The following is a 72,089-nucleotide window of genomic DNA, read 5'->3' on the forward strand; positions in this document are numbered from 1 at the left end:
TTAAGACTGCAAATGCTTCACTCTTACCTTCATCTTCGGCTTCCTGGTACTGCAAAAACCGGATACTAGAGTCGCCACTTAATTCTCCTTCTTCCTTTTGAAAGGAATTAACTATGTCTTCAAGTCGAAGATCTTCAACAACATTGTCTCCTTGCTCGGTCTCATAATATCCCACTGAAGCATTAACAAGAGGTGCTTCAAGAACCAATCTTTCAGGAGGAGGAGACAATTTATTCTGGTTTCTAGCTACATAGCTAGAAGCATTGTTTGGGTAGGTTCTTCATGGAACATCTTTGCATGGAGTAGGGAAGTATGTTTGAGAAATTTGTTTTTTCAAAGAAAGAACTTCATGTGCAAGTCTCTGCACCATAGAATCAGTAGTACCCGCAGGAGAAAAACTTGAGACTTCTGGAGTAGAAAAACTTACTTTAGCTTTGTTTAGATCTTTCTTAATCTTTCTAGCTAAGATTCAGTGGTCTTCCATCTTCACCACTTGAGACTGAGCTATGGACAAATCTATCAGAGGTGTTCTTCTTAACAAGAAGCTAACTTAAGGCAATTGTGCATTTATAAAGAAACATTTCAGATTTTCCTTAGTAAACTAAGAAGCATTGGGAATTCTATTCTTCAACTTGTTGAACTTAACCACAATATCCCTCATAGGTTCATGTGGTTCTTTCCTCATGGAAGTAATTTGAGCCAAAAGAGCATGTGCATCTTTTGTTGGCTTAAAATGTGCTTCAAATTGAGTCTTAAGCATGTCCCAAGTTGTAATACTTTGAGGTGGCAAATGATAGAACCAATCAGCAACAACACCTTGTAACGTCTCAACAAAAAGACATATTGCTACATTTTCAAATTCCACACCAAGAATACCATATGCAATATGGAATGTTGCAATGTGTTCATTCGGGTGTTGCTTACCATCCCCAAATAACTTGGGAATATTTTTCCTCGACCCTTGTGGAAGAGGATGAAGTGGTGGAGTCAAATTAAGAGGACCAAAATTTTCTCCCCAAGGTCCTTGTGTGGCCATTGCAACTGGTTGTACTAGCTAAAATGGAGGGATTACGAACCTTTATACTTGTGGAATTACCAAAGGCCTTGTTGCACTTAAAGCTTCACTTGGAATAGGAGACCTTTGACTTGTAGGTGGAAAACTTCTTGTTCTCTAAAGGGAAGAACTTGCATGCACAGATAAGTAATCAAAATGATGTTTTTGAAGAAGTTCAAAGATAGGATCAACAACACCTTGATTTTGCATCCTTGGGTGTAACTTTGTTCAACCAGAGTAGAAACTAGTTGTACCTCGTTTCCCCAGCAAAGTCACCAAAAAACTGTTGGGTGGAAATTTTGTAAATTGATGAAGGTTCACAAAATGTGTGTTTTACGAGAGCACTTGGGATAATATCTCTTAGAAGGTAAGATATGATCCCTCCTAATTATTAGGGAATTCTTGTAAGGAAGTTAAGTAGCGGAAAAAATTCCTACACCAACCTTGAGAGAAGGGCAATACAAAAACTTTTACAGATCATTACAAAATTTACAAAAATAAACAGAATATCATGCATACCACAACACAGCAACACAGTGATTTACGTGGGGAAAACCCTTTCAGGAGAAAACCCCTACACTCCAAAAGCACCTCAATATATTATTTAGCAATCAATAATAGATTACAATATACTTGCAGAGCAAGCTCTTCATAGGAGTACCACTAATCAGAGATTTAGAGGTAGCTCAATAGCCATTAGACTCTTACACACACAACCTCTATCTCACACATCTCATATATAGGACTTACACACACAACCTCTATCTCACACATCTCATATATAGGAGATACAATACAAGAAATCGTCAAACAGTATTACAAAACCATGGGCTTAAACCACCCAATAAAGTAGAGTCGACCTTATCCCCATTCTAGATGCCCTATGACGTGTCAAAACACACATCAACACATTTTCCTCCCTTTTACAACTAATTTATGTGTCCAATACAATTTATATTTCCTATTACAAGAGTCCAAACTCTTGGAGGCCATAACTTGTGAAATGGATGTCCGATTGGTGAACTATTTGATGCGCCAAAAAGCTCGTGAAGTGTTCTATCACCTTGTAACCATCTCCTCCCTTGGGCTACTCAAACCTACCCTCCCAATCCCATCTCTATCTCGGTTGGTTCTGCCTAGCAGCATCCCCTCCTTATCCTCCCTCCCTCTCAGCCTAGGGAGGTACAACTTGAACCTATACCTATGTAGCATATGCCTATACTGGTGCACTTGGAACTTGTGCCTATATCTTTACCACCGGTACTTGTACCTATCTCAACACTACTCATGGACTAGGTCAGCCTTGTCCACCTCTCCCTAATGGTGGCCTCAGTTATCGTCCACCCCTCCCTCCCTCCCTCACCCTCATCATCCCCCTCTGAGCCACTCCCCCTCCATCTCTTACTTCATTTTCGCGCAAGCTACTCCCCATCAATATCATCATCCAATCAGGGCATGGGCTCCCCTACTCCTGTCAACTGTGGAAATGGATGTGCTCTAAAGTATGCCTCATAGTTAGGAGTCATCCCTGCATCATCCACATCCAATTGTGGATCCCAAGTACTAGTGTAAATTTCTAAAACTCAGCTACAACAAACTCATAAGATAAATACGACCCCCAATGCACAATCTCCTATTGTGTATATGTAAACTCTATAGACCCCAACAGTTGTGCTTGTACCCATCCAAACTAGCTAGACACCCTATTTGGTAGGTGCCTCTCAATGATAAACGTGGTTTGACCAATCAAGCATCATGTCTAGTAGTAGTAGGGTATTTGTCAGTCATCCTTCTCCTAGGGCTCACAATCTAGGTAGGGTCTCCAAATCATTGTATCGATATCATTGATGACCCTCCACCAGTAATCCATCTTCTCAAGTTGAGGCTAGGAGACAATCATGTTGTACATATGTACATAGGGTTGTCCTACCCCACGAACCCTATAGCAAATTGTCCTTGTCATTACAATGTGCTCAAAGGCCCAAATCTGTAAAAGTGTGAAAAATCCTGCAACCTCCAAGGTACACAAACTAACGCATATCATGGCATAAATAGGCCAACATATAGGGGCCTCAAGCGAGCCATGTCCCCTGTGTCGGCATCATCTCCATGGCTCTGCCCCATCCTATGGACATGCCATGGGTCATCCGATCTGGACATATGTAGCCACTAATGACTCCACCAATAATTGTTGACCGAGTCCATCTCACCAACCCCACTTCATACATCTCATCCTAGCTAATGTGACTGACGTGGACCTCTAAATCCTCGCAATCGAACACCTGGCACATAGCATTTGTGTCACCTCCCTCTCGATCATAAACAACCTACTCACCATGGATAGGGATTCATAGAATCCAGTAGATATTCTCCAAAGTAACCAACATCTCTTATGTGGGTAAATGGAAGGTACAAAGCACATTGTACCATCGCTCAAAGCAAGAGATTCGTCTGAATCTCAGGCATGAAGGTTGCATGCCATAAACCAAGCACAAATAGTGTCAAATGATCATCCTCTGATAGTTGTGTTCTCAACCTTTGAGTCCAAGGGAATCACTTGTGTGAATCTAGTGGGGCTAAGTTTGCCTACAATCACAAACGCAATCACATCAGTGTCAAAATCTTATCAATTGAGCTTTGGTGGCTCTCTCTAGTGACTTCACCAGCTTTATCAGCTTCATCAGTCGCTCTACAACCTATCCTACTAGGGAAATTGTCATATTTCATCAATCCAACTATATATCCTATTGGTTGTTTTTGTTTATCATGGTGATAGCTTGTTTTGCCCCTATTTTGACCATATACATGCTAATGTTTATCACATACGTGTTAGCAAACCATAAACGCATTTTGATCGTGCACAAATGCATTTTGACCACATACACGTCATTGTTTGACATATACACATCAAAAATCCATAAACGCAAATATCCTTGACACATACGTGCTAACACCACAAACGCACTAGCATTTGACACATACATGGTAGGACTGACCCTATATGCATTTTTTACGTACAAACACACTTTTATGCATCACAAACCCAATTTAAATGACCCTAAACATGTTTTTACCATAAACATGACACAACTTAACCTAGGCGCGCTAAGAATTGTCATATACATGTTTTCAACATTTTACCTATTACCGCATTTTTGGCAATCTACATTCTAGCCCTATTTCTGACGTAATAAATTCACAAAATAAAAAGGACAACAGGGTACATACCGGCTTTCCATACCCCTCTAGCTACACGTGTTGTAAAACTCACTCAAATCAGTAAATCTCTCCGCCATGGCTATGTTAAACTCTCCTTCGCTCTACATCGTGAACTATGAAAGTGATGGATGCAAATGAGGCGGTCCCTATCCAACCCTCCTATTTTTAGGTGTGGTAACCCTAAATGCACATGGTAACCCTCGTGCTCATTGTGATCCCCCAAATCTCTATTTTCGCCCATCCTTGGCATTTTTCACCTGCCTATCCTTCCTGCTTAGCCTTTTCTAGCCTTTTCTTTTTTAAGAGATTGTCCAAATTTTTTGAAAAAAAAATCCACCTAGGGGGCATATCGTCTTCCTTACTAGGGGCAACCTATCATATTAGTGTTATATTTTTCTTTGAAACAATGCAACAAGCTACATTGTCTTCAAGAGGGGCAAAGTTTAGACACTTAACATTATCCTAGCTTAATTAAATAAATATATTATTTATTTTATCCTAAGCCTTCTATTAATTAAATATTTTTTATTTATTTAAATAATTCATTTATCCTCTTCTAGCCTTTTCCTATTTTATTTAAATTATCCTTTCCCTAAATTAAATAAATATTTTATTTATTTAATTGACCACACCTCTTCTATTAAATAAATAAATCTTTATTTATTTAATTAATTCATTAGCTTTTTTCCTCCATGACACTTGTCATTTATCTCTTAATTTACCTTTAACCACCTCTCTAATATTTTACCATTTTCTATACCTACCCTATAATCTCAGTTGACCATTTATCCCTCCAACTCTTAATCCTAGCCCTCCATTTTTGGGGTGTTATCTATAAAAGAGACCTCTTCCCTATCCATCCATATAGAATTCAAGTACAAGCACCTACACTCTACCAAATTGCATACACAACCACAGTCCATTCTCTATTGAGCTCTTGTGCACACAAAATCTGAGAGCAACCATAACACATCAAGCGAGATCAATGGAGATAGGAAGACAATGAAGACAGTCCTTGGAGCATGCTTATGGTATAATCTTTCTATTTTATTTTCACACTTGCATGTTGCTAGGATCTTCATTTGTTTTATGTTAGATGCATTGTAGAACTAGGGTTTCGTGGTTGAATCTCATTAGGTTTTACAATAATTTTAGTTTCCAATTTCAACATAAACAATTGTAAACAATTGATCCAAGCAATTATTTTCTTCTTTCAATTTTAATACATCATCCTTCTCTAAACTTTTTTCCTTTTTAAAATCTTCTATCATCTTGTTAGCCAACTCAATAAGCAAATTTGACTTTTTTTTGCAGTTCTTCATTGTGTATTTTAACTTCCTTCAATCCTTGTTCAAAATTATTGCTTTCACATAATAATTTAGATATCTCCTTTTCTAACTCATTTAGCCTTGCTATCAATTTTGAGTGACATCTTTTAACTTTCATCAATTCTTCTTCAAAAATATCTCTTGCACACATTGAACCCACATTTTCTATCCTCAATTTTTCCAATTGATTAATATTTACTTGAAAAAAAAACAAAAAAACTTTGACTTATCATCAAAAATTTTATACTAATTTCTTCTTTGCTATAATCTCCCTCCTTATGCAACAACAAATAAGGTTCCAACAATGGAACCAATGTTGACAAAAAAATCTTGACCAAAGTGTAAAGTAATATTTTGTTGTGCACACACACACACACACACACACACACACACACACACACACACACACACACACACACACATATATATATATATATATATATATATATATATATCTGTCTGTGTGTGTGTGTGTGTGTGTTCATATATGTGTGTGTGTGTGTGTGTGTAACTGTTTTCTAGTTACAAGTCGTCATCCCCGGAACGCACGCACTATAGTTCCCACCCAACAACAACAACTATATACCGACTATAATTCCCTATGTCGGGTTGGGGGGGATCAACGTTCCGGGTTGGGTGGGGTTCATCCAGGGGGCTAAAGGCCTTCATGCAGCTGCATAGGAAGTACCAATCCACTTTGTCATAAGCCTTTTTAATGTCTAATTTTAGCAGCATATTAGGCTGCCCCTGGATTTGGCAGGAGTGAATGGCTTCTTGGACAATTGTCGTGCCTGTGAAGTGTGATACCTACAGCTGCAACACAAACACTCAATAGATCATCACAAGCATGGTTAGCAAATAAGAAGCAAATGAAAGATGAACCATGACAAAGCAACCTATCGCCTCCTAAGAGATGTGAGTATGAATTTACTCTCAGATCTAGATAAGCAATCCCACTGACTTGACTACACCTAGATGGAGGATTTGAAATGATAATGATATGCAAAGATGAGATTGATTAAGCTAGATTGATCCAAGAGACTAATTAAGCTAAAGATATGCATGATTAAGCTATGATGATGATGCAATTATGCTAGAAAAGAGATTGATTAAGCTACATGATTCGACAATTATGCTAGAAAATGATCAAATTAAGCTAAATCTAAGATGCAATTGCCTATAACAACAATGCTCAAATGATATGCCTTTAGTAACAATGCCTAAATTGATAATGAGATGGAATCCTTTGTGCTCCAAAATGGGGGATATTTATAGGATTTCCAAAGCCAGGGATGAGGTGGTAGGAATCAACGATCAAGATTGAGTCTGAAGATATCAAGGGTGAAATTGGAGGTTGGAGAAGAGGTTGGAGGAAGGGACACTTGTCATCTCTGTGGTGACAAGTGTCAAGGAGCCTTGCTCATGAGAGGGCAAGTGTCCAAGAAAGGAGACATGTGGCCAAAGTGCCATGTGTCTCAAGGGAAGAATATCCACACCATAGGAGGTTAGGATAAGGAGGTTAGGATAAGGAGGTTAGAATGTGCAAGATAGGATAGGGTTAGGCAAAACCCAAGATTAGGTGGAATGGATTAGGTCAGGTTAGGTTAGGTGGCATGTGGGTAATTTGAATTTAAAAATTCAAATAATAGGAAAAGACTAATTAATTTTCAACAACTCATAAATTTATTTGTTTTAATTAATTAAAGGATTAGAAGAAATGAATTTAAATGGTGGGAGGTCAATTAATTTGAATTAATTAATCAAAGGGGACTATTGAAATAAACCTATTAAATAAATCCTTAGATTTATTAATAAGTAGATGAAAGGGAGAATTTAATCAAATTGCCTAATGAATTCAATTAAATTAGGAAGGGGGATTAATTAAATAATTGTTTATTTAATTAATTGTCTTCAGACCATTTTTAGGCACACACACACACACACACACACACACACACACACACACTTACACTTTAATGTCTTACACATGCCTTATAATTCATTCATTATATATATGTGAGAGAGTAAAGAGGTGTGATATATATATATATATATATATATATATATATATATCACCTCTTTATTCTCTCACATATATTTATTCCATATTATTCCACACATATTTCCACACTTTTCTACTCTTATCTCCCACTTTTCCCTCTTTATAAAGCTTATTTATGCCTTTTCATAATGTCTTATATTTTCATAATAACTCTTAATTATCTTATTCCCACAAATTCGTCTTTCATTCTATAATATTTTACTCTTTCATAGCTTATTTAGGCATATTAGAGGTTTCTAAAGGCTATTTAGGAGTATATAATGGATATATGGATCTAGAAATGACCCAAATGGCATACGTGGTGCCTCGCAACCCTCTATATCCTACCAACAAGGTTATTCTTGATTTTTTTTCTTATTTGACCTTTTGTTTATCCATAAAAGCCACCTTTGTACTCTTTGCCTCCTTTCATAGCTATTTGCTCTCTTTTTTGGTTTGCTATTCTAACTTGCCTCCTTTTCCAACTCTTTCCCATTTAAATTATTTTTTTGGTTGCTTTGTTTTGGTCTTCTTGCTACCTCTTTTGTTGTTGTTTTTTTGTTCCCCTTGTCCTACAGGTTTCATTTCTCGCACTCCCCTATATTCAACCTTTTTGCTATCTTTCTCATTCCTTGCTTTGTCTTTTTTTCCCTTCATATTTCAAGATTTGTTGGTGCTTCCTTTTGATAGTTGCATTCTTCCTCAACCCTCTTCATTTTGTTCTTTTAGTTTTCCTCCACTCAATCTTCACTCTTACCGAATGTCAACCATCTACAAATGACATCTCCTTTTATTGTTTGCTTTGAAACTCATGTATATCTGTTTTTCAAAGGTCCTCCACTTATGTTACACATCTTATTGTTCCTTCGGAAGGTTCATTGCCTGTGTCAACTACTTCACTACAAGTATGTTTGTATGTGTCTTCTTCTCCTCACTCCCTCTCTCACCACAACCCCTTTTCAAAGTTAACTTGATCTATCTCCCCCCCAACCCCCCAACCCCCCAAAATGGCTATCTAGCCGATAGGATGACCCAATCCCTCTATTGGGTCATACTCTATATTGTGCATACTTATAATTATGTGTCTATAGAATAGATCTTCCTATCGAAATATTTATTTATCATTTTTTTCAAATCTAACATCACAAAGAGAGCCCAAGTTGTTGGTAATACTCTCTATTGCGCATCTTTATTATTATGTATCTATTAGAATAGATCTTTATATCGAAATATTCATTTATCATTTTTTTCCAAAGCTATCCAAATATAATGGTGGTATTCTTTATAGATCAAGGTTGACACCATATCAAGCATTTTATCTTTGTATTGTTACTTTTAAGTTCCTTATATAGTTAGTATCAACAAGTTATATTTTATCATCTTTATCTCTAGCTGTTAATAGAGGTTGAAAGACCAAAACAAGGGTTTGACTGAGGCAAACCCCTAACAAGCCCCAACATTTTTGTCGTCTTTGTGTGTGTAGGTTAAGATACTTTTCATATCTGAAACAAACACTCTAAGAAGTTATGAGTTGATCATTGAAGGATGACATGTCATGAGGACGTTCAACTATGCGTTGATGTCCAAACTGAGAGCTTGTGTCTGGTGTCTGGTTCTTCTATGTTTATGTTTTCATTTCTAGTTAGAAATATATTAATTTTTTTGATACTAGTTAGAAATAAGTTCTTCTTTCAACATAGATCATCTTTATCATTCATGTTTTAAAGTTTCTTTATTTTTGTATATAAATAGTAGTATAATCTATGTCATCTTAAGGTAATATAAAAATTTGTTGTTTAAACTAGCTACCTTCTTCATGCATCAAAATCCTTACATTACAAGTTCTAAAGAACATTTAGAGTTTTGGCTTTGCCCAATAGTATATAATACTCTTAAAGAATTCTACAATACTCTCAAAGAATTATAGGACCTTGCCTCACATGCAATCACCTAGAAGGTTTGGTTGGAAAGAAATAACATAATATTCAACAACAACAACAAAAATTCAAAATCAACTCTAGGAGCAAATTTGTAAACATTAGTACCCACAATATTAGCTTGATTTTTGTAAAAAAATTCAAAGACAACAATAAGGAATGCAAATTGAACGAGTTGTGCATTCTTAAAAATATGCCAAATCTCATTGTTATTCTGATAAAAGTGAACCCAAAGTTTAAAAGGTCAAGAAGAAAAAGAGGTTTGAAACCACTCCCAACGCTCCCCAAGATGATTCAAGGTGAAATTTGATGGTGCTTTCAAAAACAACCTCAAGGAATTGAAGGGAAGTCGTTATTAGGGATCAAAGGGGCAATATGATCAATTTAGGGATGTTAAACACAAGAATCATTTCCAACAATGTCTTTAAAGCTAAAAGACTTATTCTTGGTCTAAAACTTGCCTTAGTTCAAGATCAATAAAACTCGTAGTTGAATGGGACTTAGATTATTGCCAAGGCTTTGGACATGGTTCAAATTTCCAATTAGCACCAACAACACTTCATGGATGAGACCAACAATAGCATAAGGCTGATTGAAAAGCTTGAATTTCAACACTTCAAAAGAGAAGAATCAAAAGAACAAACTAGCTTTCCAACATCAATCTCAATCCCAACTACTAACAATACATAGAGGTAAGTATTGTATCAATAGTAATAAGGACTTTGAGTATCTGAAACGGTCCTTAAGGTGCATAAAGGTGTTCCTCTTTCTTGAGACTATTTTGTTTTCCTTCTCATTCCTTGCTTTGTCTTTTCTTGTCCTTTATATTTCATGATTTGTTGGTGCTTTCTTTTGACATGTTGCATTCTTATTCTCTCCATTTCCCTTTCATTCCTCAACCCTCTTCATTTTGTTCTTGTGGTTTTCCTCCACTCAATCTTTACTCTTACCAAATGTCAACAATCTACAAATGACATCTTTGTTTACTATTTTCTTTAAAACTCATGTACACCTATTTTCCAAGGTCCTTCAGTCATGTTGCACATCCTATTGTTCCTTCGCAAGGTTCAATGCAAATGGGGACCCCCACTTTTTTAAGCGTAGTTGCCGTTGAATAGGTATCTTAGTGTAGTTTAATTTTAGAGTTAGCGTCTCTAAAAATTCAAAAATACAAAAATACAAAAAAAAAATTCAAAAAAAATAAAAAATTGGAAAATACAAAAAAAAAAATGAAAAATCATGAAAATTTGGCCAAGGCATGGAAAATAAGCAGTGCCTCTCAATAGCACTATTGGTTTTAAGCAATGCCTCTCAGTAGCATTACTACTTCTAAGCAAAGCCTCTGCTGCTTTTAAGCGGTGCCTCTCAATAGCATTACTGTTTTTAAGCAATGCCTCTTCATGTCACTGTTGCTTTTAAGCATTGCCACCTCATGTCACTGCTACTTTTAAGCGGTGCTTCTTAGTGTCACTACTGCTTTTAAGCAGTGCTCATTAATACCGTTACTACTTTTAAGCACTACTTTTCGAAAGCATTGCACTCTTTGTGCATTGCATATCACTGCTCCTAACGATGCAAAACACCCCAAAGCGATTTTTTATTATTCAATCAACAATAAGCAAGTGCAAGTTTGAGTTGATGAATCATCGATGGTGTTATCTCGAGACTTGGACTTTTCCACGATGCAATTTCAAGAGTGCATTCGATGACAAATTTTAAAAACTCAAGGAAGATCTCACGTATCAATGCGATGCAAGGCCCTTTAATTAAATGGCTTCAATGTCGATGATATGTTGCAAGTGGGTGGTCGCAATATATTTAATAGGAAATGCTTATCTTTATGAGATGATTTCAAGGCAATTTATAGTGCTCTCATTACAATTCAATGGCTCAAATCAATTTGAGATCAATGGCCAAGATCGAAAGATAGAAACCCTTATTAGAGTTTGTTGAACCCATTGCAAAACATTTAATGCTTGACCAATGATATGTTCACATTTGAGAGTGATCCTTATGTGAATCTTCAGCATTTGAGAGTCTTTACTCGAGAGGATAGAGTATTCAATACTTTATTTTGTGTTTGATAGTGCATCAAAACACCATCAACAAACAATTATGGAAAAGATGTTAGATCGTAGGAAGAAAACTTGGATGAAGTAGAACAACAATTGGATGAACAAGTGGCCCATCAATTTGCTAAAGTGTCCTACCACCAAAAGTGTAATAAAAAGCTATGTGATTGAAAAATTTAGAACTGCCATGTGGACAAAACAGATCGGACCAAAAAAAACATACTACATCAAAGAGTTTAACATGGCAAAAGATCATGGTGAAAAAATTTATTTAGGTGTACCTATTAAAGGGAAAGCAAGGTTGTTAGTTGCACAATTGAGAACAGAATCGCATCATCTTAAGTGTGAGACCGATAGGTGGAAGATGCCCAAGGAAACTTGGGAAGAAAGAGCTTGCATATTTTGCAATAAGGGGGGGTGGAAACAAAATGGCACTTCATCATGAAATGCACTACTTATGAGCATATTCGCACTCAATACGAAAATAGTTTTAAGGTTGACAATATGTACCAATTATTTGAGGAAGATAAGATTAACCAGACAACCAACCTTCTAGTCAAACTTAATAGTAGGAGATCCAACTTGGAAAAGAATATGAAGACAAATTAAGTCTATTTGTCTCGGTCCCATAGACTATTTAGTCTCGTAGACATTATTAAAATCTTTCATTCATTAATTCAACCATACTCTTACCATACCCAATGTCATGCTTGATTGCACCAATGCCCCACTTCATGACGGAAATGATGAAAATGATAGTAGCTTCAAAGATATACTTGTCAAGAATTCTGAAACAATTATACTTGTGTCAAGGATATTCTTAAGGCTCTACACGATATCTTAGGAAGCACTGATGGTCATCTCTACCGTTTAGAGAAAAAGAAGCAAATCAGAAAAGAAGAATACTGATAAAACCGCACTAATACCATCAATACCATCAACACCATTGTTGGGGATCTAAAATACTTCCATGATAAAATAAGTCTTTTCTTGAATAGTCTTGATCGCCATGTACATCATTGGATTTGCAATAAAAATCACGGCAACCAAATCAACCCTTTCCCAACCACTATGTTCCTTTCTCTAGCCTTTCTGGTTTGGTTTAGGGGATGAGAATCTCGTGTTTCCAATCTTTTAGCATATCTATCCTAGTTTGAGGATATATCATGTAATAATTGTTATGAGCCTCTTTTCAATAAAGTTTTGACCTCGTTTATTGGAAAATAAACTAAAATTAATATTTGCCATGTTTCAAGTGAAACATACAAGTTCCTGTTAAAACTGAAAGGCAGGATGTTTCTTTTAAGAAAATTACTACTTTCATTTAGTTTTAAAAATAACATTGTAAACTAAACTCTTACATTACGCTTGCAAAAGGTGAATATAAATTAATGCAGAACATCTCGTCATCCTATTCTAATATAAACATTCAACGTAATTTCTGAAAGGTCTTTCAGAACAAGGCTAAAATGCTAGTTGGAAATGTAAGGGTAGACATTTTCTAACATTATTCATATATCATAAATTGATTTATATGCTGTCCTACCTGCCAAAAGGTTGATATTATGTGAAAGATTAAAAAACAAATTGTTTTTAATGGAATGCATAGCGTGATATTATAGTAGGAAAAGGAACAATCTGAAAGCATCACTTGGAGCATCAAAAATTTTGTTTACCCCTTTCTAGATGTCATCTAAACAAATTTAAAAGCAAGTTCATACATCTGAAAATATTTCTCAAATTGCAAATAAATAAACACGCAAAGTGTTCCATGATCCCGAATGGATAAATCCACTCTGATCTCAAAAGAATGAATATGCTCGTAGTTCAATGGACACAAGTGTATTGACTATTATGGTTACAAATACAGGGTATATACAGACAGCATGTACACAGACTTAATGGGGCTGCTGCAATATCTGCAAATAGACTCAGGAAACACCCCAAAATTTCATTGGCTCTGAAATAATATTTATTAATTACGCTGAAGGTGTTCCCTATGACAAAATGGAGCCTGACTTGAAGATCCAATAGTGTGTTTAGATCTAACATTTTATAGTTGGAAATGCAATGGGTACGCCAAGAGTACTGGGATCTAAAAACACTATCGGATCTCCTTCAGCTTAATTACCGAATATTATTTCTCGAAGACAGGGACCTTCCTCCATCTCTCCCAGTTTTTGAACTGTTTGTTCCTGAATTACCAAATACCTTCCAGAAACGAAGCGTCTCATCTGCAGCAGCTGATGCAACAGTGGTGCCATCTGGATTCTGCCATTGAAATTTGTCTAGAGAATAAGAACTCACAAGTACTGAAACAAATTTGATCTCCAAAAATAAATCCATAGAGGCATACTTAAACTTTTAAGTACTCATTATTACAACATTCCTACTTCATTTTCCCATGGCGTATTATATTTGAAATTACTTCCATAGTGAACCTAATCAACTGGTAGGACTTATTTCTTTTTCATTAGATAGTGATCAAATTTTGCAATCATGATGAATGAAAATTAAATAAGCGTTTGTTGCCATCAAGGAATATAAAATATCTAGCAGCCATCAAGTGAACATGGATAAGATGTAAACTGAGATAAGTATTGAGAAACCTGAGCAAGGTGGAGAACACGTTGGGTGTGCCCATTAAGTTCTGCAATTTTATGCATTGATGGATATTTCCAAAGACACAGCTGGTTCTTACTGTATCCATGACTGCTTAGAACCTCCTTGTAGTGTCTATTCCATTGGAGCGCACAGACCTGACATGTCAGATCAGTTGACAAATTGAAGTGATTGATGGAATTTTGATGTAAAAACATAAATAAAAAAAGTAGGCATTTAGAGCAAAGTGATAAGAATCTAGTAGTTCCAAAAATAAACATCTTGCCTAGTGCAGGTTACAATTTTATGTTTATGTTGAGCCACCATTAACCAGCACCTATAGAATTAAGCATTCGTGAAGGTGTCTCTTTCATCAGTTTGGCCTAGTACTTGTAGAATATGCACTTATATAGGTACTTGCCTGAGATTCTGTGTCCAAACTCATAACACATTGGCCAGATTGTGTGTTCCAGAGTTTAATGCATCGATCAGCTGTGCCTCCTCCAGAAGCTAGAATATTAGCTGCATAAGGACACCATGCTAGAGCTTTCACTGCTGCTTGATGCTGGTCAAGACGATGAAGGTACTTGGAGCCTCCTGATGATGACATTAATGAGACATCCCAGATATGAAGTATATTATCATTTCCTCCACTTGCAAGTTTCTGATGCGATTCTGACCATTTAAGACCACAAACTTCTTGTGTATGCCCCTCAAACTTCGATACAATATGATTTCGAATCCGAACTGTTCAAAAAGAAAAAAAAAATAATGAAAATTCTATTCAAACAAAGGAAAGCAATAGATTCTTTTTTGAAATGCATCTCCAACTTCTATCTATTTACAGCCACAAAGATATTCAAGCTACACTTCAAACAGTAAATGTCTTTAAATTATTACCACTCAGCAAAAACAAAAAAATTCTCTTCCTTGAATCTTTTCAAATGATAATCCTAAATCATCAATTAACAGAACTACAACCCACTCATTTATCAAAGTTTCCACTACACCGTGCTTCATTATGCTAGCTATCCTAACAAACATTGCACCTCGAGATAGGAGCATTATGGCTCTGAATAATTCATTCATGGAAAGTTACACCTTTATTAATAAAAAGAATTAATCTAGCGAAGGAAGAGGACTCACACTTTGGCATGATCTTTCAAAAGGTTGAAGATGGGTGAAACACCCAAATGCATTTCAACCACTTTATGAGCGTACCTTTATAGCCATTTGTTGTGACCTTTTCACACATCTCCCCATTGCAAACGGGGACCCCCCCTTTCCTGCTTTCCGCGTTGGTTAGTTTAGGGTTTTGGCTGCATAGTGAGCAATTTTGATTTCCCGTGCTCGAGTCTTGGATTTTTGAAGTTATAGGATCAACCACGTAAAGTTGAGATTTTAAGTGATCCTAATTTTGTCTAAGTGTAGACCTTTTGAGCGTTAACGTGTTTTTGAACACCCACGTCAATGATTTTTAAGTGCTAAGGTGTTTTAGGACCTTTTGGAGTTGTTTTCTCGCTCCTAGGAGGTTATTCAAGTTGATTTTGCACTTTATCCCGATAAGTTTCCTTGTTTTTCGCTCAAATTTTTGGTGAATTTGCCTATGTCCAGATGAGTTTTATTGAGTTTTGAGTGGAAAAATCATCATATTCCTGATGAAAATCCATATTCTAAGGATTAAAAGGTCAAAATTCCAAACTAGAGGTACTTTTCCCCTCATATACCTGACTACCCATGATTTTCTCCACTCAAAATCCAGACTCGACATGGATTTCCCTTGGAATCCAGACATGCCCTATTTTTCCCCAATTCAAATTCCAAACTAGGGGCGATTTTCCACCAGGATGATTAAATTTTGTCTAAGTGTTGGGAATTTTTCTGACTACCTTTGAATTTCTCCTAGGAAGTGTGGATGAAGTTGCGGATAACTTAGTGAGGATGCCTGATGACTATCGATTTTCCACCAGAGCTTTTCATGACGACTTTTTGTGGATTTTAGTGCGGAAAGTGATTCCAAACTTGGTGCGAATTTCCACCAAATGCAAATTGAAGATTTGAGTCCAGACTGGGTCGATTTTCCCCTAGAGTGTTTTTTTGGCCAAAGCGATGATTTTAGTTGGGATTTTGACTCCCAACTTGGGTTGATTTCCCTTGAAGGCAATTTTGTGCAATTTATGATGAAATTTTGTCCGGATTTTTATCCAAACATGGGTCGAATTTCCCCAATGTGCATTTTTGAAAATTTTTAATTATTTTTATTTGGATTTTTAATCCAAATAGGGGTCGATTTTCCCCATGGGTCCAATTTTGGATAAAATTTTAAAATCTTTTTAATAAAGTGACCCAGATTTAATTGTTTTTAATGACATTGGCGATTATTTAAAAAATAAAAAACAATTGATAAATGATTTGCAATGAGCACCTAGAAGCAAATCGATTTTCCCCAGGCAAGTATAAGTACAAATGTTTTATCCCACCTTGCTTGTGTGGTGAAAACTAAAGGCAAAAGCAAGTTTAAAAGAGGCCGACATTATAATACTATTATATTTGCCAAGTGTGTGCCTACTTAGGCGATTTTTCCTCCAGCTAGCGAATTTTGGCAAAGTGTCAAGTTGACAAATTGGGTTGAAGATTGGTTTTATTGTTCATTCTTCCTCCATTTCCAGCCAGCCAAGGCGATTTTTCTTGGCTACCATTTGAGTGTGTTTGAAGCATCATTTTTCAGACTTAGGCAATTTTGGGAGGGTGGCACCATTATATGAGTTAGGCGATTTTTGTTTTGGGAGGATCTACCTCCATTTTGGCGATTGAGTCTCCTTGGATGGTGGCGCCATTGTTGGGAACTTGCTGATAATTGATCTTAGACCTGATTTACATCATTTTTCAGACTTGTGTGACCTCCATTGTTGGCTGGTAATTAATTTTCAGACTTAATTCTTCATTGCCCAGCCAATCCCAACCTAGGTGATTTGCATTTGAAGGAATTTTGTGGAGTTTTGTGTGTATTTTCAAATTATTTACATGCTGTTACAGGTCTGAAACTCCATTGATAAGCAGCTGCTGTCTTCAGAAATTTGTCATTTCCAACCACTTGTTAACCTAGGTGATTTCACTTGGGAAGCATTTTTGCTTCATTCCGGGGCCATTTTCTGAGTTTATCTCCATTCCTACGAATGCTGGTAAGTCTCAAAACTCCATTTTCAGACCGCCTTCAGACTTAACTATCATTTCCAGCCCTACATACATGCTCAAATTTACCCATGTTTGCCTTGAGAAATTGTTTTTCACCATATATTTTGCATTTTGAGTGATTGCAACATGATTTTAAGGACTAATTTACACAGTTGCAGGTTGTCTTCAGACTTTTGGCAGCCATTGTTGACTTCGGAAGGGTGTCTTCAGACATTTTTCGTGTGAAAGTTATCCTTTTCACACCTTTCCATTGTCATTTCTTGATCCGGAATACTCCTTTGCATTCTATTTTTGGTAAATTTCCTAAGTGTAAGGAGGTGTCTTCAGACTTTCTTAAGTCTAAAAATGATTAATTTTATGAGCTTTCATGAGGGTCTTGTACCCTAATTTTATGTATTTACGTTCTATTTTCAGAATTCATTTTAAATATAGACAAAATTCTTGATTTCCATTCCCAAATTTGTCTACATTTTAAGAAATCAGAACTTTCCTAATTCTGAAAATAGCTTATTAGGATTGATTTTCCAAAGTTCTAACTTTTAGCTTCATATAGGTACGATGTCGAAGTCCGGAATCAAGGAAAGGAGGGAACAACAGAGGATTGTTGAGACGGGATTCTATCCAGAATCCAAGATGTCATCCAAATGGAAGGAGATTAGAGACACGAACATGCATTTCCTGAACATGGGCCAGATGCGACAGCGGATGTTCGAAATTGGAAACCAGATTCTTTCCCCAACTTATGTGAACATTATGAAGAGTGGTATTTATCAGGCCGCTAGATTCCCACAATCCATAAAGTGCAGCGATCTTATCTTGGAGTGTGCATGATGTTATGATCCTCACTCCCAAATGATCAAGACTCCTAAGGGTGCCATCATTGCCTACCTTGCTAAGGATGCGATTGCTGAGGTGTTTGGAATTCCACGTGGAGCAGACATGAACGATATAACTAAGGATGAATATGAAGAAAGATAGAAGAAGAAGATGGATGCGTGCAAGACCGTAGTGAACAAGGAGTGGATGATTGATCTTAGGACCCATCATTCCAAGGCTTCCAAGACACTCATGTGCACAGATTTCAAAGATGAATATAGTGATTTAATATTCCTGATTAACCGAGTGATGGAGATGCCACAGGTGCAATATACGATGGATGGATGTTCTATTTCATCTAGGATTGTCTAAAAGGAGCATTGATTAATTGGTCTAAAATCATAAGTGACAATCTGGATTTTCAGTTGAGGAATGTGGAGCGGTCCAGTTCATTCGCCATGACTTCCTATTTGGTGTACCTGCTTGTATGATTTGTTACCTACAAGGGATTGATATGCAGAAGTGAAGTCGGGAATGGACAAGGACAATTCAAGAGTTATGAGTGCTATCCACAGCTGAACATGTATCGAATTGAAGACTATAAGAGAGTGAATGATGCATTCACTATGTACATAACGCGAATGTTGCAAGGCGGAATCCACAGGAGGTTGTCTAAGGAGGCAACAGAGCTGATAGAGAAATATGGATCGTGGTACATACAGTTTGCCACTTTCACATACCTAAAGATTCATGGATTTCAATCCAAACCTTACAGGCTTCCTCGGTATCCTACCGATAGAATGATCCTATTGGAAGTGGTGAGACAGCTTCTAGAATATGATTCTATCCAGAAGGAAAAGCACAGAACGAGCATGTCATTTCCTATTTCAGTGGAGAAGACATTGGAGGTTTGCCAATCCGCCGTAGCAGCTAGCACAACAGTTGAAGAGCTTGCATTCTATCGATTTGCAACATAAAAGAGAAGAGAAAAATTTGATCCAGATAAGAAAGTTGGAAGGATCAAAGGAGATAAGTTCATCCACAAGGTAGACATAGAAGATTATTGGGTCAACTTGATGGACGAGCAAGCAGTAAAGAGAAGAATGTGGTCTAGAATGTCAATGGATTTCATGAGGAAGTGTGGACTTTTCCTCATTCTTGATCAGGTATTAGACGATAAGGATCATACGCATCCACAATATGAGAATGAAATGAAGAAGGCGATTTTATTGCCTGATTGGTCAGAACCAGAAAAAACAGATTTGAATGTGTTGATAAGAGAGGTCTTGAGTTTCTCCCAAGGATGGGTAAACCATCAGATGAACAAGTTAGTTGACATGAGTGTTACCTTCTCTTATGAAAGGATGAAATTAGAGGAATCCGCTTCCAAGGATGATCAGAGGACTATCAGTGATATCAGGATTCATGCGGATGAGGAGAGTCAAGCTCCTAAACGAAGGAAGAACACACCAGGAGAAGTCAAGGCTAGAGGGAAGAAGATTGAGGAGGTCAAGAAGAAAAGGCAAAAGACTATCATTCCTTCGCCGATCATTCCTTCACCACCCCTCAGTGTCTCATCAATCAAGGAAGTTGAAATGCCAAAACAAAACAGGGAGGCTGAGCAATGTTCCAACACAGTGATATTACCAAAAAATATTCAGGATTTACATGCTACGGCTACATCTGCTCCACCCAAAGAAGATGATGATCAATCGAGATCCCCTATTGTCCTTTTGGAGGTTAGTTTGGGAAAAAATGTATATGATTTGACCAAGGATAATCTTGATGATGATGATGATGATGTTATCTCGACATTGAGAGAGTTTGATCGAGAGATGTGTCTCGATGATGGTATGGAGATGGCAGCTATTCCTGATTGGTTGATGAAGAGTATGGAGAAAAGTAAGAAGATGGTAGAGGCATAGCCTATTGATGATATTGATGACTACTTAGCTAGAAGCAACAAGGAGAAAGAACCTAAGAGAGCTGAGATTTTGTCACACATAGCTAGAGATTAAACAAGGATGCAGATTGTGCAGGTGGTTGTTCCTATTGGAGATGTGACGACGGACATTGCTACTCCCATGGATTTCTAGATTACTTCAATTGCCCTTGGTCGTACTACAAAAGAGTAGAAATTTCAGGAGGTTGGTGATACCATCAAGGCAATCGGTGCAAGATTGGACCGAGAGATAAAGAAAAGAGAGAAGTACGAAGCAGAGAATATCAGACTTAGAAAGTATATTGCAAGGATCAAGCATGAGAATCCCACCCTTCTTTCCCCTATTACAGTTGATCATGGACTACATACACATTATGAGGTAGAGAGAGATACACTCTCGGAAGTGGAGAAATGGATCAAGGATAGGAAGAGACAGGCGGATGATTTCCTTACTCACTTTGTCCAAGCTTTTGACAGGAACAGGGCTTATATTCAAGATACAATATTTGGAGAGAGTTTTGGAAGAATTCCGACCCATTCAGGAGAAGAATATTCTACGCCTCAGAGCTTTGAAGAAGATTCCTATATCCACATTGATCAGGGAGAATATTGTGCACAATGGAGATAAATACTATTTTCATGGCTAGTATTGTTCATTAGCCATGAAGAAATCAACTTATGAGAGCGCACAAAAGAGTTGTACAGAGATGGAAAGATCAATTCATGATATTCAGTTGAAGATCCTTGCCTTAATTGAGGAGTTATTGGGGGTTGATGTCAGTGAAGCCAGTGGGTTACACTTAGCAAAATTGAGAGACAAAATGAAATTCATGTATTTCAATCAATTGGACTCTTTGAAGAAGAGTTAGATAGATGACTTGGTCTCTTTGTTGATTCATGTTCATAATTTGCAGAAACTCATGCCAGATTGGGAGAACACTTTAGATGCTTGCTCAGATGCATTGGACGTGATTGATTTACAGCAGGACACCTTACCCAGCATTTCCATGGAGGAGTTAGATTTTGTATTAGCTAGATTTTTGGATTATGATGTGAGAGAAAGAGATGCGAGATGGATTCCCTATTCGATGACTAGGTATCTTTCTATTGGGCCATATGTTGGTGGCACCATTTTTTATGTAAACCGTAATTAAGGCAACTCTAGGGCTTTGCTGGCATGATCTTGGCCTTTGATTTTGTTTGAATCTTGGCCATCCATTTTGTATGAGACTATATATACCTCATTGCCTCTCATTTGTAAGGGAGAGATTTTGTAGAATTGTTGGTATATGTTGCAGCTTTTGAATATAAATCATTGTTCGACTTGATGGTGATTTTTGTTTAAGTGTTGTCTTGCATTCAAGGTTCTCAATTCCTCCAAGTTGGATTAAAGTTTTAGATTAGAATTTGCTTTTCAAGTTTTGTTAGATTGAATAAAAGATTTGTTCAATGTATTTGTGTGGAATCCATTTATCCATACCACTAGCCTCTTGTTGATTGTAAGTGTGCCATGCATGGTCAACTAGAAATTTATGCAAGCTTAACTTCGATTATTATACGTCCATTGTTATGCATCAACATGGATGGTATCAATGTTTGATGGTAGTAATTTGAAAATCTATGAAATACACCTTAGATGATTGCACTAAGCTCGTGTCAAAATCTGTTCGACTTGATGGTGAGACCTTGCCTAGTTTGATTCCACTAAATTTGTTCATCATTTCCTACATTCCTAGGCTTAGAATAGATTTCCTAAACCCTATTCCCTTTTGCCATTTTTTCTTAGAAAGTCTTGTTAGAATTAAGTCAAGAACTACATTGCCAAATCCTAAGTTATCAGCACACCCATTCCATATTCATGATATATAAAGTTGATTCAAACAATTGTATAAGTCCCCAAGTGAAAACAGCAATTCACATCGACCATTGAGTTACTCACTCGTCAAGACCTGACTGTACAAACCTTGGAATCATTTTAGTTGATCTTATCCTTAGCATCTAAGGTGATTTTGTTCAAGAGAGGGTAAAGTACTTTGGTATTTTATTCTGATGCTTGCTTGTGCCTAAAACACATCAACACCATCCAAAATAAAATTAATTTAAAAGCAACTTGCTCAAAACCCTGCGCTTAAACCTATATGAATTTTGCACCCTAAAAATAAGATAAAAGCACCTAAAGGTAAATAAAAAAGGCGCCACACAAATCTGCTAAAAATAGTTCCCAAACTCTTCTTACAATAGATGTTGCTGGGCACAGCATTCATGCCTAAACAGAGCAGATTGAATTCACTAAAAAATTAAAAATATACCTAAATTTATTTCTGTTACTTGTATTGCTCAAAAAAAACCTTGAGATTAACATGACTTTAATAAAGATATAGTCTCTATTTGAATGTAAAAATGTCTTTATATACCTCAAATATACACACATTGCTTTTTTAAGAAAAAATATTATCCATTCATCAAATTTTTAAAAATATACTTCATTCTAAACACTAAAAATTGCTTTTCAATAATTTTACGAAAAATTAGGTGGGGAGCTCATTCAAGAATCCTGTTTTAGGAGTCCAACTTTAAAATTAACTAAAAGAGTTATTTGAAAAAATAAACATATAACAATTTTTAGTTCATTACACTTTTTAGTTTTTTGTTGATCTTGTGCACTTGTTTGAATCAATTTCCAATTTAATATAGAGCCTATTTGAGCATAATATTTATTAGGGATCCAAACTACAGACCCATGAGAGGAAGTAATAGGAATTTCTTGCAGCAGTGAAGAAGACTACAGACTGCATGGCAAAATCGATGGCAACCCCCCTAGTTGCAGGCCAGATCCAATGGCTCATCATTATGGAGAAATAATGGTAGAAGGGACAATCAATTTTTTGGTGTTTCTTCATTGAGGAGTTTGAACCAAGGTTTTCAAAAAGAATACTCTATTTTCTAAGAATCCCAAGGAGAAGGAATAGTACCGCTTGCCTGTCTCAGGGAAATTTTGTACCTTTGGGTGGCAAATCTGGATGGGTCCACTTTTTTAAAAAGAAGCATTAAAAATGCGCAGTGATTGCAAATTCCACTCCGGTGATCTCAATCCCTTCAGCAATTCTTCAAAAAGAGTGTCTTTTTATCATCTCATGCACTCATTGAGCATATGGGTATGAGCATTGGTTGTCAATGCAGTCAGTTCAAGATTGGGTATCTTCCTCTTGGAATCCCTCTCGCCCATATATTTTTGGCCAAAAGGGCATTTTGCTTTAGTCTTCTCAAAGGTGAAAATTTGAGAAAGCTCTTTCTTTAGTACATCCTCAGTTCAAAGGTTGGTCCATAGTCTTACAAAGATGGACCCCCTGATTTTTCAAGAGTTTTCTCATCTGAAAAGTCAAATGTATGGGTACACCGTACAGTTATATGTTCTCCCATAGGCATTTCGAGATACAGCCTGCTTGGAAGCTATACTAGAAATCTTGATCAGCCTCTTCCAATAAACATGTTATTGTGTCTCTCTAATGGGGCTTATGCACAAAAAATTGATTGAGGATAGACCTTTTCACTGTTTTGTTTGTCATAAGCTACGGCATGAAGCAAAGTTTTGTAGAAGGAATAAAAGTAGATTCATTGTTCAACACAACTCAATTACTTTGGAAAAGGGGAAACAGATTTGGTGCCCCAATGAATGTCTCAAGACTCAAAAAATCTTTCCTCAAAGCACACAACCAAGATTGGCCCAAATCAAATCTAAGAGAGCCCCCAAAATGGAAGGATTTTTTAGCAGCCTCTAAAAAGTATCAAAACCTCTTACAAAGAAATGTTTCTCTTGTTGAGAATGATCTTGGAATCCTTACTTCTCCTCCAAAAACTATTGGGGCAGAGTTTATACAGTTCAAGATGACCTTGGATGTTTCCTTGGGAATCTAGAATATGCAGCTACATTGAAAGAGCTATGAAGGATTCAAGAAACTCATCGATTTTCTTCTAAGGTTCATCCCTTAGTAAGAAAGAAGAGAGGCGGAAAATTTGAATCACCGGTGCTGAAGGAGAAGTTGAAAGAAACAGTAGAGGAAGTTACACAAAAGACTCCTGGTGGCATTCTCAAAAAACAAATCTAGAGAAGCAAAGATGGTAGTTCTCTAAACGAGAAATGAAAATGATATATCTTGAAATGTTAGGGGAATTAATGCCTCTACCAAAAGAAAACTAATCAAGAGCCATCTTCGAAAGAGCAATTTAGATTTTATTTTTTGTAGAAAACAAAATTATCTAAAGACGTTTTCTTAGGCTCCTCAATCTTCCTGGAAAAGCTACAAGGGTTTGGCAGTTGGACCTGAAAGGGCTTGAAGAGGTCTTTGCATCCTCTGCAGCCCTGCCTCTCTTCATTTGGAGTTCTGGGCTCAATCTTCAAATTGTATTGCTTAATAAATTTAATATATCAGATGTGTTTTGTTAATGTTTATAGCCCAACTAGTATGGTGAGAAAGAAAAGGTTGTTAAAGGAAATTTTGGGTCCACTTAAGATGTTGCAAGTTACGCAAGTTCTGTTGAGAGGAGATTTTAATGCAACTGTAGGGGGTATATATAAGTAACATGGATCCCAGCATCCTGCTCAATCCGAGTTTGATTTTAAAGATCTTATTGAAAAGAATCACCTCTTAGACTTGATTCTTAAAGAAGGGGACATGGTCAAGGAGAGGAGTCCAGTAATTTGGTAAAGAATAGACATGATGGAAAATTATCACACACACCACGTATTATCATGTAGTAATTGCATTTGAATTACATGAAGTATGTCTTCTGAGTGAATGATGGTGTTTGCTTAAAATCATTTTGTGTTGTTTTAATTAATATGAAAATGAGATTAAACTTGCATACCATGTTTGTAACTATGTATACCTTTGGTTTGATGATAGGAATATGTCGACTCTCTTGGATATGGATATTGTTATATTGGTTACATTGAAATACCCATACAAACGATGATATTTAAATGGATATTAAGCCAATATTGCTATGGAGGCTGATTTATATGAAAACAAAACTTACCCTTACAACGTATGCATTATGCACTTAAAATCAAATGTTACACTTCTTATTTACCACAGCATGCTTCTTAAACTCACGCTATGTTCTCATTCAAATCAATTTGGAAAGGCATGCAAAGCAATGTTGAACATATATGCTTATGCATCATAGCTATTAGGTATCGAACCAGCACATTAATACCAAACTTGACACATCATATTAGCTGTAGTAATGGAGAGATTATGCAGCCCTGCGCAGCTTCCAAACTGATTTTTTTATTTTGCAGACAATAAAAACAATAATCACTGCCAACCCTATTATATCTGTGGCTTGCCAAAAAAGCCACACCAACCTGCAGTATAATGCCTAGCATAAATGCGAGTTCTATTTTATATCTGCAACATTTAATCCTTAGCATGAATAGTTGATTACATTGGTTCGACCTGCACAAGCTTATACATAATGGCAAGAAAACAGTACTCAAAAACTGAAAAGACATTCAATGGGGCGCAATTCTTGGAAATTGATACCTTTGTTTAGGGAGAGGTTGATTTGATATAGGACCAGGACAGAAAAAGAGAAGACATCAGCATTTCTTTTATGCTCAGGCGGTTTTCAAAACGGAGGAAGCAGATAAGAGTTTCATTTTCGAAACAACAGCTAAAACATATTCAGGGGAAGCTTTTCTTTCTGAAAAATTGTTTTACCAGAAGGAAAGTACACAACTCCTAGGAGAGTTTTGCATTACTTAGTCGAACCTTCTGTAGTGCATTAGATGCTAATTCCAGTTGCTTCATTTTTCAAATCAATTGGCATGGTTCGAGAAGGGAATCTCTTGTTTATCCTTTAAGGACAGCATCTGTCATTGCTTTGGATACCTGGTAGCGCAAAAGGGGAAGGACCCACAATTTGGGTGGAAGAGAAGTACGGAGTGCACAGGTACGTAGAACGAACTGTAATGGAAATTAGTAATTACTAACAACTGTCTATCAATAAGAAATCACAAACACCTATATTTCTTTGCTAAATTTATGCACATGGTAATAGATCTGGGTGTTTTTATTATTATCTTAAAATATATATATGAGAGGTATTTTCTTCTAGCAATAAAACAAAATGTGGCTTATAGCTATCAATTGCTCCTGCATGAAAGATTCTAAAACCTGTTGTGATGTTTTCAGACATCACCCCATTGCAAATGGGGACCCCCACTTTTTGCTTTTAGGGTAGTTGTTTGCTTGGTTTGCATGGCTTGGCAGTAGTTCCTTAAGTTGTTAACCTTTGCTAGTGAGAGAGTACATGTCTTGTGAACGTCAAGGCTGAAAATTGCTAAAGCTTGTTAGGCCCTCAATGTTGTCCAGGGGGTGAAAATTGTCGTCAAGAGTTGTCAAAATCGCAAAATTGTCAGAAATGCTAGAAAAGTCGCGAAGTGTTGTTATGGCGAACTGTTGAACTGCAAGCTCAAGTGTAGGAGTGGAAATTTACTTGCGATTCCGTCAGGAATTGCAAGTCTTTCATGTTGGTCTGGCTTTAAAATGTTGGAGCAATCATTAGAAGTGTCAAGGAGTAACAAGAGAAATGGTCAGGATGTCAAGTGTCGGTATAATATTAAAGTTGTCAAGTAGTTGAGAGTGTTGCATTTGTGTTAGGATTTTTGCACTAAGGGGAGTATGGATCATTGCAAATTCTTCATAGATTCCAACTTTAATGTGCAAAATGCAAATTCAATTCAAAGTTTGTTGAGGTGTAGATCAATGCAAAAATGATTTGAGGTCCGACTTGTCAATGCAAAAGTGCCTAAAACTCCGACCTTGAATAGGAAAATGCAAAACTTGTTGTAACTCCAACTCAGACCAATGCAAAATTGTAAAATCTTCCTAAACTCCAACCTAGGTTGAATGGGGATTGCAAGACATGAAAACTCCGATCAGCATTTGGCATTGTGCAAAACAATGAAAAAATTCCGACCTGCTTTCACTCATTGCAAACATTTTACAAACACAAATCAGCATTTGGCATTGTGCAAAACAATTGAAAAATTCCGACCTGCCTTCACTCATTGAGAACATTTTACAAACTCCGATCTGCATTGCATGAGTGCAAAACCTTGTTAAAACTCCAACCTTACATGCCTTCAATGCAAGTTTTCTACAAAGTCCAATCTAGGTCTAAATCATTGCAAAAACTTCTAAAAATTTGACCTTAGGTAAGAAATTGCAAAATTTCCTTGTAGGGAATCTGCCTTGTGTTCGACTGCAAAATACTCCTAAAGCCCGACTTGCATGTGATTGTTGCAAGTGTCTTGTAAGGTCCGACCTCAACTTTGTGCAAAACTGAAATAAACTCCGATCTAGACCAATCAAGATCACAATCTAGATCACAAAACTTGAATAAAGTCCATTCTATGCCTGCAACATTGCAAAACTGAAATAAAATCCAACCTGACTTTGTGCAAAAACATATGAAAGTCCGACTTTGCAATGCAAATTTGAAAGATCCCAAATGGATCCTTTTGCTGTTGCTGCTGTAAATTCTTAATTAAACATACTATATTTTTGTAATTTTCCGGTGATCTTATAGAATAGACAGAAATTGCAGAAAGGGATTGTTTCTTTTTGGGTTTTGATGTTACAAGTAAAGTAATTGATAAATAGCAACAACTGTGAAATAAAACAGTAAACAATGTTCATATGTCAGAACACTTAAGCAATCTGAAAATACTGCTAATCATACCAGGCAAATAACCTAGTTTTGTATTTAGCAAGAATCCATACATTTATTTGGAGTTGTTCTCAATCTGGATTGATGCCAGATGGAGGAATATTACTAGCAACGAACAAGGAAGACCAAATAAGTTGAATACAACCCTTCAAGCCAACATACAAACAAGGCGTGGTTGCAAAAAAGGCGTGGAAGCTGCTGCAAATCACGTGCCAGCTGAAATAGACCAGCCGCCTTGTTGAAACCCCCAATATGCACGTTGAATCTTCAGGCCAAGAAGATGTATCTTCTACCTCTGACAATCTCTGTGCAATCCTGGATAAATCCACTGTCAACTCTTGCTGAGGGCTACGTCCCAGCAAGCTCAGACCTGGGGTTTGCGTCCCAGACCAAAATCACTCTTCCAGAGCAATTCCCAAATTCGCAAGTTTCAAAATGATCAAAGATGCTATCAATTAGGTTTTCATCTCTTTATAACTCCTTTCCCTTTGCAAGTCAAACCCTAAAGAATAATAAAGCTTGCGCTTTATAATTAAAGTGACACTTTCCCAATTATGGCGTCAAAATATAGAAAAATATCACTTTATTGTGAATAAATAGCTTCAAGCATCCAAAAAGACTCTGGGAGGTGAGAATCATGTAGCAAAATTCAAGACCTTTCCAACGAGCTATAACACATAGGCATATCAAACCAGATGAAACCAAAAACCCCTTATTACTCTAAAATGGCTATATACATAGCCTTATTTTAATTTATTTAAACGCTAACTTAGGAAATATTTAAATATATTAAAACATTTCCATAGATCCAATCATAGCCCAAAATAACCAACCAAACATGAATCTGACTTTGTCACCTGTCTGTGAGTGATGCCGGACAAGATGGGCCAACTGGCAATCCCATCCCTAAAATCTAGGGATGCTCCTAGAAACTAGGAAATACACCCAATCTTCATGAAACCGAAACCATGGTATGGTCTCGTGGAACCTCAAATATGGAAACTGCCACAACCTCCTAAAAAGTAGGGAATCTCCCTAAAAAGTAGGAACCTCTCTCCAAACACCTGTAACTGCTCAAAGGGATCCTGCTCTGCTCCTTGGTCCCCCAGGTGGTCATTCAATCAACTATCAGTTCTCCCTGAAAAATAGAAGACCTAGTCTGAAGGTCCGAAACGGCTCACAGAGCCCCTGCAAAGCTCCATGACCCTCAGAATGAGTCCCCTAACCATGTCGTTGACCTACAGGAACTCGAATGGTAGGTCAACCCTTGCTCATCTCATGTCACCTAGAAAAGGGGACATTACAAAATTCAACTTGAACTCCACCTTGATGCAAAACTTCACAAAACTCCGACCTGCTTGATATAGGGTTTGCAAATCATGTTAAAACTCCTACCAGCTGATGCAAAACTTCACAAAACTCCGACCTGCTTGATATAGGGTTTGCAAATCATGTTAAATCAGTGGACCTTGTAGAGCAAGTGAAATCAGACTTAAAAAGAAAAAGAAAAACAGACCTGAGGATTAGATTTCAGATCAATGTTTTAATTCAGTATGTGTTTGTTTTGCAGGTCTGAAGCAAGAAGATTTGGACTTGAGGCATGAAGATAAGAAGATGTACAAGGAGAAAAGACAACATTAATAATTAGCACACTTCAAGAAAGGATATAGGAGACAAGATCCACACATTCAAGATGATTGCGAAGAAGGGTGCAGCTATGACAGAGGTGAAAGTTCAAGATGACAAAAAGGTTAAATTTGTTGAAAATGTAGCTAGGTCATATCCCTTTGATTGGGCCGACCTAGCTTGGTAAATTTTAATGTGGCCTTCGGCCTTAAAATTTATTGTGTATGGGCCTATTTGGGATATTATGTAATTTGATTTAGGGCAGGCCCTATTTGGGCGAGTTACATGTGTAACTTGTAAACACAAAATAGGTCAAGACCTATTCATGTAACTTGTAATATCATATGAAAGGCATTTGTATTTAATTAAAACTTGGCGCCAAAATTAAATAAGGCCGAACAAGGTTTAATGTAGACTTGAATTCATATATATGTGAGATGACTTGAGGATCACAAGTCATCAATCTATCAAGCGAATATTTCTATCTCTGCTATGTGCGAACTACCTAGCAGCGATCAGCATCTGCAAGTTACTTCTGCATTCTTCTAAGGCAGCGAATTAGACCTCTCAGTCAGCGAACTGTCCTCCTAACTGGGCGAATATCTTTAAGGTCTGCCGAAGTTGTTCTAAGGCTGCCAAACCTGCTCAGGCTGCCAAATCTGCTACAGGGTATCGAATTCTTGTACTAGGGGCGATTCCATCAAGTCTGATCGGAATTGTAAACTCAGATAAGTTACTTTGTGTTATGCCCTAGAAGGATTAAATTGTAATCTGGTTCTGCGCCTATTAGTAATCAGATCTGAGTTATTCTTGCTGGGTTTTTCACCTCCAAGAGGGAGGTTTTCCCAGGGCACTGCTGTGTTCTTGTGTGTTATGCTGTTATGTGTTTATTTTACCTTGCATTCTTATTTTCTGCTAATTTCTGCTAATCTGATTACCAAAAACTAACAAAATTGAGTGCAAAGCTAATCAGGGATCAAAGTCACTCAAGAAGGCCAAGGCAATCAAGAGGAAGGCTTCATGATGATAATAACATGGGCACCATATCAAGAGGAAGGCTTCGTGATGATAATAACAAGGGCGCCAATCCACGATGTTCTTGCAATCCCATCCACAAATCTTGCAAATTACAAGTGCACTCAAAGAATGCAATCACATTCAAGGCCCACAAAGTGAAATTGCCTGAGTCAAAAAGGATAGAGAGCAGAATTGCTTGTCTCTCTTGCAATCACACAAAGAAGTTCGAGTGTAGTGCACAACTCTCTCCAAACTCCACTATAATGCGCAATTACTCAAAAGAACTACAAAGCAGTACGCCAAGGAGGTGATCCTGGTCAAGAACTTCATGCACAAGAGGATCAAGCCTTGACATCATGATGAAGGCAAGAAAGAAGAAAAACAAAATCAAGAAGTGCATCTTGAGCAGATAGTTTCAGAAGAGTTAATCAAAGTTAGATTATGCAATTTGGGAATATATGCCATCACTTTCATGAAAGCTACATGAAGATATTGAGTATCAAGAGATAATGTTTGTGATGAAGTATCAGGTCTACAAGGTGTGCAGGCTGAGGTGGCACCTGATCATCATCAACCATTCAAGTTGTGCAACATTGGGACATCCAAGTTAATTGAACCTGACTCGTTCAAGGATGGAGAAGGTGACACATGGCACTTCATCAAATATTATTTTATGTAACTACCCTCAATTCCTAAAGTTTGACATTCAAAGTTGGATATGTGTCCTAAATATTGTAATTATTTCATTGGCCAAGGAGGAGTTTGTTGTGACAAACCCTAATTTGGGTTTCTATTGTATAATCTTGTCCATTGATTTGAGAATCGATTTGGGCCATTCATTGTAATTGGGAGATCTCATCCATTGATTTGAGAATCAATTTGGGCCATTCATTTGTAAAGGTTAATAGTAGATATTTAGAAATCAGAAGTAGAGTAGAGTAGGAGAAAAGGAGATTGTTGCCAAGACTTGTAATAAAATATTTTCTTCATTGAAGTTATGGTGAATTTGGTGTGCTATTTCAAATTGTTGCATGACCTCTACTTCTCATAGCATAGATATTAATTAGATGAATGGAGGATCTTATTGTTGATGAATGGTGAACCTAATGTTCATACCACTTGGAGTTTGTTGATTGCAAATTGCAGTGTGTGGTTAAAGTGAACCTGATTAAAGCTTTTAATCACTATATGCTCATTGTTTGTAATGTTGGTGTGCATGGGTGATATGAAAATCATTCACTCATCCTTAGGAGATTGCACCATCTTTGTGTGGTTGTTCTCGCATGGCAAAGCAAAGCTTGGTTTGGTGTCACCGATTCAACAATCATTTCCTTCTTAGGATTAGTATAAGCTTTCTTAACCCTTATCCTCTTTTGTCTTTTATTTTCCAAGTCGAGTAGTTAGATCCTAAGTTCCAGCAAAGTTCAAACAAAACATAAGTCATTCTGATCCCGCACCCCAAGTGGTGGGAGACATCAGCATGGGAACGATATCCGCTCCCTTGTGATTCCAACAAAATCACATCAATTTCACTTGGTCTATCCCAAGCATTTAAACCACATAGTTCGCATTGTAAACATTGGAGTTGCTTTGATTGATCACTTGGTTTAGCATTCAAAATTTCTTTGTTCAAGAGAGGATAGAATACCTTGGTATATTATAATTTATTATGTGTTTGAGGTGCATAAAAAACACATTAACAAAACCTTTTTGCCAAACCCACTTTTGCTTATATCCTGCAATAATCGCATTCTTAAAATTGCATCTCTTAATGAATTCTTGTCTTTGCATTCATATCTATCAGGCATGATAGCGAAACTCTTTAATTTAAGGAATTATGTCAGTCTGTGTTTTGCCCTGTCTTTTCATGTGAAAATTTCCTCTCAGATAGTGAGACAAATCTTATTGTTTACTGGTACAACTAGTAAATTAAATATAGAAAATAACAATGTACATGACAATGCATACCAGACACGGCAGTAAAATATATCTTTATTCGCATATGCAATCATTACAGAGAAGAAGACCAAAGATGGTCGACCAAGGATTACAACAAATCCGACAATACCATCCCCCTTCCTTGGCAGTACACAACATATTTAAAGGACCCGACGGTTGCCGAGAGGTACACAACCGTCAACCAACCGACACATAACTACCCGAGACTGACAACCCACTCAATACAATTAATTAATATATTGTCGGATAACAAATATTATCAAATATAACAAGAAGGAATTTATGCCGACAACATCATCCCCCCCAAAAGAAAAGTCGCCTTCCAGACGACAAGCAAACATCAAGTGATATTCGGGAAGACTAACGACAGACAGTGACTTTGATTGGACAACCCCAACTTGTAGTGTACCTGCCAAATCAAATGGGGGTTTGGGGGCAACGCCCCCAACGGGGTCAAGGGGCAACGCCCCTTGTGAGGATCTGGGGACAGCACCCCTAGCAAGGTCAAGGGGCAGAGCCCCTTGCGGGGTCGAGGGGCAGAGCCCCTTGCGGGGTCGAGGGGCAGCGCCCCTTGTAGGGTCCTAGGGCAACACCCCCGCCGCCAACACCAAATTACAACCTTCAAACCCACACGGAACTCCATGGTGTGCATCAATTTTCTGCTTTTTTAAGACGTGAGGAACGAGGCCAATGAAGTCAAAATTCTAATCAAGGCATATTCTCCCGTACGAGTATTGTGTTTTCTGACTTGTTCTCCTTCCATATGGGCTTATCCTCCTTGCGTACAAACTTGTTCTTTTGTACAAGCTCGTGCTTCTCTCTTGGTTGTACGATGCATAGGTGTGTGGCTTGGGACTCCCTTCATCCAACTCAACACTTCCACCGTAAGGTACGATACTTCCATTGTACGACTCAAGAATTATCTCGTATAGTGCAACTCTTCCTTCATACGGCCTAGCAATCCTTGCATACGGTTCAACTTTTCTCTCCCACGGTGCAACTCTTCCTCCGTACAGCCTAGCAATCCTTACGTACGGTTCAAATTTTCCTCCGTACGGCATGTTTATGGTTTTTATGTACAGCTTCTCCACACTCGCACATACAATGTACTCACATACGGCCTTCTCTTCTTCACGTACGATATACTTATGGGTTTTCTATACGACCGCCTCCACACTTGCTCGTACAGCCACACAACTTTTTGAGCGTAGCACCTACTCACTCGTACGGATTGGCCTATGGGTACCAACAGTACGGGGTACGGTATCAATGCTCTGCAATTTGGCTCCCTTGACCGTACGGATCTCTAGCACTTTGCTTCTCTGGTTTGTATGGTGTAGCTGGGGCTCTTAGCTTCGTGTGGTAACCTCATCACGTCAACGCAACCTGGACTCTCAAGAGACAACTTGCTCTTGTCTGCTCTGAACCGTACGGCGTACGGTATGGACTTAGTCAATCATTCGGCAACTTTACTCTTCGCGTATGGTGACAATTCTTCAAAAGCTTTACTCTTGGCGTACAGTGACAATCCTTGGGCAACTTCACTCTTGGTTCTTGTGGACCGTATGCTCCATGTACTCTCGGCTCTTGTGGGTTGTATGGTCAACTTACTCTCAGCTGATTTGAACCATACGGCTGAATTACTTTCGGCTGATGTGAACCGTTTAGCGTATAGTATTAACTTCTTTGGGGCATCTCCACCAGGCTCTACAGCATCCAATTTATGATCCTCGCCCTGTGAATCTTCTTCGTACACCTTAGATACTTCCCCATTCACACTCGACGGCCTCTATTCATACAGTACAGGCTCACTTGGCAATTGTTTGTACAGCCCAGACACACCAACATTGGATGTGCATAGATGAATATCATACGACAGACTTTGCACTTCCTCAATTAGGCCAATTTGTAGCATGTTACAGTCGGGGTGGAAGACTTCATAATCCTCCATCTACCAGTGAAATAATCCATTAAGAGAACTCGTCTCATCCTCGAGAAATCTTCCAGTTTGAGCACCCTGTCAGCGTTGGGTTTCATGCCTTTCCTTCCTCTGTCCATACCTAACTCTCCACCCTTAGACTCAGAGTCTAAGGGTGCCAGTTCTTCACTCACCGCCTGGTTTCTCAAGTCAATGGCGTGCTTCCTCTTGTCACTCTCGATCGAAAGTGTTTCACTTCCAGTTATGATTCACCTTGGCAGTAACCAACCGTCCCCTCCTGAGGAATGCGTCGTACACCTTCTATAACCGGATGACTACAAAGTCCAAGATAAAATTTTGTGTCCTGTTGGTGTTTGTTTTATCATCTAACAAACATTAGAATAAGATACCCAAAGATATTCTATACTCTCTTGAAAAATCACTACTGATTCCAAGGTCTATATGTGTGAACAAGCGACTTTAGTGGGATAGCTACTCGGGTAATCTTTGCTGAAAATCTCAAGGGGGACTTACGTTTACAAATGTCTTTCAAGCTTCCGGACTTGGATAGATTTATCAATTTTTGGCTCTTTCTCTTTTTTTTGGATTTTCCAAGATTTAGACTTTCAAAAAGGGAAAAAGGGATAGGGTTTCAGTAAGCTGATCTAATCCTACAAATTTTGGAGACGGTATTAACTAGGTGTTCTCGGGAAACCGCACTTTGCTTTGCCACACTGAGGACAACTACATAGAGCGGGTGCAATCTTCAACAGGTTGTGCTTATGATCGAAATGTTGGCATGCAAAGGGGATAGGCTCAGACTAACTTTGCACAGTGAAACGGAAATCATCCATTCACCAAAAGTATGAGCAGAGATACACCGTCAATTAACACTTATCAAATCCTTCATTCAATTCTAGCAACATAAAAGCAAATCTAAAAAAACTTTAAATAATGTGTTGAGGAAATTGAAACAATGCTAATCACTCAAACAACAGTGATTACAAAGCCTTAAGAGAAAGCGCACATGCAATTTATTATTTGAAAAATGACCTTCATACAACAATATATCAAAAACCTCACACTCCAAATGAGAGGAGGTAGTCTTATATAGTTTTTTCAGAAAATAATGAACAGCCGAGATCAAAACAATGATCAAGGGCCCAGATTGAAAGCTACAAACCCTAATTAGGGTTTCCCAAAACTAACTACCCTCGACCAATGAGAAAATTACATTTGGGACACTTGTCCTTCTTGCTAAATATGAACCATCAATGAAAATAGAAGGTTGTTGCATTGTGAAGTGTGCCCTTCTAGAAGCTTCTAGATAAGTCAGGTTCATTGAACGTGGACATGCTGACTTGGAGCAATCTAATTGGTCGAAAGATGACGAGGCGCCACCGCATCGTGAGTCACTCCTAATCTTGTCGAGGCGATGCAGGAGCAGGTACGGGAGCTGGCTCTTGTTCTCTTCTTATCTCAACATTGATACGTGCGGCAATTTCTAGCTTCGCGTCAAGGATAAAACACATGCGATGCCAATCTGGAGTGTTTCTTTTCACTTCCCACGCCAAGCTGTACAATTTTGTGATAACGTGCTCTTGTTCGTCGCTGAAATCCAAGTTTGGCTGAAGTATTGGACGAGGTTCTCTGCCTGGTTCAAGAGGAATGATTGGCAAGCCCATGAAGCTCAAAAGGAAAATTGTTGAATTTCTTAGAATAATTTCTTGTTGACGAATCTATGCTTGCTTCTTCGTGGCCCCAATTTATGTTGCGTGAGAGGAGGGTGAAAGCTCTAGATAACCCCTTGCAAATATGAAATGATAGGATCAAGTTGTTCAGACATTCACTGTGATCATGCCCTCCTTCTTGATACCCTGAAATTTGGAGAAGAATTTCTCCATGCCTTCATCATAATTGAGGAAATTGGAATTTTGTTTGTGAAACATTTCCCATACTTAGCCAAATTTTGGCTATCTTCACACTCGGATGAACCTTGCTCGTGAACTTGTCCTCAATCCTCCGTTTGGCTTGAAACTCCAACTGCGATCTCTAAGATGATCCTGCTTCTACTACCATCTGCGACCTGCAAAACCAAAGGAAATTAAGTTAAAAATCTATCTTTTAGTGCAAAGTTTCGAAGGTTAGATGGCAGAATGCTTTGATCTTCCGATTTCTCAATACTTTTAACTTTGAAACAAGCTGTGAATACTTAGAAGGTCGTGCTTGAAAGAAAGAACGTTCAATCCAAAATGGTCCTCTTATCAAAGTTTTGGATAAACCCGATAAAGAGACCCCCAATACACTCAGAAAATTTGAGAAAATTGATAAGTCTGCCCACCAATCAACTTCACCTTTGACAGAAATGAGAATATAGAAGAAACAAAACTCGAAAAACTTGAAAGTTCTGCCTTCTATTAGTTGATTGAACTCCAAAATCTGCAGATACATTAAAACTCCTCCAAAAGTTCGCTCAAGCTGCAAGAGATCACCATGCAACACCTCCAATCTGCATTAAAACTTCTTAAAAACCCTCAGACCTGCAAGAAGCTTGCTTGAAAATGCTCTCACTCTTCACAAAATTCGAACTCTTGTTGTGTAATAATGAAAGGAGAAAAATCTTATTCGTATTAGAGTTGGTTTTCACAATTAGAAACATGCAGATATCCTTCCAATTCATGTTTCTAAATCAGCTTCAGTCCTGAATATTCATGGAGAAAGTTTCTATTTTAGTCTTTAGTTGGCTTGTCATCTCTTCAAGTTCGAAATGTATGGCGGACTTTCTAGCTCATGGATGGCGGAGTTTGAGCAACACATGGCACCAAGGCATCAAGAAGGCGGACTTTGAAGAAGAGTTAGGCACTTCAACCTGCAGCAAGGCGGACTTTAATAGGTAAGTGGCTCTAGCATAGGGCGAACTTTGGTTCTTTCACGACATCATGGCTAAACACTTGGAAACTTTCCTAATCCATTGCTATGTTGTTAAGCGGACTTTGCAACACTTGAGAGCAATTGTGCTTGCTACCTAAAGGCGGATTTTGAATACCTCCTTGCACCATGGCCAAACTTAGAAACTTTTCTTCATTTCACATGGCGGATTTTGATGATACCCTTGAAACTCCATCACACAAGGCGGACTTTCTATACCTCTTGTCATCACTCTTGGCTGCTCCATCATAATGCTTGGGCAGACTTTCTTGAAGACTTGGAGCTCAACCACAAAGAGGGCGGAGTTTGAGGGGTACACTTATCATGGCAAACCTTTTTGGAGTCCATTTCCAATATTCATACTTCCAAGGGCAGACTTTGTTCAACTTGATACCTTTGGCACATGAAGGTGGACTTTGTGAGTCTTACACACCACTTTGCTTCATCCATAGGGCGGACTTTTGAAGACCACAACTTGGGCGGACTTTTTCCTTTTTCACTTCATATGCCTTCCTTCTAGGGCGGACTTTTCAAGCATCTCTATCATCATGCATGGGTAGACTTTCTAGGCATCTTCATCATCATGCATGGGTAGGGCGGAGTTTTGAGAGGCTTCACCAAGTAGGGCGGACGTTTTAGAGGTATGCAACTTGGGCAGACTTTCTTCACTTCAAGCACCACATACCAAGGCGGACTTTTGATCTCTCCTATCATAACATTCACCATTACACATTGATTAGCCAGACTTAGAGATTTTTGAAAAGAAACTTTAAAATTTTGACAATTTCTTCAATTTTAACCAGATTAACTTGAAATTTGAAATCCATACTCAGGCAAACCATCTGAAGCATCATGACCCCTAAAATATAGGAACTTAGCTTTTTAGGTCAAAACTTGAAAATTTTCGATCGTGATCGAAGTAGGTCAGCAGTACCAGTGCAAACCCTAGGTCCCCACTTTGAAAAAGCAAAAAGCATGCATGCCTAAAAAATAGGAAAACTTTCTAAAAATAGCCATATCGGGAATCGGGCTAAAAATGGCAAAAACAAAACTTCCTAAAAAATAGGAAAAAGCAAAAAAGCAAACTTTCTAAAAATAGAAAGTTGTCCAAATTCGTTCAAATCAATTGCGTTCTTCGTCCTTTGGCCTTTTTGGGCACTTTGACGGTATCCGAACTCTGTTATCACTTGGCTTGCAAAAGCTGTCTTTCAATCTCTAGGACTCGAACCGTTCAAAACTGAGCAAGGCTTCGCAAAACTGAAGCAGAAGGCCACGGGAGACTAACAAAAACCCTAGAAAGCAAGAAAAAGGGAGGGTCCCTATTTGCAATGGGGTGATGTGTGAAAAAGGTCACAACATGTCCCAATCATTACTTTTTGTCCCATCAATGTTCCCAACGGCTGGATGCCATGTTGGTCCGCACCTACCAAGTGGAAGCTTGGCGGCCAAAGATTTGGCTTCCCCAAACATTTCCACGTGTCTTCTCGTAGTACGTTAAATCCCGAGCCTCCATCAACAATGGTGTTTGTCAACTTCTTCCCCATTATTTCCATCTCGACGACCATCGGCTTCCTCCTGATGCTCAGCATCAACAACATTGGATCACTGGACTCATACCCTTCAGATGATGGTTTTCCCGTCTGTTCCTCCTTGTGTGGCTTACATTGTTTCTAGATAACTATGTCGTCACTGACTGTATTGGCAATTGCCATTCTCAGTTGCGGCATAGTTTGAAGGTCTGCCACCGTGATGGGTACGGTTGTTTGTAGCACCTGTCGGACTATGTTCTTCTCTGACTCCCACAATGACATACTTGCAGTTCCATTGGAAGTTACTCGTTCCTTCGCCAACACTTGTTCTACTTCGTCTTGTTCCCTTTCCGTACTAGAGTTTGAATACATCGCCTTCTTTGTTTGTGCTCTTGTGATTGCTAAAACTGCGGCCTCTTGTTCCTCCACATCCAGCATATTGATACCCTTTTGATTCGAGCAGTTGGTGTCTTCATGGTCACCTGATCCACACCATTTGCACAATAATTGTATGTTGTCTTTCTTGTTATGGCAGTCTCTCCCAAAGTGTCCCCATTCACTACATTGTCGGCATTGTATGGTAGGACGTCCTCTAGAGTTGTACTATATTTGGTTTCGCCCTCGTTGATTTCCATAACCACTTGGCGATACAATCTGTGATTTCGATGGGCTGGACTCTCCCTGTGTGAAGAGTACTTTGTACTTCTCATCTTCAAATTGTACAAGCACTCCTTGATTGAATGCCCCTACACTTGGCAAATTTCACAAAACACATTTCTAGGACAATTACCTTTCGTGTGCCCCTCCCTTTTGCACTCAATACACTATAGTTCATTACCTTCTTTGTTGGTTCCTTTCCCAGCCTTCAATTCTTTCATCATTCTCAACATATCCTCTCGAAGGGCTCGTACGGTTTTGGATTCTTCGTCACTGCTACCTTCAGTGCTCTCATCATCATCAATCTTCCTCTTCTCTCGGGAGGAGGTTTTATTTTCACTCTCGATGTCCATCGCTCGATTGTATGCATCGGCGTATGAGGACGAAGGCACTACTTTCATCTTCTTACGCAGTGAGGGTATCAATCCCTCTGTGAACCACCTCTTCTTCAACCCGTCAACTGGCTGGTTCTCCATCTTGTTCAACAGTTCTTTGAGCCTATGGTTGTAAGTGCTTACATTCTCATTTTTCCCTCGCTTAGTATTATAGATTTCAGCCACGATCTCATTATCATCCCTCAAGAGTTTGAATTTCTCCTGGAACGCCCTCTTCAGATCACTCCATCTAGTCTTGTGTTGGGCGTCAAGGTTTGTGTACCAGTCAATGGCGATCCCCCGAAGGGTAGCAGGAAATGCCTTCAGCCAGTAGTCCCTGTCATCTTGGCCATTTGCCTCCCAAATGGTTATGCATGTTTTGCAATGTCATACTGGGTCCTCCGACCCGTCTCCCGTGAACTTTGGCAGTTTCTGCTTCTCCTGGGTGTTCAACATTGTTTTCACTCGGAAGGTATGTGTGTATTCACCTTGTGTGCCGGACCTAGGTGGACTGTTTCGACCACTACGTTCTGGTGCTTTCCCTGCACTCTTGGCCACGCAGGCGTCCACCTTAAGCGTCCCCAACACTTTGAGTACTTCCAGGTGTGTCGGACCTAAGTGAACTGTTCCAACCACTACGTTCTGATGCTTTCCTTGCACTCTCAGACACGTGTGCGTCCTCTACACGTCCACCTCTAGCATCCCAACACTCCGAGTACTTCCAGGCTTTGACTCATCTCTGTGCTCCCTCCGGCCGAGGGTCGACGGATCACCTAATCGCTTGGTCTTGACCACCCTGTGGCCTCTTCTCACCTTTGACGGGATCTACAAACATGAATCACTCAAGGCTGACCCGATTTCTTTTAAGGCAACGGCGCCAAAATGTTTACTGGTACAACTGGTAAATTAAATATAGAAAATAACAATGTACATGACAATGCATACCAGACACGACAGTAAAATATATCTTTATTCACGCATGCAACCATTACAGAGAAGAAGACAAGAGATGGTCGGCCAAGGATTACAACAGATCCGACAATACCGTCCCCCTTCCTTGGCAGTACACAACATATTTAAAGGACCCGACGGTTGCCCAGAGGTACACAACCGTAAACCAACCAACACATAACTACCTAAGACTGACAACCCACTCAATACAATTAATTAATACATTGTCGGATAACAAATATTATCAAACATAACAATAGGCAATTAATGCCAACAACACTTATGTTTTATTTTGATCTCTTCAATGCACAGCAAGGTGGACTACAGTATCTCAGCTTAGAATAAGCTAATCTTCCTTCTCCTAGGCTTCTGAAATCAAGCAAACAATCCAGCGCTGCTATTCGTATTAATCCCATTAACCATTTCTTACCCCTCCACCATTTTGTCAAACTGGAAATATTATTCCTTCCTTAAGGCTTTCTAACTTTAGACTCTACCATTACTTTTTAGCCTGAAAACTTTAACAAGCATATCACTATAGAAAGAGAGAGTGCAAATAAGTTTATTGATATTAGTTCTTAAAGTTGTGAATATGAATTAATTATATGGTCTTGTTAAAAGAGTAAATAAAATTGTGCTAGATAATGATATTTCCATCCTACATATGTTTATATACATTTATATGTGTTCGCTTTCTACAAAAAGTAGCAAAATACATATTGAAATAAAAGATCTCAATGTAAACCTTAAAGGAAGATATAGTGTATTAAAATATTAGGTCAATTTTTTTATGGGAATACTTTGTGAGTTAGTGGAAAACGTATCTCATTATAGACTTTGATTCTCAACCTATCGTGTGGATAACTAATCTAACTTATAATTATCTTTTGAAATAATAGATACGTATGAATTCGTTGACGATTGTTATTGTTCCTCTTTTCATTAGAAGCATAAAGATAACATTTTCAATCCTCATAGGTGCTAGGTTAAAGAATGTTGATGGTTATGAATATAAACATTATTTAATACTTAGATACTTGTATATGAATAGGACTGGAATAGACCACCAAATATCTAGTTTTATCTATCATGCATATCATTCTAACCCTTTCTCTTAGAACTCTCTTAGCCATATGATATTCCCTAAAGGAAACCATGTCATTGGTTTGTGTCCTTGAAATAATTTAGGATAGCTATGATCTCTTATAATGGTTGAGTATTATTCATAAAGAGACGGGATATTTAATAATTAGATTATTTATTTAATTACTAGGAAAGGTATTTTAAAACTGAATGCAACTATTATGTGAGTGTGAATTCTTATGAATCCTTATTAGCCTAACAAGAAATGTGAGGGCATGCTTGTAGAATGTAATAGGCCTTATAATAAATAACAAACAATAGATTGAGATAACTATAAAACCCAACAATAGAAGCCTCTTGGCTTCAATTAAGAATAGAGGTTATGTGTGAGATTCCATTGATATTGAAATTACTATTCTTGAGGCCTTTGGGCCAAGATGTTGACTGAATCATATTTTTGTTATCATTAATTAGTTTTGTCATTAGAATGTATACACATGTTGCAAGGTGTGTGCCCTTGGTCTCCTTGTTATGTGCAACGCAGCGCTCGGGTTTGTGACATGGCTTAACTGCCTCCTGTGGATTCTATAAGTCTAGTGGTTGTATCGGGCATTAATAGGTCAATCTTTTGGTGCAACAACAACCGCACTTGTAACAAGTGGTATCAGAGCTTGGTCACAGGTTCAAACCCCTCGCTTGCACTAGGGGGATTGTTGCAAGGTGTGCGCGCTTGGTCTCCTTGTGTTGTACAACGCAGCGCTCGGATTTGTGAGATGGCTTAACTGCCTCCTGTGAATTCTATAAGTCTAGTGGTTGTATCGAGCATTAACAGGTCAATATTTTGGTGCAACGGCAAGCGCACTTGTAACATACACATACATATGCATCTACATTTATATATGTATATATTTTTATACATTCATGTGATATACCTTCTTTAATTAATATTTGCATATTCTTTTAGATGATGGAATCTCTATTATTTATGTATGCTTAATGAGATGTGAATTTAGTTACCATTGCCTTAGAAACAAGATGATTTATGAATATTCTTATTTGAAGTTCAGCTTAATCAAGTAGATTCCTTCTTGCATGAATGATAGTGCATTTCTCATCTTGCATATGTGATGACTCTGTCTTCATTTAACAAAGTAGATGCTTCTCTTTGTGTGTGTGTTTGGGTTATAAATTCCAAGAAAGAGTGTCAAATATGGGTGAACAAAGAAGGATGATCCTCTTTTTGGAAAAATCCATGATTTTAGAGTGCTTTGGCTAAAGCCTTGTTCATTGAAATAGATGAATTAGCCTAGCAAAATTATTCATATGTTTCTCTTCCATATCCTGATAATAGGACGTTGCCTTTCGTTATTACAAATGCATGTAGATGTATCAGCTTGCACCAAGGTTTCCATCTTGCCATTGTTTCCAAGTAGTTAGGCTCTTTGTGCAAGGTCAATGGTCAATGGTTCTTCGTGTCATGAAGGACTCCGAAGAAGCATATCTTTGTGGTTGGATAGAAAAGCACCTAGGCCATGTTCCGATCCTCGATTTGCAGATGTTCGTGTGGATCGATAACAACTAAGGATGATTGATATAAACTTATTTTTATCATCATTGTATTTGTACTTCTTAGTTATATTATTGATATTAATGGCATGAGAGCCAATGTATATGTGCTATCACCTAGAATAAGCACTTAAAACTTCAAATTGTATGTATGATATTATGTGATTATGGAGTTATTGCTTTGATTAATGACTTGATGATGTTAAATGTGTATTTAGTTTAATTTGTGAAATATTAACTTTGAGGACCTTACAAGAGATATTTACAACGGTGGTGTATCAAGACCTCTATTATTTCAATGGCAAAGTTCAACAGCCCTTGGAATTGCCTTTTATATCGTAGGTAGACATAATTGATATGGAGATTAAACTATCAAAAAAAATTGATGGGTTTGAGAGAATAGTACCAAAGCAGCTAGAGCAAAAAACTTGCATGTTGTCAAGATTAAACTAGACATGGACTCTGCTGCAGAGGATAGCACAATGCCAAAGCAAGTTCAACCAGATTTTGCAAGTTAATGTATAAGGATGAGAAGGCTATAGATAAGGCACAAAAGCATAGTGCCTCAGTGTGCCAAAACAAGTATAGCGACAAGACTCTAACTAAATGTGTTGCACAAATTCCACCCTTATGCATGTAGACTTAAGGTTCTTTGAGGATAGTGAAGTGGAATCAGATGGGGGTATGGCACTTTGCCTATTCATACAATGAGCATATATGTTGGCACCCCATTTGATTGTGTCCAAATTTTCTTGTCATAGCCCCCTTATGCACTTTGGCCCTTATTTAGCCCATCATTTACAACCAATCTAATAAATTTTCCTAATGGCTCTCTTTTGGTCAAAGTTTGCATAATTTTTTCTCTTAGCCATTCCCCACGTTCTCTTTAGATATTGGAAGTTATAGAAAGTCCAAAAATTCAAAGTGTAGGGATTTTGTTCAAATGCCAAAGACTATGTTAAATGTTAGAACTTCAAAGTTTCCCATCCTAAGATACCTTTCTTCCTTGTCCTTCTCGAAGTTACATACTTTCTCCTACAAGCATGCTTTCCCTCTAGCACCCAGACTATAACACTTTACCATTTGGAATTGTTGTTTCAGTCATTCCTTTACCTACATACCATATGGTATGAGTTCTTTGGTATGATTGATCCCAGACCTCTGACTATTCCACTTATGTATTTTATTGGAGTCACAGATGTGGGAATAACTTTAGCACGATACTTTAGGGCATGGATTATAAAGTATTCTCAAATCTTGATTCTTGACATCCCACTATGTTATCTTATCAAGTTTGCGAGTTTGGATTCGTTCTTGTCAAACACTACCAAATGCTGAGAAGGGAGGGGGTGCGGGGTGGAGGGTGAACTAGCATATGCCATATATTAAAACTTAACCAATTTAATTGCTCAATTATCATTTACCACATTTGCAGAAATAAAGAATTGAAAACACAAAAGCAATCACACATGAACACCAAGATTTTTACGTAGAAAACCCAATGAGGAAAAAACCATGGTGAGAACTATCTCACTATATGAAGAACAGGGTACAATGTTTAGGCTTAAGGCCAAGGAGTTCACTGCCCCTGATGTAGACTAAGGCACACAACCTTAGGGCAAGATACAAAAAAATTGCGCACAATGAAGATCACTTTTTCAAGGCAAGATGCATTAAAAATGAAAGAGATACATCAACAGGATTAAACTATAGTCAATTGCATCCACTGATATGCTGATTATAGTTCTTTGTTAAAACAAATCTAAAATTGCCTTCATTGTTGTACTATTGTACTTGCGAACCTTTGCACTGCTTCACAAACACTTCGCACAACTCATACATTTATCCCCAAAATAATTCCATCCTTTATATACCAACCACAATCACAATAACATCAATTAGGTTGGCCTAATTAGATGTAATGTGTAAATAAAGAACAATCAGCCCAAAAACAAACTCCAATGCATTGTGGAAGGCAAAATGAAATGTGAGGCATCACACCATGTCGGCACACCTTCTTGTCCATTCCAAATCATTGCCTAGAGATACACACAAACCAAAACATTATAGGTCAGGTGCAAAAGATAAAGTGGTTAAGGCACACCAATACAACTAACTCCAATTATAATGCAAACCACCAAGGACATCTGTAGATGCTCAAGGTAACATCACTTGACACCAAGAAAGCCAAATAAATGGAGCACACCAATCAAACCAATTGAAGGCAGAGGAATACAACACAATCCTGTTCACTGTCACTCTGTTATAGAACCAACCAGAACTCGGACCAAAACATCTTCAATTGTAGATCGCGTGAGCATTTGAAAACTAAGATATAATAGGAATTTGCATTCACTGATATCATATTACAACCGCATGAACAAATGAAACAGATGCGCCACAATCCGGACCAAAAACTAACTAACAAACTGTTCACCAAAACAGTCACACCTAGCTGAATACCAACTACAGACCCCAGAGATCATCACCAAAGCTCCGAAAACCTTCATGATACATCTTTATATACCTTCTAAAGCATTCACAAATAGGCTCCACACATCCACATGATAACAGTAACCCACCGTTACTGCATTATACTAGACCACATCTAGACCAAAGAGTGTTACCAAGTTACACGTCCAAATCAGCAAGCTTGACATCCAACCAACAAGTTTGACATCAATGACAACAATCATATTTGCAACAATTCTTACTTGTATGCCTTGTGGGATGAATTCCTCAACATTCTTAATCCATGATTCCCAATATTTCCCTTCATGTATCTTTTTGAAGTCAATAATGTGGAGATACATTTATTTACTTTTGGGCGTAAGGTATGGTGTACTCCCAATCCTAAACAAGTGGTGTGGATTATGAGGTTTCCTCGATCCCCAACAAGCCTAAAACTCCACAACTCCCACATTTTGCACTATTCACTCCTACCTACCTCCCTGCATGACCCAAGTCACCATTAATGAGATTTGACATTGCAACTACTCCTAGTAGGTTTTCCCACCCTAAAACAACATTTCACCTTAAGGGTGCAAACTCACATTTACTTTCAATGATGGAAGAGGAAGGCAGCCCATGAAATCATTAATACAATGGTTGAGTTCTATCTCCTGATGGTCCTCACACTTGTTCTAGATGGCCATTTCAACAAATTTCATGAGATTTAAGCTAGCCTTACACGCCACGATCCTCAATTCTGATGGATTTGGGGAGGGTGACACAAGAAGAAAAGTAGTCATTGGATTTAGGGCTCAAGCCAAGCAACAAGATAGCCAACAAAGCACTATATATGCCAATTTGTTTTCCAAGAAAGGGTTTTTTTCTATTCCACATAATTGTGAGTGCGAAGGAGTTTCTAGGGTTTCGACTCCAACAAATCCAATCGCCGATAGAGAAGCACCACTTATAAATCTCAAGGAGGTTCATACTGAAAATGATTCTTGTAGTTGAATGTCTCCACGGTTCCACTTGTGGATCTTTTGGAGATTCAAGTTTAGGATTTCCTCTTGCCACTTTGCTAGAATGAATATAATGAATATTTGATGAATAATTCTAATGCATTACAAGCTTTGTCATGGTCATTTCTTCAATGCATATAAATTTCTTCAATCAAGGATGGATAACAAAGAATGTCCAATCGCTTGCTATCATTATTTGTCGTTTATATATATGCATAGCTCCTATTACTTTCTAATTTCCATTTATTACTTCTATTGGTATAATATGACTTTATAACCCAATAAATTGGCATGTATCCTAGAAGTAATGATCCACCATGCACCTAAATTGAAAACATCATTCACCACTAGAACAGGAGCAGGAACTAGTTTACATGCACTTTGTAATTCAATGATATAACTAGGGAAAACGTCCTTAACAATCCTTAAACTATTATCATATTGGGGAGTCATGTTATGCATACCCACATCCTACTGTTATGCAGTGATGTGCTTATCAGCTTAATAAAGGTTACAGCAGTAGGTTAGTCCTTGGCCTAGTGATAGCTCTTAGGTCAGGCCTACACTGGATACTACTACAGCAATTTATCCATTTGTTTAATTTCAGTTGCGTTTAATTTTATTTAGGATACCTCTAGGGAAGCTTAGGATACCTCTAGGGAAGCCCCCTAGGTCTAGCTGAACCTGAAGTCAAAGAGAGTCTTACCCACCTAAACAAATTAGTCCAAAGTTTCCCTTCCTGATCATAAGGTTGAAGGCCTTTCCCTTAGCTTAACACCCTTGGTGTTTGAGAAGAGACATATCTTTAAGGATTTGGGAAGGAATAACTTTGTGCACCAACAATACCAATCTTAAAGAATAGTGCACATATGATATATGAGAAGAGGAACTACTATTATTTAATCCAACAACATTTCAATCAAAAAGTTAAACTTCTATTTTATCTTCTACTAAGTTTAACTTCTATTCCTTTACATAATTTTATATAGGTATAAGTAGAATATATGATAGTAAGAATATATTTAGGATGAGAAGAAAAAAAAAGAAATATGATAGAAACGTATTAAGGAAAGAGGAATAGATTGTAAATAAGGACCAATATGTAAGTGAATATTATATCATACATATAATGGAAGAAAGGACTATTACTTACCAGATAAGGATATAATGATCATCTGATGAGTTATGACTTGTGATGTATCTATGAACGTATAGTTCTATTTAATGTTCTATTATGCCACATCCTTCTGCAATTCCCTGCATAAGCCCTCGATTTTCTCTTCCCACTCTTATTGGGGTATAAATACAACTCTTAAGAAACTAAAGCTCAGACTTTTTATCTGCACCCCATTCTTTCCAACTCTAGTCAAGTTTTAGCATGTGATCCTTTTCAGCCCTAGTACGGTGAGAATAAAACTGCGGCTTTGTGAAGAGCACTGTGATAGATTAATTTTAGGGTGGTCTTTTCATGAGTTGTTTCCTAATTGGGTGTCTTTGAGACTAGATATTTTACTGAGACTTACAGATGTATGCACACAACTCTCTTGGGATAGTTCTTCTTTGTGCAGGTAGGTGCAAGCTTGCAAAGTGAATTGCTAGAAGCATCACAAATGTTTTCCTCATGAATTTGTAGAATGAAGAATAAAGCATTAATCTGAGGACTTTATTTCTTCTATTTTAATTTCTTCAGTCAATTTAGCTTGTCTCGTTTGGAAGTTTGCTTTACCATTATTTTTTGGCTCTATCATTTATTATGCAATTAAGCTGTTTTACTGCTACTTGTTGACATTGCATTCTTCAAAAATTTATTCTTCTCTAAATAATTGAAGACTAGATTAATCCAAACCTTTTAGTAAGTTCTGAATTTCGCAAAACTTTCCTACTCCCAAATCTACCTAACAAATTAGAAATGGTAGCTACAATGCACAGCCTACCAGCTTCAGGAAAAAATGTGCACTTTCTCAGAAAAAATTAAGTGCAGGAGTACAGGAACATAAAAGAACAGGCTTGAAGAATAAATTGACCATGGTCTTATTATTCTTAAGAAACATAAAGTTATAAACAGTTGTCTACTCCAGACCGTATTCTTTTCTTATTCAAATAATGAGCCCTCAATTCACATCAAAATCAAACGCTTATAGCATCTACCAAAAAACTAAAACGCACAGAAATTCTCCAAACATTTTGTTGTCTGATCACACTATTAAATTATCAATATCAAAATTTTCCTTGGTGATAAGCAGCAGAAATTCAAATAGTTATACTGCGGATAATAAGAGAAACTGATTCCTCAACATGTGTTGCGTATGATAAGTTTGAATTTCACTTCATAATGAGGTTTCAATATAACATAATCAGTAAAAAAATTCAATTTTCAATGTTAGAGCTTGAAATGCTTCCTTTTATGCGAAGTCTAAAAAATGAATTGCCAATACAATTTCACATCACATATCCCTAAAGTTACGAAAAGCAAGCTTTCTTGAAAGCTGGCACAAAAGTTCAACATACCGTCATGGTTGATGATAAGATTGTCTTTGCTGCCAGAAGACAAAATTTGGTTATTCCAAGCCAGACTGCCTACTCTTGATGAGTGGCCTCCCATTTTATACACCTATTAAGATGGCAGTTTTGTCATGTTACTGTTACAAGTACACTTCACATTGAATCAACGAGGAAATTTTGTTTTCTACAACCTACTGTCAATATGGAATATGAAAGAAAACACATACAAAAACGAGTAATTTCATTAGATTGGCTTGGGTAACTTATTTTACCAGACGCAATTGTGAAGCATCCCAAAGCTGAATTTCAGAGTTGTTCAAACCAAGCGCAATGTGTATACCATCATCTGCCCAAGCAAGGCTGGTCAAGCAATCATCATCATTATTTGATTCAGATTGCATTAACTCTTGAATAAAGCTATTTTTAGCATCCCAAAGGTATGCAGTTGATCCCAAAGCAATAGCAACAACGTCCTTACAGCTCCAATCCAACAAATTTAGGTAATAATCATCTAACAGATCTGGAGCATCCAGGACTCTCTCTGGTGACTGGAAAAAGAAGAATATGAGAAAATTGGAGACCATAAACATGAAAGAATGATTTGTCTCAAAAATTTAATGGCACATCTAGAATACAACCAATAGAGCATGTAGGGTTTGATCATCTTATTTCAAGATAATGTTTGATTCTCATAGTTTAGTTCATTTATGATTTTATCCATGTCAAGACCAGATATGCTCATCATATGCATGCATAAACCATAAAGTTCCCAATATGGCAAAACAGAATTTATCTCAACTCTTCAATTTGTGTATTACAGTTCAATGAAAACTCTTTGCTGTGCTGGGAATTTAAGCAGAAAAAATAATCTCAAGCGCTACAATTTTGGTGATTACATACCTCAGGAATATGGCGATAAGGTTTACAAACTTTAGACTCATCATCAATAAATAATGCATCTGAGAACAAATTTTTTCTGATTTCAGATGCAGTCTTTGACCGTTTTTTGAAACCCAAGATTTTCTGGTCCTTTCCATTTGAATCATGAAGTAAAGCCTCTGCCAGTTTTCTCTTGTATGCTTCCTAGCACACAGCATAGCCAAATGAAATAACTTTTAATACTTTTTACTGAACCCTAACCAGAACAGGCCTGCCTATATTTAAATTTGAATAGAAAAGGAATTCAACTTTATGGCATTCTTTCATCTCTAGTTTACATTTTGTTTGCAAATGAAACAATTACATGGAATTTGGATTTGTTTCTATTGGCAGGTGTAATCTCTGATACAACATTGATAAAACCAGCTTCAATGAATTAATATAATAATTGAATAAGGCTTGATAAGGAGGAAATTTCAGAAAAACCTTGTTGGGCGATGTAACAGACAAATTTGATGATGGATTGTCCTTGATTTCTCTTCTCAAGGAGAAATTGGCCACATCAAAATTAATTGCACTACGCATGGGAATGAAACGATCACCCTGTTACAATGATCATAACAAGCAGTTCACAAATCTCCTCCATTTAGTGTTGTCATGCTAAATTAAGGCAAACAGCCATGTACTATCGATGCCATGCAATACAGAAAGCATATAATGGAAAGAAAAGAACAGGAACGACATACATGAATTAATAGGTCTCCTGTATTACCTGATTTTGAGCATCGCATGAACAACTCCCAGAAAAATTACAATGCAATATATCATGGTGCTCCTTTTTCTTGAGCAAAGGAGTGGTAAACATCATAAACCTGCAAAGAGAAAAAATTGTTTAATATGTAATGAACAGTTTTCAGCAAAATTCACTAAAGATGTGATCCAACAACATAAATGATAAATGTAATAAACCACTGAGTTGAGTTCAAAGTTGATTGAATGTAATCATAACCGTGCATTTTACAAAAAAATTAACTATTCATAGATTTTTGGATTTGACAATGAAACATTTTTTAACATCAACGTTTTGGATCATACTCCATGATCCATTATCAAGATGAGATAGAGCTAAAGAAGAGAATGAAAAAAAATAGTAGCAGAACAAGAGAGCTAAATAGGTAAGGGGAGGAGGGCACCTATCCAACAAGAAAAGAGACCAAATTTGCTAGGAAAAGGGGAGAGATAAAAAAGAAGGAAAATTGACAAGTTGAGGAAAACCGAAATGAAATATAAATAAAAATGAAAAAACAAACAAAGGCAAAAGAAATAGATAAGAGTAAGTTTGACAACATTGAATGAAATATGTTTAATATTAGAATGTAAAGATAGAAAGAGTTTATATTCTTATACTGTACCCTTAATTATAATTAAAACAAATAATAATGAGGAGTTGGTTTGTCTAAATAAAAGAACTAGTAAAAAGACTATCAAGGGTATGAAGATGTATATGAAATTAAGAGAATGCTAATGTGCATAGGAGAATATGAGGTAGAGCATGCATATGTGTATATGAAAGACAATACACATATATATACATATATGATACGGTAAACAAATGCAACTATGTGGATGTGTGAGGATGTGTATACCTTCATGTAATTATCTATTGAATGAGACTATGAAGAGTGTAAAGATATTCTTATGGGTGAGAATATATACCAATGCATGAACAAATAAAAGCACAAAACTAAGCATGTAGGTGTAAATGCAAATATCTATGTAAGCATTTAAAGGATAATGAATGAGAGAGCACCTATCTATGTATGTGGATGTGAGTGCATAAATCTATTGATTGCATGAATTAGGATGAATCTATATTCACATGTGCAGATTATGAATTGTCCAAGTATTTGTCATGTCCCTTTTTCTAAAATTAACATTTATTAAAAATAGTAAATTTCCATTGTCCAAAAATAATAAGTTGGAGACTTCAAAACACATTGGAATATATTATTTATTTAATATTTATATTGTCTGAATAAAAATTACATAATTTGGGCAAATAAATATTAAATTAAAAATCATGTTTTGGTGGGAATGGATTTTGGAAGTTTCCTTTGGCATCTTTTGGGCAACTTCAATTGTTGTGACAGTTATGAAAAGTCATTAGTTGCTAATGGCAGTTCTTTATGACAGTTTCCAAAAAAAGATTATTTCCTTCACATGCAAGTGTCCTCCATTTTGAGTTAGTGGGATTTGGGCGCCAAATTTGAATTTTGAAATGGATTCCATATATACATGATTTTGGCTCCATTTGGATCATTCTTGTTTCAAATTTTACAAAGCTTTGGCTTGCTTTTTCAGAGGCTAATAAACTTGTGGAGAAGGAGACTGAATAACAAGAGTTTGAAGGTTTCCAAGTGGGCTAAGGACGAGCATCTGAGGTTCACCAAAGTGATCTAAGGTTGGGAGGCCAAGGGTTGCTAAGAGTAATTTCATCCAGAGGTTACCATTGTGCTTAAGGATTTGGCAATTGCAACAGTTTTAGAGTTTGGCTTGTCGGCAAGGGTTTGAATCAGTACTTTGGGGTTTGACTGCTCTATTTGTTAGAGACGTTTATGGACTCATTATGAAAGTAGGTTTTCTGATATTTCCTTGTATTTGCTGTTATTTTATTATAATAAACCTTGGTATGGAGTTTGAAGTATTTTTCTTACAAGTTGGGTAGAGTTTCTATGAATTTTGTGTTGTCGGATAGCTCTAGAAGTTGCAAGTATTTGTGCTCGTTGTATTTCTTAGTTAGTGTAACCCTTGGCAGCCTTGAGGCCATGGATTTTGCTATTATCGAAGTGTTTCCTAATGTATTTTTTTTTGTTAGGATCAACTGTGAGAAATTTGGGAAGTTTATTCAGAAGTTGCAGCTGTTTCTCTGTGTGTTTAAGCTCCAAATTTGGAGGTTTGTTTAATGTAATTCGCAGCAGATGTGCATTGTTGTTATCTGATGTATTTAACAAAAAATATGATGTAAATTCATGTTAAAATCTGTAATAGACGTTCTACATTAGTTGCACAATGTTGAGTTTCAGTTTGCTATGCTTTTGGTGAATATTTCTGTATACCCGATTTCTCTGGTTTTTCTCTGTTTTTCCGTTCTTTGCAAATCTAAATTAGAAGTTAAAACAAAGTCTTCAAATCTGATCTACTTTTTGGAAAGGGTTATTAGTTATTACAGTATTCCTCCACATGTACGCCAATAACTAAGAATGTGAACTTAGAAGAAATCATATTCTGATTTGTATTATTTTTTCTAATATCTTTTAAGTTCTTATTCTTGGTTATTGGCTTAAATGCAGAGGAATATTTGAACAAATCATGATCTACACATATGAATATAGATTCATCCTTATGCATGCATCCAATAGATTTATGCACTCACACTTACATATATAGATAAGTGCTCTCTCTCATTCATCATCCTTATACATGCATACAATATGAATAGATATTTGTACTCGCACCTACATGCTTCATTTGGTGCTTTTATTCATTCATGCATTGATTTACACTGTCACCCATAAGAATATCTTCACTCTTCATGCTCTCATTCGATAGGTAATTATTTAAAGGTATGCACATCCTCACAAGCATACACATAGTTGCATTTGTTAACCATGCCATATATATATTGTCTTTCGTATACACATCCAAGCTCTGCCTCATATTCTCCTATGCACATTAGCATTCTCTTTAATTTCGTATTCATCTTCATAGCTTTGATAGTCTACTAATTCTTTTATCAAACAAAGCCCTCACTATTATCTGTTCTAATTATCAATAGGTGTAAAAAATATAAGAATACAAACTCTTTCTATCTTTACATTCTAATACTTAAACATATTTCATCCATATGCTCTCAAACTTACTGTTATCTCTTCTCTTGCCCTTGCTTGATTTTTCATTTTTATTTATATTTTATTTTCATCTTCCTGAACTTGTCAAATTTTTTCCTTTTTATCTCTCTCATTTTCGTTAGGGTTAGCTGGCAAAATGGTCTCCCTCCTTGTTGGACAGGTACCCATCTCCCCTTATCTATTTAGCTCTCCTGGTCTGGCACTAATTTTTTCCATTCTCTTCTCTAACTCTCTCATCCTAATGATAGATCATGGAATATGACCCAAACAATAAAAATGTTACACAGTCAAATTTAAAAATTAACGCATAATGATATCATGAACTGTGGGAAATTCATGTTGTTAAAAAATAAACTATTATAAATAACAGCATGCTCCAGTTCAAGCAAGCTACAATCTCAACTTATAACAAAAAGCTCATTCATAAGGATAACAAAATATCTTAAACTTTTACCTTGTAAATTATGAAATGAGAATGTACATTAGGAGTCGGTGCAATTTGCTGAATCAACTATATTCAATTCCACCAGCTACACTGACATACTTAAACTTTGCATAAACCTGACAAAGAGTTCTTATAAAAGCAGATTTAACTAACTTTCAAAGAATTCTATGGGTTTCTTCCGTTCCATACAGGAACAATTTGCCATCCTATACAACATATGCTGTTTGAGGAATGTGATAATTTTTACTCATATTTATTGCCGTGGTTGCTTATCTTGATTGGATAACAAGTCAAGAAAGCGACACAGATTATAGTACAGCCATTTGACACAAACAAGACATGAGATCAGCCTTAAACTATTCATCATAACAGTAGTAACAGTGCCATCATCTCGTAAGCAGAGCCTTCTATTCTCAGTAGACATGGTTATAATACTTCAAAACCTAAACACAAGATAATAACATACTTTGCCTTAGGATATTAGCTCTGTGTTGCCTTGTTCTCCTCCCAAACCTCCACAATCTGATATTTGGCTTATGTTTCGTCAGACCTCAAGAACGCGGACCTTGGAACCTCTACATCGGACTCACCAGAGCCACTGCATTACATTCCTTAGATCTCTAACCCTCCCTGACTATAAGCACTGTCCGTCAGGGATTACATACCTAAAAACCTTAGAAACAAGTAGTAATACTCTACTTTAAGATGTAGGCAGTTTTATCTCATCTATCTCGATAAACAATAGTTGCTAATAATCTTTGGATATCAAAGTAACAGGCAGAAAACTAGTGCTACGTATATTTACTGCGGGGTTTAAGAGATGACATTACTTTTTAATACTATTTAACATAACAAGAAAGTACTCTGTTTAAACTGGCAGGTAGCTGGTTTATCTCATCCACAACGGCAGGTGTAAATGAGCCTCAGATATCAAAATACTAGGAGGCATAGATATAGTCCTCCATTTGTTCACTCTACGGTTTAAAAGACGACGTTGGACGATGTTGATTAGGATACTGCAAGCAAGCATTTTAAAGCAGCTGTGCAAATATGCGACCCAAACATTTCAAGATGTGCAGAAAAAGAGAGATCAAGCACAATGGCCCTACAGGAATTCCGTCATCATGAATTTTGCTCCGATTTTAACTTAAATAGTAACTTTCTTTAACCTCTCAAATCACACGGTGAAACACGAGCATATGCCAGTTGAAACAATTACCTGTTGAATAGGTACAGCTTTGCTGATTTGTAACGGATTAGAACCTTCTTGATACTTCTAGAGCTTGAAATACCAATTGCAACAAGACGAGTCCAAAAGCTTTCTCCTCAAAACCATTGCCCTTCTTCGGCAGCATATTTTGCCTCTAAAAACGCAATAAAGTTATAAACTAACACGAAAAGCCAAGATTCTCCAAAAGATGCAGTACAAATCCTACAACTAGATCATCTCGTAGACAATTACTCAAGAACAGTAAACAATTTAAAGATTTCACACAAAACTGACAGACGTGGGTAAGAGCTATTTATTTTTACTACCAAAAAGAAAGCACAAAGTCTGTCAAGAAAAGGAAAATCCAAAAAAGTTTACCTACTGATAGTTGAAAAATATAATAGGATTATAAATCCTATATAATCAAATGCTTACAGAACACTTAAACACCGTAATGGCCGTCGAAAATTCCATCTTTCACCTCAGTTTGTTCAGAACTCTGTTACAGTCAAAATTCCGCAGGAAATTAAGTTGTCATTTTCAACAACAAAAAAATTGCAAAAAACAACAAAAGACCGCTAAAAGTTTAAAAGATCTTGAATCTAAAATTCGAAGATGGATAGAACACATCACGAAATCTATATTCTTTCAAAGAACGTGTCATAAATATGAGACGGAGCTTCGACATTTGATAATTCCTCCATCATTCAGCGTGAAAATCAAGAAAAGGTCATTCGGTATCAAACAAAAAACCGAAAAAAAATACTGCTATCAAACCTGTGTCCAGATTTGTAGCAAGACAATGTTATCATTTCTGCAGTAATTCTACGAGTTGTATAGTGCTGTGTTTCATGGAAAGTTTAACAGATAACAACGGAAATATGTAGATCTTCCTCCGCCCAGCTAAGCAGTTTCTGCTAACTGACAGACATTCATATAGATGTAATTGGAAAGTGTGTACCGGGGGAGCGCGCGCCAACGTAAAAATTTCTGCTAACTGACGGAAATTAATAAATATTATTGGAAAGTGTGTCCCGGGAAGGGACGCGCCAACGTTAAAAATAAAACTCATCTGGTTTTGCTCTTTTAGAGTTGTTGAATGAATTGCTTTTTACCACTCCAGGTAGGTCGCTTTTTTAGAGTTTTTTTTTTTTTTTTTGGAAAACTTTTTTTTAGAGTAGTTTTCCTGGTTTGAGGAAAAAAAAATTATTTATTTTTATTTTGGAATATTCAAATTATTTAGTTTTCTTTTTAAATATCAATTTTCCTATTTAACTATTGTGTATGTTGATTTGATCCACTTTTTCAATATATTTATGGTCTATCTATATATATAAAAGCTAGAGTGGTAAAAAACATATCTATAAAATATAATTGGAATTGTTGGTGTGATTAAGTATTCATGTTGGATATTATTCCACCTTATTTAAGTTTACTTAGGATAATGCATTTCATAGTAGTTTGGGTATGAGACACTTGGGTGTTTGTGCCACATTGGGATAGTGTGTGTAGGAGAATTTCCACCTTTTATGGTGTTGATCTTGTTACTACCAAAACACAAGCTCAATTTTGAAATTATAAATTAGGGTTTTAATGAAATTAATCTCTAAATTTTTAAAATTTGCAAAGAAATCAAACTTGTAAATGAAAATTTGAATTTTAAATTGCACACACTCATATTTGAAAATTAAAATTAAAATTAATGGTGTAAGGAGTCAGGTTCACCAAAATGTAAAGTGGAAAATTCAAGACTTAGCAAATTCACCACATGAAAGGGGGAAATCACTAAGCCAATTTTCACTTGGGGGACTTTACATTCAAAAGAGGGGGATAAATCCACTAGATCCAATCCTAAATGATGCAAGGACTGAATACTAAGTAGATTGATTGTGTTTGGAATATGTTTGATCCTCTTTTGTAAGTTGAATAAACAAAGTGCTAAAAATGAAGATGAAATAGGCGAAAATAGTGAGCTATAGATTTGGGATTTAGTCGTGCACCTGGATCTGAAAAGTTTGAGATGATTCGGAGCTTCTCTGTGAAATTTGCCAAAAGTTGCAGGGACCGTGTGTTTGGACCAAGTCACCCCCAACTTGGCCCTCCGAACTTTCTGCACTTTGAAAATGGTTTTTCTGTCTCTGCAAATAAAGATTAGTCCCAAAAGTACAGTTATGTACTTGCTTCTCTCACGCAAAAAGAAAAAGAAGAAAGGGGTTGGGAATAGGGTTTTACCTAAGTCAAACCTCGGTTTGGAATCAACCTTTAAAGAAATACTATAAATGATGTAAATGTATACCTTTAGATCTGCAATAGATGATTATGATGCTTTGCTTCTTAGATGTAATCACATGTGTTGTATGAAATGACATAAACATGACAAAACCCTAACACACACACATGCTTGCAAATGAATGATGTAATGATTCTCCCATGGATAGTTGAAGAATATGCAACCTTGAGGAATGCTAGATGATGAATGCTTGAATGCTTCATGCTTGAATGTAGTCTCCTTGCCTTCTCCACTTTGCCATGCTCTCACCTTATTGCCTTATGTTCTATCGAATGAGAGGGGAAGACCTCATTATATACTTACTCATTATAAATTATTTAATTTTATGACATAGGCCGACATGGGGAAGTAATTTCTCGCTCAAATTTGAGATAGGTCCTAGGGGCCAAAATAGGGCCTCATTAGGGAGGACCAAGGCGTGGCACCCTAGTCCTACCCTTATTTAGGCAAGGATAAGAGATATGCAAAGTCTAGTATTAAAACAATGAGGTTTAGCTGCATAGGAGAGGCATAAACAAGTCTTGATCAAGCATGGGGATGAGACCGATAAGGTGAGGACCCAAAATATGGTCAAAATTGCCAAGGGTGCAATTTTAGGACACTACGGGATTGTCATGTACCACCATATTACTATATTTTGAGGATGACTTGATAGGGATGACTTCATGAATAAAGTCATCCAACTTATCTACATCATCAGTACAAAATGACATAGTAACTATGTTGATGAGTTTTTGGAAAAATGTTTGTTTACAAGGCTTAGGATAAAGAAACTCATCAAGAGCTTCCTCAAGTTTTTCCTTGCTAAAAGTGTAATCATCATAAGAAAATGGATTATCGTATGAATAAAAATCTTACAAATAAAGATTTGACATGATTGAAAAAACTAACCTTCGAAATGAAAAGTGCACACAAAACTTAAAGACATACAATGCAAACAACAGTGTTTTTGAGATTTTAATTTTTTTGAATAATGGAAACATGCAATAACAAGATTTAATCAGAGAATGCAATGCAAGAAGGTTGAGTTCACCAACTGTTTAGGGTGAAAATGGAATCGAGTAGTTCTAGGACCTAACCCCACATTCATCAAACATTGGAATACGAAAGCACCTAGAGCAGTGATCCTCCTTGACTAACTCTTGTCTAAGAGAGTCAAGGCATACTTCTAGGGTTTCTATTCCTTTGTTGATATGAAAGGGAATGTGCAAATTGTAAAGGTGATGCAAAGCTATGATGAAAATGTAAACAAGTTTGACTAAACAAAAATAACAAATAATTGAATGATAACATAATGGAGACAACAAGGGCCATTTGAGAATGGAATTTTGGTGTGCACTTGTGATAGAAAACTAAAACTGATATGACAAGACCAGGGCATTGTACACCTTGGTCTTTGAGACAGTAAAGAGCTACAAATTGGGAACTAGAATGTTGAGCCTCTCTGAGCTATGCCAATGAAATCTGGAGCCAAACTAGGAGGAACAAGGCATGGGGCGCCCTTGTCCTTGAAATCCAGTACCAATTTATAATAGAGAACTTGTACCTATTTGTTGAGGCTTCCTGGAAATCTCCTACTCAGACAAAAACCTATAACTACACTTGCAATATAAAAAATGGTGTGTTTGTGGCTATATAGGGTTTTACCTTAGTCAAACCCCTTGTTTTGGTTATTTCCACCTCCACAAATAGCCAATAATATAACTAAAAATTTGTGTGTTCCCTAGAATCTTATGTGTTTGTAAGATTGCTACAAGCTAAATGTAAACTAGAGTTCTACCCTGTGTTTTTTAGCAAACCCTAAATGCTTGTAATGAGAATACTTTAAAACACAATTGTAATGAAAATCTAAAGCAATGATGCAAATCAAAAAGCTAATGTGATGTAGATCTAAAGATCAACATGGAGACATGAAAACAATGTGAAATCATACCAAATTCTGAGGAGGTACAAGCAAATCAATAGTCGGTAATTTCTTTATCATTCTTCAATATCTCCTAAAGCTTCCATAATTGATTAAGATGTTGATGAAGTCTTTATTGATGGATGAATTGCACACCTGAGACTTCAAAAAACAACAACAATTTTACTTCACAAGGATCTCCTTTCAAATTGCTAGATTGAGATCCTCAAATGAGGGAAAGAAGCACCATATATATGAAACGCTAATTTTAAATTTGATAAAAGACCAACTTATAATTCATGAAATTTGATGGCAAGTGAGATTTGAATATGGTAAGACTGCCAATTTTAAGCTCCCAAAATTTGAGGAAAAAAGTTTGGGACCAGGTAGTATACTACCAGGTTCGACCAACTTTTTTTTTATTTTCTAGGCATGCGAGCTAGAATTATTCTAATGCTAAATCCAACTCGATGACTTAAACCGAGATGTGTATATGTATGAAATATATCTCGAAGATTGAAATTAGGGTAATATTAGGATTAAATAAAAGGGGTGCACCTAGAATTAAGGGCCCAATTTTATGATATGTAAATTGATGAGAGAGGACTTAGGTTTAACTAAATTAATAATTAAATGCCTAAATAAGTCCTATAATGCAAAATGTAATGGGACACACTAAGGCAAGTACTAACTTAAGCGTGGAATTGGACAACCTAATTAAGGGTGTACAGTTTATGATGCTACACATAGTTACTCTCATTCTCTTGAAAGTTGTATAAATTTTAAAGGATTTATTCAAGACCAATATGATAGAGCTTGTATTACTATTACAATTTATCTTAAGCTTTTTCTTAGTGACGAGGTAGTGTCTTAATACTCAATTCACCCTATTATGTTGCTCCTCACCCTATGATATTGATAGTTTACCTTGATTGGGGGATCTTTGTCATTTGTGGTGATACATTTCAGTCCTAATAATATTTGGACATCAACATAATAGTCCTCCTTCCTTTTAATTTTTTCTCTTTTTTCATGATTGCCTCTTCCTTTGAGTGGTATTTTTCATATCTTGAGGTCCTTTCTTACATAGAGTTCTCCTCCATGCGAGTATATATATGTCCCTTGGTTGGACTTGTTCTTCATTTGAATTGATGCCTCTTCTTATGAATGATCTACCATTAGTGAATTTGTGCAATCTTCTTTTTCCTTGTCCTTCACGCTTGGGGAGAAGAGATTCTATCACTTCCTTATTTCTATGGATTCACTTTTTATTTGTTGAGTTGCATCTTTTATAATTCGATGTCCTTTCTCACATTGAATTATCATTGATATGAGTACATGTATTTTCCCTGGTTAGGACCTATTCCTTTCTTGATTTGATACATATTTTATGCATAATATCTCCTTAGAAGGTGTGTAATCCTTTTCTTTGTCCCTATGCTTGGGGGGAAATGATTCTATCTTCTATCTCTTATCCTTTCTAAGGATCCACTTTTCCTTGGTTGAGTAGTATTTGCTTATGATATAATATCATTTCTTGTATGGAATTTGTTTGTTTTCTCAAGAATTATCTCTTATGTAAGAGGTGTATATCCTTGGGTACAACCTCTTCTTTTCTTGACTATGTGTGTTTCTATAAAAATATCCCTCACTTGGGGCCAAAAAGTTGTTATTCTTCATCAAGAATCCCTTTACCTAGCAATAAGGGGAAGGTGTGAATTCTTATTATCCCTCCTTTCTTTTTCAATGATGTTTTTTTTGTTCAAGATCTCCTCTTGGAGGTAGATGTCTTTGGGAAAAATTCTCTTCGTCCTTCTCTTCAAAATGATCCCCTTTACACTTTTTGCAAGATCTCTCACAATTATCTCTTCCTTGGCTCATAAGAGTTATGCCTCTTTAGCTAGGGTGGCATGTACATTATTGTTTAAGGATATCTCCTTGGTGATTGAAGGTGTGTATCTTGTTCTTATTTTTCTTAAGATGTCACCATGTCTCTACGCTACTATTTTAAGGAGGGGTCATAGGTGCGGCCTCCTTGTGTACTATATTATGGATTTCCTTGGAGACACTACTTTCCTTGGTTATTTTTTTACACTGTTTATTGCAAAATTCCTTGCATAATGCCTTGCTTGGTTATCCTTTCCAAGTGGAAGATATACTTGGAGACAATTCTTTCCTTAGTCATCTGTTTGCACCATTTATTGCATATTTCCTTGGAGACAATTCTTTCCTTGGTTATCCTTTTTGCATTGTTTATTACAGATATCCTTAGAGACAATGTTTTCCTTGGTTGTCCTTTTTGAAATATTTATTGTAGATGTCCTTGGATACAATTCTTTCCTTGGTTATCCTTGGGATGTTTGTTGGCAATTGGGGGAATTGATTATGTGTTGCATTGATGTTTTGTCATTGATGGCAACACCGACAATTTTGGTTGTTTACCGGCTTCCGGTAGAGTGGTTGGTTTATGATATTGATCCAGTATGCTCCTGTATGATTTGGTTTATGGATTTGGTTTGAGTGTATCATTCATGCTATTCAAATGGGTATCACGACCAATTGGTTCAGGATTTGATGACTCGAGAGCTATCATTTGTTCTAGTAAGCCTTTTGGTCACTGGTAAGGGTTTTACCGACAGAGCTTTGTTGTAGATCTTTTTATGCACTTGATAAGTGGTGTTGGCGCGACTTCTAGATGGCTTTCAGGATGCTATAAGTTATCTTGTTCATGTTCTTGTTGATCGGTGGTGTTGGATTTGGTTCCAAACCTAATGTTATCTTATTCGGCTAGGTTATGGACTAGTTTATGTAACGTGTTGGTGGATGATCCTGATGTGTTACCGGTTGGGTTTATTGATTGGATAATGTTGTTTCAGTCTTAAGATGACTTGGTTGATCATTGGATTGTGGGTTTATATTATGAACTTGTTGTATTATTTTTAGGTGGCCAATCTAATTGTTTCGGTCCCGGGTTGGTATAAATATGATGTAAGATCTCTTTGTAGATCATGGGAATATGGGACAGGGTTTATGCGATTATCTTTGTGTGAATAAAGTTGTAATCATATGAAAAGGTTTTGGTCGATCATAGGTGATCGAATTGGGTTGGTGAAAGATGTTTAAGACCTCTGGTACTGAGCTTAACCGGAACTGTACTCAGGCATAGGAGATGTTATTCTTGCAAATCACTCTTCTTCCGGATTATAGTCTGGATTTATTTTGTAGTCAGTGAGGCTCTAGGCTATTGGCCTTCCTGCATGTGTAGGCCCCTCTTATTCTAATTATATACTTACTACAAAAGTATTATCTAACAATGGTTAGGCTTCCCACCATGGTTTTTCCCTTTACCGGGTTTTCTACGTATAAATCTTTGTGTTATCTTTTATGGATGGTTGGTAAATGTTATGTGGGTTATATTTGTGCTTAACTGTTATATCTGCTATTCTGGTATTTGGTTTATGTATTCCGGTAACAAGGTTTTAATGCTTAAAGTTCTATAATCTGTTGACAACTGATTCACCCCCCCCCCCCATCTCAGTTGTCCTCTGGTTATCTGAGTTGTCTAACAAGGTTGACTAGCATAACACAACTTGCTAGACTATTTGACCTTTCCTTTGCACTGATACATTTTCAAGGTGGGTTGACTAGCTTAACACAACTTGCTAGACTATTCAACTCTTTTTTGCATCAAGCTCTCTTGAATTGCGTGGAACTATTATGATGCAACTTGCTAGCTCATGGAATCCTCTCTCTCTCTCTCTCTCTCTCTCTCTCTCTCTCTCTCTCTCTCTCTCTCTCTCTCTCTCTCTCTCTCTCTCCTTTATGATCCCATAGTATACCTTTGCTAGTTGATTGGACCATAGAATTTTGTCTTGTCTTTAATGTGTGCTATTTCTCTTTCCAGGTGATCACTTGTGCTCTTGCAATAGAATTCTAAGGGTGATATTAGTGGTTAAGACATTTAGATTATTGAGGTCTTTTTGAGTAGTTGATTTGGAATTTTTTTTAGTACTAACCCCTTTTTTATCTCTTTTATTTGTTGTTTGTCTTTGTTTTTGTTTTTGTGTCCTTTCACATGGTTGTATTACTTAAGACCCTTACTTCGGGGGCTTGTTCCCTCAAACTTAGTGATGTCTTATCTCTTTTAGGATTTCCAATCTCTCTCTCTCTCTCTCTCTCTCTCTCTCTCTCTCTCTCTCTCTCTCTCTCTCTCTCTCTCTCTCTCTCTCTCTCTCTCACTTTACTATGAGTATGTGTGTAGGCCCCATTCTTAGATAATGGCTCAATTTTGTCTGTGTCTTTTATATTTTTACTAGTACCGACAAAGGGTTTAGATACTATTTAAGACCTAATACTCTATTAAATATTGGTCCTATTATGTTTCCATGAACTTGACAAAAGTGGTCATAAAATTCCCTTTATACTTCCTTTTTGGTTAAATATGATGAATGACGAGGTGACCATGCTATGTTATTTATCCATATTAATCTTGCATGTAGTTAGATAAATGTTATTATGACATGAAATGGATATACCTTTGTTTTGTACACACTAATGACATGATGCATGAGTAAATAGAGAAGCATAAATGGTCAAGGACTCACAACGTGGAAATTAATGCTAGTTAACTAGTGGAAGACAAAGTCACAATAAGATGAGCATTGAAGGAGTCAATAACTGGTTATTTATAGCTCGTATAGTGTAATAATGAAACTTCATCATTTATCCTCAGAGGAGAATAGATGTAGGAGGGATAATTATGCTAGATTTCCTCTGTTGTTGAAACAACTTCACAGTTTCCTATTCGGAGTGTAACTCCCTCTCCTCTTTCTTATGTTATAATAAATGGTGTCATCCTAATGTTCTGGGGGTGGACCTGTCGATGGTTAGAGTTGGTTAGGAGTTTCTTTGTTATAAATAAGTTCACATATCCCTTCTCAAGGATGGTGAACATTTTCTATTATAATTTCCAGTCTTTAGTTTTATAAAAGAGCAATTTTTAGCAATAACTATGATGTAATCGTGTTTTCAGATCAATAAGATAGTTTTCTAGCTTGCAACACTTAGTTGAGTTTTGGGAAGACTTTCTAAGGGGGGCCACTTAGTAAGAATTCCATCCCTCTACATTCAACAATTATTTTCTTTCAATATTTAGTTTGTTACCCTAGCGGTTGATTGTTCTTGTAGCCACTGGAAATCATCCTTTGATTGTACTTTCAGTCAAGGCAGACAAAGTAGTTTTCTGTTTGGTTGCCATGGATTAAGTTGCTATTTCTCTGAGTTCAATTTAGAAGGTAGATTATGTTAAAGCATTCCAGTTATTATTTTTAATGCACTTTGCTTTCAGTATCATTTCCTTTTGAGTCATAGATAGAATGGCTTCAATAAGATCTCTAGTGCATATACTTTGCTGACCCATTTCAAATACACATCTCAGGTTGACAAAAAATGAGCTTTTATGGTGATTGTATAACTACTTCATATGGATGTCCAATCCCCATGCTATGACCCCATAGTCTAGTTATTAAAACCATTAAGAGAGACAAACATTTTTGGCATTGTTGGTGGGGATGGTGTCAAACTAGGGAGTCTATTGCAATCATTTTTAGTTATTTCTCATTTCCAGTAGTGCAGTAGTTTGATTTAAAATAAGGTCTTTAGTTTTATAAAGTAATGATCCACTAATATTACCAAATACTGCATGCATAGAGGTAGGAGAAGAGATGCTTTAGGGAGATTCCTTCTTAATGACCCATATCTTGATAATCACCTAGATGAGTTCTACAATCAACCAAAAGAACAACTAGAGATAAATCCTTTAGCTAATGTATTTGCCAATTTCCACAATCCCTAAAATCACCTTGCAAATATAGTTGACTAGAATCCTTTTGAAAATCCTTTTATTTTGAGACTCTACCAAGCAAGGATGGCTACACCGAAGATATCAATAATCTTAAGAATATTCTTGCTTCAGTCCTTCCTAAATTCTATGGTTCAGTAACAAAGGACCTAGATACTTTCATGTTTGAATTTGACATCCTCTGTAGGATCTATGACTACACCACCGATGCTCATAGGCTTAAACTGTTTCCTACCACTTTGAAGGTCCTACCACTTTGAAGGAATAAACATTAAGATGGTTCATGAGTTTAGGGAGAGATGTTGTGGACAATTGGGAAGCCATGAAAATAAAATTCCTTGAAAAATACAAAGAATATTGTAGAGGCAGTGATATGATGGGAGATGATATTTTTAGGATGCAACAAAAGGAAGATGAGAGTCTGAAAGAGTATATTTCAAGGTTCCTATTTAGTTTGCAGAAATTCCCACATCATGCACTCAATGAAGACTCTCAAAAGTTGAAGACTCTCAAAAGTTGAAGACTCTCAAAAGTTGCTCTTTCTTAGGGGGATCAATGAAAGTTGTATAGAAGACTTCGACTTAATGGGAGGAAGAGATATCACCCAAGTTCCTTGGAATGACATCAAGACTATATGCAAGAATGATTCCAAAGCAATTATCAAGAAAGGAAGAAGTTACCAATCCAGTATGGGAAAATCCTCCACTAATGGAGCTTCAAGGATGGAAATTACTCATTTTCTATCAAACTTTAAGCAAGACATTATAAATAATATGGCTACTTAGTTGGATACACTTCAAGCCAAGAATAAGCATGAGAAGGCAGAGGCAATGTTGGAAGAATATTGTCCTCATTGTCGACAAAAGAAAAGAGATTGCAGATGCAAAACAATAGCCCATATTGAGAGCAAGAAAATTCCACCAGAATTAAAGCCAATTGATGGAGATGATGATCAAATTTTATACATTGCACAAAGAAGGCCATGGGCTCCAAGACAAGGTACACCACCATACCCGTTATCTTTTAATGGTTCTTATCCAAATCCTTATATACCTAATAATCAGTGGCAACCTTCTTTTCCATAAAGATATGGAAATTTTTCCTGACAATCTTGGAATAATTCCCCAAATACATGGCCCAATTATCAAAATTTTCCATCTCAAAGGCAGCAACCTCAAGGAGGTTGGCAACCACCTCAAGGTAACTGGCAATAGACATCCCAATGGAGGGGAGGACAACAATGGCCAAGCTAGCCTGCTGGTTACATGCAACCATCTCAACAACCTCAACAACAAGCCCTAATGCCTCCTCTTAACCCAAGTGCTAGTGCACCTAAACCTACTCAATTATTGGCACAATTTGTTCCAAATCCTAATAGCAAACCACAACAATAACCTATTTATTCTGTTGATCCAAATCAATATCCCGCATATGTTGTAAACATAAGTGATATACATCTCAAATCAAGAACAACTCTACCAACACCTTCTTCGCCAGTTATAATTGAGTTACCTACAAAAGAAATTGAGTAGGATAGTTTTCCTAGTCCACTTGTACAACCAAGTCAAATACAACATCATTCCCCAAAATATGATTCAACACCTCCATTTCCCCAAAGGCTTGAGATTGAAGCAATAAAACTAAAAGAGGAACCAATGTTTGATCTCATAGATCGGTTGAAATGTTTGTGTCAAAATTCCTTTATTCCAAGCAATCAAGGATGTCCCAATTTATAGTAAAGCAATCAAAGGGGCTTGTCTAACGAAACCAAGAAGAACGAAAAAGGATCCACAAATAGTGCATATAGTAGGTCAACTAGTTGATATCATGCTTGGAAAGGTGACTATTCCTAAGTACTTTGACCTTGGTAGTCTAGTGGTTGGAGCTATCATAAATGAAATCCAAGTCCAGAATGCCCTAATTGATCTAGGTGAAACTATCAATGTGATGACAAAGGATACCATGCAACATCTAAATATCACTAATTTAAGACCTACCCCTACCGTCCCGCAGCTAGCAGATAGTTCTACTATTAGACCTGATGGCATGGTAAAAGACCTTGTAGTTACCCTGGATTCTTGGGAATACCCAGTTGATTTTATGATTCTCTATCCAAAAGAAACTCTGGGAGGATATCCCATTATTTTGGGTACACCTTGGTTAGCTACAACATATGCTTTTATAAGTTGTAGGTCAGAAGATATGACAATTTCAGATGGCATGTCAACTAAAAAGCTTGCACTTTATCTACCAACAAAACCTCAGCTTGATTTGGAACAACCAACGTGGCCTAATATAGGGGAAGAAACAGATGAAATTAATCCAGTCACACAACTTATGATGATAGATAGGAATCCTTTCCTGCAGCTTCAAAGGAAGATGAAGTACTCTCCAACATACTTCAAATTCATTATGGAATAATTAAGCAACTAGTTGATTGTTTGTCGAGTATTCCATGTCCATTATAATCAATACTTCCTACTTTTGGTACAACCAACCTTCTTGCAGCTAAAGATCTGCTTCATACATTGTTGTTGCATGAGGTACAAATGCTATATCTTATTGAAGCATCTATGATTGAACTGACTAATAAAGTAGAAGTATCACCAAGAAAGTGTTTGAATATTAACAATAAACTCAATCAAGAGCAGAATATATCTTTGTTAGAATTGATTAAATCTCACAAGCAAGCATTTGCATGGGATTGCCATGACATGAAGGGTTTGATCCGAAGTTGTGTACACATAGAATCTATATCAGAGAGGATTGCACACCAGTAAGGCAACCACAAAGGAGAATTAAGCCTGCATTGAGAGAAATAGTCAAAGAAGAACTACATAAACTATTAGATGTAGGATTTATTTACCCATTTTTTTATAGTCAATGGGTATCACCTTTGGCTATTATTCCTAAAAGGAATGGAAAATAGAGGGTCTATGTATATTATAGAGAGCTTAATGTTGCAACTAAGAAATATCACTTTCCACTTCCTTTTATTGACCAAGTTCTGGATTCTCTAGCAAGTAAGCAATATTTTTCATTCTTAGATGGATTTAGTTGCTATAATCAGATAAAGATTGCACATGAGGACCAATAAAAAATAACTTTTACTTGTCCATGGGGAGCCTATGCCTACTCCATACTCCCAGTTGGATTGTGTGATTCTCCGACTACTTTTGAAAGAGCAATCATAAGCATATTCTCAGATATCTCACATGATTGCATGGAGATCTACATGGATGATTTCACTGCTTATGGTGGGACATACGAGGAAGCATTAAGTCACTTGGAAAAAGTCTTACATAGGTGTGCAAACCATAATATGTCCCTGAATAGTGAAAAGTGTTTCATGATGACGTAGGAGGGAGTAGTGCTTGGCCATTTCATTTCATAAGTTGGTATCCAGGTTGACCTTGCTAAGATTGAGGCAATTCTCAATCTTTTTACTCTTGGTAAACAAAAGGATATTAGATGTTTTTTAGGACATGTAGGTTATTACGGGAGGTTTATAAAGGATTTTAGCAGCAGGCATGCCCGTTATATAGTTTATTGACAAAGGATGTTGAATTCCAATGGACACTATAGTGTGAAAAAGCCTTGATTCAAGCCCTTGTCCTTAAGGGACCTGATTGGGCATTTCCCTTCCATATCCATACTAATGTATCAGATTATGCAATTGGAGTTGTCTTAGTGTAGAAAGAAGCAAATGTGGAGAATGCTATCTACTTCATTAGCAAAAAATTGCAAGGACCAGAATTCAACTATATTGTCACAGAGAAAGAGATATTAGTGGTCATATATGCACTTAATAAATACAAACATTCCATCACTGGTTATCAAATATTTGATTATATAGATCATGCAACTATTAAATATCTCATACCTTCAATCACAGATAGATTAGCAAGATGGATATTATTAATGCAAGAATTTGATATTACCATCATTGATAAACCAGGAAAAGCCAATGTGGTAGCAGATTTTCTATCTAGGTTGACAACCAAAGAAGATCCTCAAGTCATTGATGACTCGTTCCCAGATGAACATCTATTCTCTATTTCTATTCATACACCTTGGTATGCTAACATAGCCAATTACCTAGTTGCTAACAGAATTCCTTCTCATCTTTTACCAAAAGAAAGGAGATTACTTGTTGAGAAGAGCTTCAATTTCTCATGGGTTGGAGGGTGCCTATTTTATACTAGACCAAAATAAGTGATGAGAAGATGTGTCTGAGAGGATGAGACCTATGGAATCTTGTATGTATGCCATGATGAGCCATGTGGGGGGCATTTTGCAGCCAAAAGGACAACCATTAAGATACTAAATACAGGGTACTATTGGCCTACCCTGCAGAGGGATGCATCCAAATATACCAAAAAATGTGATAGATGCCAAATAATGGGTAGACCAACTAGATCAGATGAAATGTCATTTATCCACAAGTTTTAGTGACACCATTTGATAAATGGGGACTTACCTTTGTAGGACCCATTGATCCTCCATCAAATGAAAAATCTTACATCTTGGTTTTCACTTAATACGTGACAAAATGGGTAGAATTCAAAGCCATGAAACATGTAAGGGACAACAAATTTGCATAATTTCTTTATGAATAAATTTTCAATCTCTATGGAGTTCCCAAGGAGATAGTGATAGATAAAGGAGCTCAGTTTACTTCCACTATTGTCATAGCATTAGTAAATGAGTACAAAATTAGACATAGAAAATATAGACCTTACCATCCTCAGGCTAATGGCCAGGCTGAAATTACAAATAGGGAGATTGAAACTATTCTCACTAAAATAGTAGCTCTGCATAGAAAGGATTGGGCAACCAAACTACCTAACGTAATATGGGCATATAGAACATCATGGAAAACCACAATAGGGTTTACCCCTTTCGATATGTTATACGACAAAACAACAATGATGCCAATTGAGTTTGAACATAAAACATTAAGAACAACACTTGAGCTTGGAATGGACATATTTGCAGCACAAAAATAAAGAATCATGCAGTTAAATGCTTTGGATGAAACCAAGAAATCAACTTTGCATTAGATATAAATGCTACAAAATCAGAGGATCAAATTTCATAATAAATACATCAAGGATAAGCAGTTTCAAACAGGAGATTGGGCACTCCTATATGATTCCAGATATAAAGTTAACATGGGCAAATTATAGACAATATGGTTAGGCCCTTATGAAATTGTAGAAGTTTTTCCTAATGGAGTTGTACAACTCACAACTATTGACCTTGTGCAATTCAAATTACTTGTTAATGGTCATTGACTAAAGATTTATCATAAAGCATGTTCCAAACAGGAGTTCCTGCAGCAATTTAATGCTAGCTTAAGCTCCAGAAACCCTGTAGCCGAAGAAGGTGGACTTGATGTTCCACCTTCTGCCTAGTTACATATTTGCATGCATAATAAACACTTCCAATTTTTGTGGGAGTACTTTATCCATCAATAAATTTACCATCACTTCATATCATGTTCTTGTCTTCCACATTCACTCCACTTCATTCCACTATGCTTTTACTGCTAGTTTACCAGTTCAACATGCAACTTACTTCCACAATGATAAGATCTTATACATCATTCACACTCCATGTATGTACTTAACAATTTGTGTATATTATTTCTTTCAAATGCATTTATATTATTATAGTTATATTAATATGAATACTTCACGTAACATATTCTTCCCAACTTTCCCGCAGACATGTGTGGAACCCTGTCACCATTTAGGTTGGGGGGAGGGTACACATGTCCTTAATTTTTTTTGAGTAATGTAATTATTTCACTTTTTTTAATTTTGAATCTCATCTTAAACTGAAGTGACAGTCTGTATTAATGATGTGACCTCTCTTTAAAATTTTCACGTTTGAGCCTAGATGTGCTGACACTGCCAACATTTGAAGTCATGATAACCTTCCTTAATGTATTTAATTGTCATTATAATGCTGTAAGCCGAGAAATATGAATTTGAAGGGTTTTTGTCTTGACGGAAGGAAGAAAGTTGCAAGAAACATTTGGGAATTCTCATAACAGTATTTTCAAAA

At 36.8% G+C, this 72,089-nt stretch overlaps 1 protein-coding gene across 2 annotated transcripts; it reads right to left on the reverse strand.

Moving 5' to 3' along the window:
- Window positions 1-13,369: 13,369 nt before the first annotated feature.
- On the reverse strand, window positions 13,370-57,027 carry LOC131060363 (cell division cycle 20.2, cofactor of APC complex). Of its 2 annotated transcripts, none has more exons than XM_057993545.2 (11): window positions 56,742-57,027; window positions 56,400-56,463; window positions 55,974-56,118; window positions 51,174-51,273; window positions 50,888-51,004; window positions 50,423-50,605; window positions 49,795-50,070; window positions 49,529-49,631; window positions 14,674-14,999; window positions 14,261-14,410; window positions 13,370-13,922 (listed from the first exon to the last, which is right to left on the reverse strand). In XM_057993545.2, the coding sequence occupies exons 4-11, from the start codon at window positions 51,267-51,269 to the stop codon at window positions 13,779-13,781; spliced, it is 1,395 nt and encodes a 464-aa protein (XP_057849528.2). In that variant the 5' UTR covers window positions 51,270-51,273; window positions 55,974-56,118; window positions 56,400-56,463; window positions 56,742-57,027; the 3' UTR covers window positions 13,370-13,778. The 2 variants fall into 2 exon arrangements, with proteins under 2 accessions (XP_057849528.2, XP_057849527.2); XM_057993544.2 differs by having other exon boundaries at window positions 56,343-56,463.
- Window positions 57,028-72,089: the final 15,062 nt, after the last annotated feature.

This window comes from Cryptomeria japonica, chromosome 4, assembly GCF_030272615.1.
Source record: "Cryptomeria japonica chromosome 4, Sugi_1.0, whole genome shotgun sequence".
In the NCBI taxonomy this organism is placed as follows: Eukaryota; Viridiplantae; Streptophyta; class Pinopsida; order Cupressales; family Cupressaceae; genus Cryptomeria; species Cryptomeria japonica.

What these genes read in the sequence shown, in the direction of transcription:
- LOC131060363 (XM_057993545.2), bottom strand. Translation starts at nt 51,269, where the DNA reads ATGATGTTTACCACTCCTTTGCTCAAGAAAAAGGAGCACCATGATATA. An exon ending in CTGTTACATCGCCCAACAAG is followed by an intron (nt 50,606 to 50,887) that starts GTTTTTCTGAAA and finishes GCTGTGTGCTAG; the next exon opens with GAAGCATACAAGAGAAAACT. An exon ending in ATGCTTCACAATTGCGTCTG is followed by an intron (nt 49,632 to 49,794) that starts GTAAAATAAGTT and finishes CCATCTTAATAG; the next exon opens with GTGTATAAAATGGGAGGCCA.